Source organism: Cricetulus griseus, chromosome 5 (genome assembly GCF_003668045.3).
Source record: "Cricetulus griseus strain 17A/GY chromosome 5, alternate assembly CriGri-PICRH-1.0, whole genome shotgun sequence".
Taxonomy (NCBI): Eukaryota; Metazoa; Chordata; class Mammalia; order Rodentia; family Cricetidae; genus Cricetulus; species Cricetulus griseus.
In genome coordinates, this window is record NC_048598.1 from 182,492,403 (window position 1) to 182,553,068 (window position 60,666).

The window sequence follows — 60,666 nt, forward strand, 5'->3', positions numbered from 1 at the left end:
CCCGAGCGCGCCCAGCGCTTCCCGGAGGCGGCTGCGGCGGCCTCGTCGCCCCGGCCCTTTCCCGGGAGGCGCGGGTCCCGCCTGACGGACCCACTGCCCGGGACGCTCGCCCGCGCTGGGGCCGCCGCCGCCGCCTTTGTGTGTAACGCGCCCGCCCGCCCGGCGAGCGGCGCTGGCGGCCCCGGGCGGCTGCGGTCCCGCGTCTGCTAACGCCGACTTTTCTCGTCTGCGGAGCATCCCCGCGCGCGGACGCTCCGTCCGTCCGTCCGTCCGTCCGTCCGTCCGTGCGTCCCGTGCACGTCCCCGCCGTCACCCAGTCCGCCCAGGCCGGGGACAATTACCTGGGTGCGACCTGAGTCCTGGTGGAGCTTCGGGCGGCCCCGGGGACAGCGGCCCGCCTCAGCAGCTGCCAGGCTTCCTGCGCGGGGAGGGAGGGAGACCGCGCGTGAGACCGGGGGCAAGACGGGATCCATCCCCCTCTGCCCGCGACCAAGCAAGGTTCATTTCGCACGGCCTAGACTGCCCGCGGGGCCGTTTAGACCGTGACAGCCCCTGGGGCAGAGTGCAGAGTGCAGAACCCAAACGCGCTGCCAGTCTCTGGGGGAGCTTCTGTTGTCCTGCCCAGGCCTCACCTGGGTTCCCCCACCTGACAGTGCAAACACAGATCCCGCACAGTGCTGTGTGGATCATGACTTAGCAGAATTGAAAGGTTGAGTTTTTGCTCGGCTACACTCCAATGGCACTGTTTCAGACACTCAGAAAGTCAGGGTGTAAAGCCAACCCGAGGTAGGAGGCTTGTCTCAGAAAGGTGTTTTCATAACTCGACACAAAGTTGCCTTTTCTGTGAATTTGATGGCCTGATCTTTAATTTCATTGAGAAAGCTTGTATTGACCCCGACATGCTGACGCCTTTGATCCTAGCACTCTTGAGGCAGTGGCAGATCTCTGTTAGAGGATAGCCTAGTCTACATTGTGAGTTCCAGGACAGCCCTATAAACAAACAAATTAGTAAATAAAAATAAAAAAAAGCCCTGGGCGGTGGTGGGGCACGCCTTTAATCCCAGCACTAGGGAGGCAGAGGCAGGAAATTTCCAAACCAGCCCTGATATACTGAGTGAGTTCCAGGACAGGCTCCAAACCAAAGCTACAGAGAAACCCTGTCTCGAAAAACGCAAAAACAAATAACAAAACAAAAGAAAACCAAAAATAAAACAAGTAAAAAAGCTTGTGCCCACAGGTGGTGGCGGCGCACGCTGTTAAACCCAGCGCTGTGGAGGCAAAGGCAGGAGGAACTTTGTGACTCTCAGTGTTATTCTAACACTCAGACCAGCCTTGTCTACCCAGCAGGTTCTGTAACAGCCAAGGCTACACAGAGAAACCCTGTCTCAAAATTCGAACAAAAAGCGTGTACTAGTTTTAACTGTTTAAATGTATGCTCCGCTGCTATGTTGTTACCAGAAAAAATAACTTCTTTCATGTCCTCTTACCACATAGCCCAACTGGACCCCAAGCTCCCTGCCTCTGCTTTCCCAGTAGGGGGTTCGACAGGTGCTGGCTCACCCAGCTAAGTACTCTTGCTCACACCATTTGTCAAATGCTTACTATATCCTAGAACTTAGACTTTGAATACATCTAAGATTCCTTATTCCCATTGTACAGACGGGAGAATTGAAGGGCCTGGGAGCTGCTTTTCCAAGGCTGTATTCCCAGTAACTTGCAGAACTAAGATTTGTACCAGTTCTCAAGGATTCTGTAGCCTCACCTGGGTCAATATATGGCATGTCCCCTTCAAATAAAGACATAAGCATAACAAAGCAGTTTACATGTAACCCCACTTAATTGACTAATAATGGTAAGGAGGTGTTGTTATACCCATACTTTACAGGCGATGACAGCTCTTTAATACATGGTGGACAGCGTTTGAACTCCAGCTTGTGTGACGCCAAGCTTATTGCATAATTTCCCCTGCCATTTCCGTCCCCACTTCATTTGGCTCTTACTTCCTTCAGTCAGTCAGGTACTTACAGTTTGTTAAATAATGGACTCTTGGTGCTTATGAAATCCTTGTCCATGGGTTGTGCATTTTGGCACTGGGTAGCTGACATGAATAGCTGCTGAAGATGAGTGAACTGACTGGCTGGTTGTTTAGACATTGGTGTCTCTGAGTCTGCTCAGGCTGAATTAGTCCCCTGAGTTAAAACCAACTCTCCGTGGACTAGAGCTTTGTGTTTCTGAGGCCATTGGGGGAGACTAAGGTACAGCCAGCTTTGAGGGGCCATCTGGTTGGTCAGCGGCTCCACCCCCCTCTATGACATGCTTTAAGGCTGCACAGTTGGCTTCAGTTGCTGTCTCTTGCTTGAGGAGCTTGAGGGCACAAGCTTCTCACCTCAGTGTGCACAAAGAAGGACAGGCAGCCCAAGATGCCATCAGAGAGTGAGTAGCATCTGGTAAGTACAGAAGCCTTGGTTGCCATCAGGGCTGGTGCCCTGAATCGCAGCTTTCTAAGCAACAGTGTGGAGAGCATGGGAAGTCTGGCAACAGTAAAAGGCATTGATCACTAAATGACCGAAACTCAATTCAGAGTCAAGCATATACCTACAGCCCTTGCCCATTTTGCCGTGCACAGCCTCACTGCAGCCTTGGCTCTGAACACTTGACGTGTGCTCTTGGCTGTCACGCCAGCCATGCATGATGACAAAAACTTCCCGGGTCACCTCTGCCCAGATTTAAAAGCATTGTGGGTTATGAGGGGCAGTATTTTTTTTTTTTTTACTGTAAATACAAATTTATTGCTCTTATAAAATCAATGGTTTCATTTTGGAAAAGGCCTTTAATCTTCCACTGTCACTCTTCATCATGTATCCAGTTAGTATATATTGTGTTGGAATGTTTTATTTACTTGGTTATCTTGAGACAGCATCTCACTATGAAGTCCTGCTGGGTCTGGAACTCAGAGATCCACCTGCCTCCTTGACTTCTGAGTGCTGGGATTCAGTGTGTGTGTGTGTGTGTGTGTGTGTGTGTGTGTATGTACAACCACACCTGTCTAGAATTTTCATTTATTTTTTAAATGCTCTCTGGAGGCTAGTGAGATGGCTCAGTAGGTAAAGGTTCTTCCTGCAAAGATCCCCAGGAACGGCATGTTACGGAGGTAACTGGAAAATGTGTAGTGTACACAGTAGCACATGTATGCCTCCAATAAAATAAATGCCGTTTTAAAAATTAAAAATTGATGTTTGACTACAAGGGAGTCTGTCGTTTTTTTAAAAAAAAAAAAAATTGGGGCTGAGTGTGGTAATCTGAGCACTTGGTGTATATGGAGGCGGATCTCTGTTCCTCAGGTTGCAGTGACCCCTCCCAACCATAAAATTATGTCATTGCTACTTCATAACTGTAATTTCACTCCGAGTATGAATCCTGTTTGATATGTAAGGTTTCTGATATGCCACCCCCAAAAGGGTGGAGGTTGAGAGCTGCTGCTCTAGCAGGGTGCCTCCTGCCTTTGTGACCTGCCTTGCCACCCCACCCCCACCCCCACCCCCACCCCCATCTGCTGGGAGGTGCATCACTTCATTAAGGTTTTCAGTTCACTTGTCCCTGCTACTTATCAATCCCAGTAGTTTGAGGTCAGGGACTTTGTTTTTGTTTTTCTTCAAGACAGGGTTTCTCTGTAGCTCTGGCTGTCTTGGAACTCACTCTGTAGACCAGGCTGGCCTTGAACTCAGAGTTCACCTGCCTAAACTGGGATTAAAGTCGAGCTCCACCACTGCCTGGTCAAGGGACCTTGTTTGTTGACAACAAAATAATGTGGTTTGGCGGAGGCCCAGGGTCTTGTTGAAGGCCCAGGCGAGAAGCAGGAGTGTCTGGGGCAAGATGAGCATCCAGGTGTATGTGCCTCCCTCCTGCAAAGCTCTGACTGACTGCAGTCTCATCTGCCATTCCTGGAAAGAGCAGGACGTGCAGAAGAATGGTGTGACTCAGCCTCGGCTTCTCACCCACACGGATGGATGCTGGGGCCTCCGGAGTGAGAACGTTGCCTCTGCTCTGCATTGGTTGTCTCCGGAACATGGAAGGTTCCTGTCGTGATCGTTGCTCCACGCTGGGCCTGGTACAACCTCAGGTACAAGGTCCCTGGACTGAATCCCCACCCCCACACTGCTAATGGCCATCTACAAACCTCTGAGAGGGAGTACCACAACTGTCCTGCCCCCATTTCTAATCAGTTGTGAGCGTGGTGATCTGTCCACGCAGATGAAGGCACAAAGCACTGACTGTGAGTGAACCCTGACCCTAATGACCTGTGGGAAGTGGGCCCTGTGGTGGGCGTATCAGCCCATAGCCCTAGGAGTACATCTACACAGTCTTCGAGCTTAGTTAGGGCTACCTGGGGGCCAGGAGTCATCTGTGTTGCATATTACGTACCAACATGTGGGGCTATGTTCTGGGATCTACCCCGGGCCCTCGAGTTACTGTTTTCATGTGAGTGTGCAGGTACACGGGGAGGCCAGAAACAGAAGATGGGAGACTTCGTCACTCTTCACTCTGCTGCCTTGAGAGGAAGTCTCTTACTGAACTGCCTCTGCCAGGCTCTCAGTATCTGCCTTCCTCTGCCCTCTAACGCTGGGGTTAAGGGCACATACGGCCTGAGATCACACTCCAGTCCTCACGCTTGCACAGCCAGCACCCACTTAACCACGGAGCCTCTCCAGCCTCTGGGGTCCATTCATGTCTTAAAGGAAAACTCTTCTGCTTACTTTTGTGGGACCTGGTTTCTCTTGGTGCAGAAGCTTACTAAAACACAGCATGGGGGCTAGCAAGACAGCTCAGTGGCAAAAGCATCTCAGGCTCGATGCAACTGAGTTCAATCCTAGTGCCGGTGTATTTGAAGGAAACAACAAAATCTCTCAAGTCGTCTTCTGACCTTCACAGACACACCGTAGAGTGCACATACCCATACTACTAAGCAAATGTAGTTAAAGGTATTTTTAAGTCAGCTGGGCATGGTGGCACACGCCTTTAATCCCAGCACTAAGGAGACAGAAGCAGGCAAATCTGAGTTACAGGACAGCTTGGTCTACAGAATGAGTTCTAGGATGGGCCAGGGCTACACAGAGAAATCCTGTCTTGAAAAACCAGTGTGTGTGTGTGTGTGTCTGTGTGTGTGTGTGTGTGTGTGTGTGTGTGTGTGTGTATGTGTGTGTGGTGTATGTGTGGTGTGTGTGTGTTTGTGTTTGTGTGTGTGTGTGTGTGTATGTGTGTTTGCTGTGTGTGTGTGTGTGTGTGTGTGTGTATGTGTTTTTAAATCAAAGACTTGGGTCTTCCAGAAGAGAGGATGTTTTTCCTGGACGGGACATAAGATTTCTAGACGTTTCCCAGAAGTTGCAGGTGCCCTGCATCCCAGGACAGCACTCTGCATAAAATCTTGGTGTTCATTTACTTTGGACCCCCCCTCCCCCCCCCCCCCCCCCCCCCCGTCAAAAAAAAAAAAAAAAAAAACAGAGACTCTTCTTAGGAGCTTTCTTTCTAGGTATTTCTGGGCAGTCAGTCTGCAAAGGAAATTGTGGCCCAGTGAGTATCTCATGGAAGCAGTCTCCAGGTCCAGTAGTACATGGTGGGACTGGTTTATGTTGCTCACACTCTTTGTTAGAATCAGAGTGACCAGAGGTGCTCATTGGTCACCATACCCAGTGAGGGACATGTGCACATTCTCCCTTCACCACACAGAAACTGTTGCTCATAAAGGTGGCTTAGCGCAGCCGGGTGGTGGTGGCGCACACCTTTAGTCCCAGCAATCGGGAGGCAGAGGCAGGTGGATCTCTGTGAGTTCGAGGCCAGCCTGGTCTACAAGAGCAAGTTTCAGGACAGCCTCCATAACAATACAGAGAAACCCTGTCTTGGGGGGAAAAATGGCTTAGCACACACCTGGGTATTCTGACACCCAGCTTCCTGTTCTTCCCACCATGTAATGACCGGTTAACTGCTTGGTGTATCCAGGTTTGTAGTGAGAAAAAACCCTGATCACCAGCACCCCCAATCATCAGGAAGTAGTATAGAAAGCTAGGCCCAAATTCCCAAAATGCTTGTTTATAAATGTTGGTTTTCATTTAAAGGGGGTTGGTTACAAATGGCTAATGGCCACAATCAGTCTTTCTTTCTTTCTTTCTTTCTTTCTTTCTTTCTTTTTTTTCTTTCTTTCTTTCTTGGAGAGGGGGGTTCAAGGCAGGGTTTCTCTGTGGCTTTGGAGGCTGTCCTGGAAGTAACTCTTGTAGACCAGGCTATCCTCAAACTCACAGAGATCCACCTGCCTCTGCCTCCCCAGTGCTGGGACTAAAGGGGTGTGGCACCAACGCCCGGGCACAGTCAATCTCTTTCTAAAGAGAAAACAGGATATGATATAGAAATGAATTCATTGGTATGGATTTTGGTTTATTGATATAACTTTAAGGTGAATTTTTCACACTGTATATATATTTCTACTCTTGTTTAAGGCATGTTTATGCAGCTCATTTAAAAATGTAATGTATAATTAATAATTATGTATAATTATAGTCATCTATAATAGTCAAAAATAGTCATGTTAGCTAGGTTTTCTAGATATGCAGAGATATATTTCAGATGGATAGGTAATCTTCAAACACTTAAAAGACCTACAGAATATGGCATTTAAAATGTTTCAAGAATGTCTGCTCCTGGAAGCACCAGTTACTTTAAGAGGATGATGGGCATTGAAGAAGCTCCTTGTGGAGTTTACCTTCAATGTGGCAAGACTAGCCATTTGGGCAAGAAACTGCTCTCTTTTTTTTTTTTTTTTTTTTTTGGTTTTTCGAGACAGGGCTTCTCTGTGGCTTTGGAGGCTGTCCTGGAACTAGCTCTTGTAGACCAGGCTTAGTCTCGAACTCACAGAGATCCGCCTGCCTCTGTCTCCCGAGTGCTGGGATTAAAGGCGTGCACCACCAACGCCCGGCAAGAAACTACTCTTGCCTGGACTGCTTGACTGTATGCTGTATAAACTGGACATGCAGGACCCACAAGAAAGTAACTGCTGAACTTGCCAAGACAAGACATGATGGTCCTTCAGGGTTCTTGCTTCACAGAGGAAACTGCCAGACATTTTGCAGGGCACAGAAGAAAGCAACTGACATTTTTGCCAGCACAAGGCAGAACAGATCTTCAAATTTCCTGCTTCACTGAAAAGTCTGCCAGACACCCTAGGCCTGTAGGCTGAAGATGGACGCCCCAGCATTGCAGAGGAACTTTGGGTGACTGTCCAGGCAGCCAGATGTCTCTGTCATTTCTAGAGTTTCAGAAGTTTGCTTACAATGTACTTCCTGTTTACTTAGATAATATTATATCCTTTTGGGGTCTTTGATGGAGTTGAAGATAATTATAGTTTTCTTAGTTATAATAAAAGATAAATTTGATATAAAACTTTAGACTCACAAAATAGGCTAGATGATAGAGTATTTTCTTTAATTTTGCCAAATGTAAATAAACTATTTTAACTATAATCCTTGCTTGATAACTTTTGTTATATGTAATTTTACTATGTTGGAGTCGAAACCTTCCTTTTTGATTAGACAGAAAAGGGGAGAGGATATGGAATGTCTTTCTGTATGCTGAGAATATATGTTGCTTTTATTGATTATAAATAAAGCTGATTTGGCCAATGGCCAAGCAGAATAGAGCCAGGCAGGAAATCCAAACAAAGATAAAGAGAGAAAGAAAGAAGGTGGAGTCAGGGAGACGCCATGTAGCCTCTAGAGAGGTAGGATGTGAGGTAACAAGCCACAAACCTCATGGTAAAATATAGCGTAATAGAAATGGGTTAATTTTTTTTAAAGATTTTATTTATTATATATATAACATTCTGCTTCCATGTATATCTGCACACCAGAAGAGGGCACCAGATCTCATTACAGTTGGTTGTGAGCCACCATGTGTTTGCTGGGAATTGAACTCAGGACCTCTGGAAGAGCAGTCAGTGCTCTTAACCTTTGAGCCATCTCGCCAGCTCAGAAATGGGTTAATTTAAACGTGAGATCTAGTCAGTAATATGCCTGAGCCATTGGCCAAACAATTGCAATCAATGTTAAGCTTCTAAGTGGTTATTCGGGAACTGGCAGGCGGCATAGAAAACATCCAACTACAAGAGTTCTTGCAGTTTGATTCTCTTCCCTCACTCTTGATTTGATTGTTCTGATGTTCTTCTGTTTCAGATAGGTCGGAGGGGAGGCAGGGTCTGAGTGCGGAGCTGAGAAGGATGCCTGTGCCTTCCAGTCTGCTACACCTCTAGACTACTGATTGATTGTCATTCATCAGCCACTGTGCATCCTGTCCAGGGACACTAGAGATTCAGTAGGCACCAGGGCCATAATATCTGCTCATGTTTATTTTGATCGGAAGCCAACATTTTAGAGATTAGGAGGTTTGGGGCTGGAGAGATGACTCAGAGTACCTGTTGCTCTGACAGAGGTCCTGGATTTGGTTCCCAGCACACACATGGTGGCTCACAGCCATCCTTAACTCTGGTTCCTGGGGAACCTAACGTCTCTGCTAGCCTCTAATAAGGGCACTGAATCCATGTGATGCGCTTACATGCCGTGTGGGCAAAACACCAATACACATAAGATAAGAATAAATAAAAGTCTTAAAAATCAGGAGATTTTACACACACATCTAGGTTTCTGGCACTGGAAATGTGGAAGACTTGGCACACTGGAGATTCTCCTAAGACAGCTTGTGTAGGGTCTTGTCTCAGCCAAATGACCAAAGCCTAGCTTAGTGCCTGACTGCTCATGCCTGAACACCGTTGTCCCCATGGGGTGTGTACTAGCTCTCCTCCTTGGGTCTGGGCACTGTCCTAGCCAGCTGTACATTGGTACATCACTCGCTTCTGCGCTTTTTACCTCTGTTTGTCTTTATTTCAGTCATACATTGACATGTCCTCCATGTTCCAGCTGTAGGGAATTTGAACATTCAACACACTGTGTTTCTGTCTGTTTTTTCTTAGTAAGATGAAATAGCTGAGGCAGACTAACTTTTTTTTTTCCCCAGAGTGAAGAGATTTATTTAGCTTGTTGTGTTGGAAACTGAAAGTCCACTCAGGCAATCCTATCAATCCAGCATTATGGAGGCAACACATAAGAGATCAAGCACATGTTGGGATTGACAGATCTCGTCTCTGAGCAGAAGACCAGGCAGACAGGGACCTGTATTAGTGTCCTTTCCTGACACTGTGATAAAACACCCAACAAAAGCAACTTAAGAAATGAAGAGTTTGTTTTGGCTCACAGTTCCAGGGCACAGGCCATCCTGGTACAGTGGGCATAAGCGCAGGAGATTAGCATGTTTGGTCTGCAGTCTGGAAGAAGATAATAACGAATGCTTTTACCTAGTGCACTTTCCTGTTTTCACACAGTCCGGAAGCCCAACACAGGAAATAGTGCTTCTCCAGTTGTTGTTGTTCACTCCAGTGGGTGGGTCTCATCTTTTTGTTGTTATTATTATTGTTGTTTTTGTTTTTTCCAGTCAGGGTTTCTCTGTGTAGCCCTAGCTGTCCTGGAACTTGCTTTGTAGACCAGGCTGGTCTCGAACTCACAGAGATCTACCTGCCTCTGCCTCCCGAGTGCTGGGATTAAAGATGGGCACCACCACTGCCTGGTGGGTCTCATCTTGTTAACTCAAGGAAGCTGTCAACAAGCATGCCCAGAGGCTTGTTTTCCAGATGACCCTATACCTTACCACATTGACAGTAAGACTGAGCATCACCAGTAACAAAGCACCACATAGTGATAGAAGTAAGACAACAGATACTGATTTTCTCAGGCTGCAGCTACCGTAGATCATTGGTCAGTGCTTGCTGCTTTTCTGGGGGCTCTGGATCTCAAGGTCAAGCTGTCTGCCCTGCTTCCAATGTTTCCTGACAGCTTTTGGTGTCCCATGCTTGTATTTACAAAGCCTTATTTACTTATCACACACACACACACACACACACAGAGAGAGAAAGAGAGACAGAGACAGAGAGAGAGAGAGAGAGAGAGAGAGAGAGAGGAGAGACAGCTTCAATCGGAGGCTAAAGGAAACTTGAGGGAGTGATTTCTCCCCTTCCACTATGCAGGGTTCTGGGATCAAACTTGGGTCATCAGGGGTTTGGTGGCAAGCCCCTTTATCTGGTGAGCCATCTTGCTGACCTACAAAAACTCTAATGTTATTTAAGACAAAGTGGCCCTGGCTGGCTTGAAACTCAGGAGAGCCACCTACCCCTGCCTCCTAACTGCTGGGGCTAATGGCATGTGCAAGCATGCCCACCTAAAGCTTTCGTCTTGATGATGATGGTGCATACCTAAAATCCCAGTATGAGGGAGGAGGAGGGAGGACTGCAACTGTGAGGCCAGCCTGGGCTACAGAGCAAGCCGGTTTAAAAGAAGAGATTCAATTATTGAAAAAACAGCTGCCATCTTAACTTTTGTTGTCACACAGTGGGCATGTCCTGCCTTCTCAAATAATGCCGTATCCATTGGGTTAAAGACTCACCCCACACAGGATACCCTATATTACTTGTTTATACTGAGTTAAAAACACAACCAGCCTAAAGTTTGCAACAATGCCTTTGTTCATCAGCCTCTTGGGGAGCTATATTGGCCAGTGCCTCAGGGGCTGCTCACATTTGTCAAGTTTCCATGACAAGGCTGGTGGACTTTGTGCTTCACATATTACCCCACGACAGTCCTCCTAGGTACAGATTCTCTTGTTAGAGCTCTTCTCAGCTAAGAAGACCAAAGCACAGAGATGTGATGAAGTTTGACCGAGGTCACCCAGGAGGCAAAGTTGGCCTGCAGGAAGCAGGCAGCTGAGTCTGAGGGTGATGCTTGACCAACTGTACTCTTTCCCCCATCACACCTCTCCCTTCTGATAGTGACAGCAGGGAACTACCCTCTGGTCCAGGGCTGACTCTCATCTCCAAGTGCTTCTGGGCTCTGCCGCCCGCCCGCCCACCTGCCGGGGTCATGCTGAAGGTGTGATTGATGCCCTGCCTGGCCAGGGGTGCTGTTTTTAAACTTCCTCTTAGAGTTGATGGCTCTGTGTCTGTGCTATTCTCTAGTAGATGAAAGAAGCTTTAAGAAGCCAAAACAACATGCTCTAAATAGGCTTTATTTTTTGGGACAGATCTGAGCAAATATAGCAAGTACCAGATGGGATTGTGGAATTCGTAAGGAAAGAGTGGATTCATTTTGAGTTTTCTTAAATGAGGTGAACTCCCACGTCCAGCTCTCCCAATGTGACATTCTGTGCTGTTAAACTTGGTGAGCGGAGCCCGGTTATTCTGAGCTTTTATGTGTCAGAAGCCCCTGCTCAGAGCTCCTGCTGTGGGTTAGTGCATAAGGCTGCTTGTATATTGGATGCTTTGTGCAGAAGGAGGTCTCTCATGCTAGGTATTTACAAAGTTCACAGATTTTTCTCTTTTCCTTTTTTTCTTATTTTGGTATTTTTGAGACAGAATTTTGCTGTGTAACAGAACCCACTCTTTTTTTTTTAAGATTTATTTATTTTATGTGAGTGCTCTGTCTGCATGTACATCTTTATGCCAGAAGAGCGCATCAGATCCCACTACAGATGGCTGTGAGCCACCATGTGGTTGCTGGGAATTGAACTCAGGACCTCTGGAAGACCAGTTGGTGCTCTTAACCTCTGAGTCATCTCTCCAGCCCCAGAACTCACTCTTGTAGGCCAGGCTGGCCTCAAACTCACAGAGATCCACCTGCCTCTGCCTCCCGAGTGCTGGGATTAAAGGCGTGTGCCACCACTGCCTTTAATGCTGATGGTTTTTCTTTGTTACTTTGTTCATGTATTATTTTTTATCTACCATACAAAGCCAGGCCCATTTTTACTTTTATTTTAACATTTTCTAGTTTGTATGTGTGTGAAAGTCTGTTCTCTCCTTCTGCCATGTGGGGCCTGGGGATGGAGCTTAGGAGGAAAGACCTGGTGGCAGGTGCCTTTGCTTCCTGAGCCACCTCAGTCACCTTTATAGGTGTTTTTTTGTTTTTCACATTTGCTGCCAGCTGATTGGGAGCCCATTCCACATAGAGGATACTCTCTCAGCCTAGACACACGGGGGAGGGCCTAGACCCTGCTCCAAAAGATGTGACAGATTTTGAAGATCCCCCATGGAAGGCCTCACTCTCCCTGGGGAGCAGAAAGGGATGGGATGGGGGTCGATGGGGGGCAGGGGAGGAGGGGAGGAGAGGGAACTGGGACTGACATGTAAATGAAGCTTGTTTCCAATTTAAATTTAAAGAAAAGGAAAAAAAAATCCCAGCTGATTGTAGAGCCAAGGCAAGCTGCATTTCTTTGAGGCGGGGTGTCTCTCCAAAGTTCACTGTCATGCTAAGAAATAAGGGATTCCGGAAGGACAAACGCTGTAGGATTCAGCCACACAAGTAAAATACGAGCGAATCAAGGCCACTGTAGTGGTTTAAATGAGGAACACCTGCCATATGCTTTTGATCTTGGACACTTGGTGTGACCCCCACATGAGCAGCGCTGTTTGGGGAGGCTGGGGAACCTTTAGGTGGTAGAGCCTTGCTCACATTGGTGTTTATAGCCAGGCCACAATTGTAGTCAGCACTCTCTGCTTCCTGTGCGTGGATGAGACGTGACCTCTCAGCTTCCTGCTCCTAAGGCCAGGCCCTCCCTGCCATTATAGATGTCTGGCCTTCTGGAACCATGAATAAAAATAAACTCTTTTTTTTTTTTTTTTTTTTTGGTTTTTCGAGACAGGGTTTCTCCGTGTAGCTTTGGAGCCTATCCTGGCACTCGCTCTGGAGACCAGGCTGGCCTCGAACTCACAGAGATCCACCTGCCTCTGCCTCCCGAGTGCTAGGATTAAAGGCGTGCGCCATCAACCCCCGGCTTACATGGGACATTCTTAAGAGAAGGGTGCTGGGGCTGGAGAGATGCTTCAGAGGTTAAGAGCACTGGCTGTTCTTCCAGAGGACCTGAGTTCAATTCCCAGCAACCACATGGTGGCTGACAACCATCTGTTATGAGATCTGGTGCCCTCTTCTGGTGTGCAGATATACATGGAAGCAGAATGTTGTATACATAATAAATAAACAAATAAACAAACAAATGAATAAATAAATAAAATCTTTAAAAAAAAGTTAAAAAAAGAGAGAAGGGTGCATTGGTGCCGGCAGATGGACACAACGTTTATTCACACACACTCAGCACCAAAAAGGCCACCCCTTTCCTGCCTGTGCCTTCTCTGGCATGTGTGGCTTCGATATGAGTGTTTTCTGGGTTGGTAAGAATATTAGACGTGTTTGTCGTGAGAAGATAAGCAGTCCACACTGGAGGCTTCCCGTGTACACAGAGCTCTTGGATAGCCCAAACAGGACCCAAGCCCAGAAAGAAATCACCAGTGCCTTCACTCAGCCCGTCACCAGAAGCAGCACACATCACACACACACACTCACACACACATACACCCATACACACCACACAAACCATACCACATACCACACACACACACACACATACACACAAACCACTCACACACACACACACCCCACACACATAGGCTCACACACACCACACATACACACACACATACACACAAACCACACACACACATCACACACACATACAGACACACACCACACACATACACACCACACACATCTCTCTCTCTCACACACACACCACACACACACACACATACAAATACACACACACACACACACACACATACACACACACACACACCACACACACACACACACACACCACACACACCACACACACACACACCACACACACACCACACACACACACACACATACACATACACACCACACACACACATACACACAAACCACACACACACATACACATATACATACACACACACCACACATACACACCACATACATCTCTCTCACACACACACATCTCTCTCACACACACACATCACACACACACACACACACACACACACACACACACACACACAGACCAGCCTCTTTCTAAGCTCCAATTAAAATGAGTAGTTGTGACAGTTGTTCTTCATGTGTAAAATGGAGTCGTCTGGCTGTAGAGCCTGTGTACTACTGACAAGCTGAGCTGATCAAGTCACTCCTTCTCTCCCTGCCCAGAGCAACTATTAGAAGCTGAGTGTGGTGTGAAAATGAGTCCCTGGAGGGCGAGGCCATTTATAGCATTGGATGAACCTGTCCGAACACAAGAGCTGGCAACCCATCACCTACAAATGCAAGCTCATGGGGCTTGTGGACTCACACCCCTCTCTTCCTCACAGTGCAACAACCACTGGATCAGAGGTCTAGCTCTCAGCTTTGTCCCATGGACAGAAACCAAGTTTACCCCGTATCGTCCAGCACAGGACACCCAGGCCTCCTCTGCCCAGATGCGCTCCTGGAACAGTCGTATATACGACACCAAGTTGTCTGGGCCAGAAGACTTTAAAGACCCCTCCGTTCGGTTTGCATCCAGACAGAATGGGGTGATGCCTCACACTTGCCTTGTAACTCTCTTTGAGTTTCAGAATCATATTAAAAGCACTAGTCTTGGTGAGGAGTGCTTCCGGGATCCACAACACAAATGCAGTCCAGAGAACTTGACGCTGCAAGCCTCAGTACTGCATCCCACTGCCCTCCGACTTCCCCAGAACCTAGACCCTGGACAGGCTCTTAAAAAACAAACAAAAAAACCTGGGCAGTGGTGGTGCACTCGGGAGGCAGAATCAGGGCATCTCTCTGAGTTTGAGGCCAGCCTGATCTACAGAGTAGGACAGCCAGGGCAACACAGGGAAACCCTATTTCAACAACAACAACAATAACAACAAAAGAAAGAAATGGAAAGGAAGAATATGAAAATAAAATTGTTCTAAAAAGCTAGCAGGCACATACACATAGCAAAGTTTCTGCCAAACACAAGTTTGCAGTTTAGTAGGGAAGTGGCAGCTATTATTAAATAGAAAAGTATCAGACTCATCATAGGCAGTACGATGAAATAAAATAAATTTATCTATTTTTAAAAAGATTTAAAGATTTAAATTCAAATTTGGAAGGCTTTTTTTCCTTCTTTATCTAGGGAGGGAATGTTTGTTTCTAGCTAGCTGTGAGGTAGGAGAGAGTCCTCAGATTATTTAAATTGAGATTCTGCAGCCCTGGCTCAACAGGTGGTCTCTGTCTTAGTCATGTTTCTCTTCAGAAAAGTAAGAGTTGGGACTAAAGGCCTCCTGTGTTCCTTCCAGACATAAGTTTCCCATTTCATAGCAGAAATTGCAAACTAGTACTCAGCTAGACACTATCCATCTTGTTTGGTCTGTGGATTTTTAATCTGAGGGCTTATCTTCACTAATTGAACAGAATGTCTTAATTTATCAGATGTTTTTAGACAGAGTCTCACTATGTAGCCCAGCTAGCCTTAGATTCACAATCTTCCTGCATCAGTCTCCTGAGTGCTGAGATTACCAGCATGTTACTGTGCCCTGGCAAGGGTAATGCTTTTACGTGGGTCCTCCAGTTTGCCGCAGTCCCTGGCATTCTTCCTGCTGAACCTGAGGCTGTCTCAGTCTGCTATCGTGCCTGTCTTATCGCCGGCCCAGACCTTGAAGGACTTGAGTTCTAGACACCTGCTGTTACTGCTCACCACGAGATGGAAGCCAATTAGCATCCCAAGGTTCTGATAGAGAAAGAACTTTATCTTCCAATAAACCAGCTGGTGATGATGGCAGGGATTCTGACCCCTTCAGAGCCATCTTGCCAGCGTGCAGTGGCAGGTGCCTTTGGTCCTGGAGCACGTTCCAGGACAGCCAGGGCTACACAGAGAAGCTGTCTCAGAAGAGGGGAAAGGCCATCTTGCCAAGAAGCTGCTGGTCTGGAGATGTTTTAGGAGTGATCACAGAGTGGCCGGCGCCTTCCCACAGTGGGCTGTAACCGGCCATGTACATCTGATCCTGACTGCCAAGGCACAGGGTGCTCCTCGGCTTTGTGCTTCTCAATAGTGAAGACCATTATGTCTTCGAGCTGTTCTCATTATAAAGCAGTTTGCCCACCTGTAGCTCCTGGCATATTATGCAATGGACAGGCTAGAGGGAGCACAACCCAAGGCCCTCTTCTAGTGGCCGGACTCAGGCTGAGAAAAGAACACAGGCTTCGTTTCACCTGGCTACTGTAGAAAGCCAGTGAGTTTGAGTGAGGCAAACACAGAATGCAGGGAGACGTGGTCTCTGTGCCCAGCTTCGTCCACCTTATTGTCAAGCTTGCTGAAGACTGATCCGTCAGCTGCTTGCTACTTTCTGCGTGACCAAAGGCGACTTAAGAGGTTTTTTTTTTTGTTTTTGTTTTTGTTTTTTGCCGGGCGTTGGTGGCTCACGCCTTTAATCCCAGCACTTGGGAGGCAGAGGCAGGTGGATCTCTGTAAGTTCGAGACCAGCCTGGTCTCCAGAGCGAGTGCCAGGACAGGCTCCAAAGCTACATAGAGAAACCCTGTCTCGGAAAACTAAAACTAAAACAAAACAACAACAACAAAAAAAAAACAAAAAACAAAAAACAAAAAAAAAAGAAGAATGTCCCATGTAACCTGCACACTTGGTTGACTGCATTTCCCATTCTGCTTAGTAGCCTGGAGCTAAGTATCTGTCCCAGATCTCAGAGGGCTCAGGTGGCTTCCCATGTCTGGTTGTTACAGTCTTTTTCTCTGTTCTGCCTCCCAGTGCTGGCATTGAAGGCATGTTCCCACAAGCCCCGCAGAGAGGCTTTTAAATTCATCCTTTACTTTGTGAATAGCTTATACAGTGGCCTGTGGGGCTCATTTCCAATGTAAGAGTTGCTCTTTGCGGTGTGAAATCTATCCTTTGCCACAAGCTAGGGTGCTGGGTGCGCAGGGTAGACTTTCGTGAGCATCTGTTCTGTTTATTTTTCTTTGTGGGTCATAAGACTCCCTAGTTTAGCTGGGTGATGGTGTGGGCACACACGTTTAATCCCAGCACTTGGGAGGCAAAAGCAGGCAGATCTCTGAGTTCAAGACCAGCCTGGTCTACAGAATGAGTTCCAGGACAGCCTCCAAAGCCACAGAGAAACCCTGTCTCGAAAAACAAAAACAAACAAACAAAAAGACTCCCTAGTTTCAAATACGATGACTGGCCTCAGCTTTTCAGATATAATTCCCTTTTCTTTTTGTTTTTCTTTTTTCGTTCTTTCTTTTTTTGTTTTTTTGAGACAGGGTTTCTCTGTGGCTTTGGGTGCTGTCCTGTTACTAGCTCTTGAACTCACAGAGATCCACCTGCCTCTGCCTCCTGAGTACTGGGATTAAAGGCAAGTGCCACCGTCGCCCGGCTCTGTTTTTCTTGTTTGTTTTCTGTTGTTTTGTTTTTTTGAGATAGGTTTCTCAGTGTAGCTTTGGAGCCCATCCTAGAACTCACTCTGTAGACCAAGCTGGCCTTGAACTCACAGAGACCCATCTGCCTCTGTTTCCCTAGTGCTGGGATTAAAGGCGTGTGCCACTGTCGCCTGGCTCAGATAAAGTTTCTTGATTTAAAAAAAAAAAAACCTAATTTGAACAAATAAAATAAAATAAAAAGATTTCTGAGACAGACAGGGTCTCACTATGTAGACCAACTAGGCTGGCATGGAACTCACTGAGATCCTCCTGTCTGTTTCCTGAGAAGCAGGTTTAAAGGTGTGTACCACCATGCTCAGACTTTAATTCCTTGATTTTTTTTTTCATTTTGGTAGTATTTGGTTGATTGATATTTAGAGGTTATAGCTTAGTGGTAGAGGGTTTGTGATCAAACCCATGGGTTTGATCCACAGCACTACAATTAAAATAATGAAACCACTCTAGTATGAAGTTTTGAAATCTCCTAAAGCCAGGTACGGTGGCTCATACCTACAGTTCTGGGGTTCCAGAGGCAGAGGCAGGAAGATTTCTTAGCGTTCAAGGCCAGTCTGTGGCCACAGTGACTTCCAAGCCAACCAGAACTCTATAGCAAGAAAACAAATGAACAAAAACCAGCCAAGCAAAACAGCGGTCTCCCACAGCTGACGACTGTCCCTCTGTCCTCTTAATATTCATGTTTTTCAGGCTCTATCAATCATTGGGTCCATATTGTTTTAAATTACTTCATCATCTTGGTGAACTGAGGCTTTGGTGGTTATTCAGTTACATCACTCTGCTCCTGAGTGGGAGAGGGGTTGGGGGGTCCTCAAATTCAACTATCACAGTGTAGTTGAGGATGACTGTGAACTCTGAGTCACCACGCCTAGTTGGCCCTTCCCTTTTCTCTCCATCCCTGGCTTGGTATTTTCATTTTCTATTTCTGTCTTACTCCACTTCCTTCTAGGAAGCTTCTTTCGTGAGATCTTCCATGTACTGGTTTGTGCCTCAGCTGTGTCCAGTCTGCCCCTTGTTCTATTGTATTCTGAATTTCCGGCCTTGCTGTCCATGGCTGGACTTTCTGCTTGTCCGTTTCCCTGCTCCTCTTTCCTGTTGATGCTTGCCTGTTAAGATCTCCCTTCGTCCAGCTGTCTATTTAGTACCCTAGCCTGGTGTTCTGTTACCTGTAGAGTGTGGAGCACAGTCCTTTAGTCTCCTTTAGACTAGTCCTGCCCTGCGTGGGCAGGATGCTTGGCTTTGTGCATACTCTGCATGGGACACCAACTGTACTGTTAGGCTGGGTCCCTGGGCTGGGTCGCAAGAGCACAGACAGAGGGCCCCTGCAAGCCAAGGCCTGTTTTTCCTAGGGAGACTCGGTCAGGCTCCAAGGCAAGCAGGAAAGGCTGGCAGTGTCCTCTGGGGTCCAGCACTCTAAGCATGGCCATCAGTGAATGACAGAGCCAAGGTTGACCACTCTGACTCCTCACGGCTGCCAGCCTCAGTGTTCTGACCACACTAGGTCTCTGACTTCGAGCAGCCTGTGGAAGTGTGAATTTCCTGGATCATTTATATCCCTGGAGTTTGGGAGGAGGGAGGTGAGTCTCATGTCAATACACACTCTTATGTGTGACCTGCCTGGGCCTGTCTGTTCCCTGTCCCCATTTCCACCATGGCAGATGAGGACCAAGAGGAACAGTGGCCCTGGCTGATATGTCTGTCACAGCTTCCTTCCTACTTCCTGATGTTCCTGTCTTTTGCTCAAGGGTCATGCCCTCATTTGATGAGTGTTAGGATTAAAACAGAAAATTCTATTGCCACCTTGTAGGTTTCTGAGGATAGAAAAAAAAATTCAGGTCACAAGTCTGGATAAAATGCAGGATAATTAAGGCTTAAAGCATTTTCCTTCTGTAGACACTCTAGGAGACAGCCTGAAGCTTGAAGGAGAAGCCATGAGCTGGCTTCATCCTGCCTGCCTGGGGCTGTGGCCTTTGAAGAATGCTGGCACCAACATCCTCACACACACATCCCCAGTGAAAGCTGCCTGACCTTGCCATCCTTGCCATCAAGCTTTTCTGCTTGGGAGAGTAACATTTAAATTCATCCCAGCGCTTCCTCAACTGCCAGGGAGACGTCCTCCGTCAATGCGGGAATCTGGGTCAGCTGTTCACAAACTTGCTATTTGCTCAAAGAAGTTCACAGTCCAGGCCACAGGCAGCAGGGAGGGAATATTTGAGGAGGGGTGTGTGTGTGTGTGTGTGTGTGTGTGTGTGTGTGTGTGTGTGTGTGTGTACATGGCAAGGGTTGTGTTGCATGGGAGGGGTGGGCCTGGAGAAGGATTTAACTTTTTTGTGAGTTATATTGTTTATTGTTTTTGTTTTTGAGGTAGCCCAGGCTGGCCTCAAGTTCAGTTAGCTGAGAATGACTTTGAACTTCTGACCTTCCTACCTCTATCTCAAGTGTTGGGATTACACACAGTGCATCCATGCCCAGTTTATATGAAATGTTGGAGATAAACTCAGGGATTTGTACATGCTGGGCAAACACCATCAACTGAGCTATATCCCCAGCCTGTATTTTCCTGTATTTTCCTGGTAGGGGGGCTAAGACAGGGTCTTTCTATGTAGCCCAGGTTGGCCTTGAACTCATGGTGATTCTGTTGCCTCTGTAGCTGAGTGCTGAGATTATAGGCGAGCAGCATTATACCCAGCATGCTCCAGGCTCACCCCTCATGCCAAAGGCAGAACTCAGAGCTTGGAACAAAGAAAGGCAAGCCTCCAAGCCACCGAAATCCAACCTTAGCTCTAGGTGTTCTGACACAGGGTTGCTATGCTATACTACCCAGGCTGGTTTTGAATGCTTTTTGTTTTTGTTTTTGTTTTGAGACAGAGTTTCTCTGTATAACAGTTCTGGCTGTCCTGGAACTTACTCTGTAGACTAGGCTTGGCCTCGAACTCATGGTGATCCAACTGTCTCTGCCACCCACCCCCACCCCCAGTGTTGGGATTAAAGGCGTGTGCCACTACAGCCCAGCTCATCAGTTATTTTTTTAATGGAGTAAAACTATGGTTGTTAGGCAGAATACACACTTAGAACCCTACAGAAGCCCACTGGGGTGAGAGTCTCATTCAACTTTGTGGATGTGTATTGACTCAGGATAATTGTGTGTCTTATTGTTGGAGTGAACGGTAAGAAGCCACTGCACTAGTCAACTGTGAGGGTTACCTGTGAGACTGCCCATGGCATCATTTAACTGACATAACACAGTGCCTGGGAGCGCTAAGAACTGTTACTCCCGTGTTTGTTCTTTCCCACGGGGTCTTTCTGGAAAGAACTCTGAGCCTTTTAATGTTCACTGTCCTACTTCTTAGAAAATGTCCCCTGCTGCTCTCCCTCCCAAGCCCAAGACATAGACAGCCCTGCTTTCTGAGTTTCACCTGAGCAAAGTCCTGGCCAGGCTGACAGTGAGCCAAACACTCACAGACTCCTCAACCCATAACCACTAGATGGCGAGGCCTGGCTGTGATCTCTGAGGCGTGGTGGGATTGTAGCTAACCCGGCTGAAGGGCTCGCAGCCGGGAGAGGGCGCTTCCTTATTCTGTTGGTGGGAGTAAAGAAGTCGTCCTGGCCAGCAGTGTGGGGCCTGGGGATGAATTCCACCAGGGTGGTTCCTCTGGTGAAGTTGATACTGCGTTGTGACGGTGCAAACTGGGGGGCGCTGGCCCTGGGGCCCAGCACGTGTTGGTTTGGCTATTTGCTTCATGGATGGGCTTCAGCAGCTTTGGTTGATCTTGACCCCCAGCAATGCGCCCCTGGTGAGGCTGAGGGGGCACCCTTTGCAGAAGAAACTGAACATTCTGGATATTTCCCTCCCCATACCCACCGCAGCCAGAGTGTGCTACTGTGATTTGACTTGGAGTGATCTGTGATAGGTGACCCGAAGGGGCACTGCAGGGAGAGGCCACTGCACTTTATTTTTTAGATTTTAAAATTTTATTTTATGCCGGGCGGTGGGCAGAGGCAGGTGAATCTCTGTGAGTTCGAGGCCAGCCTGGTCTCCAGAGTGAGTGCCAGGATAGGCTCTAAAGCTGCACAGAGAAACCCTGTCTCGAGAAAAAAAAAAAAAAAAAAAGTGAGAGTCTTGCTTGCACATATGTCTGTGTAGTGTGTGCATGCTTCATGCCCACAGAGTTCAGAAGAGGGTATTTGATTCCCTCTGGAGGCCAAGAACTAAACCTGGGTTCTCTTGCAAGAGCAACAAGTGCTCTTAACCGTTGGGCCATCTCTCCAGCCCCCAGCCAATGCCACTATTATTAATTACGCCAGGGTACTAGGCCTTGCTGTGACTGTCCAGGTGACCAGGTTGGGACTCACAGGTGTGCCTCACCTGTCACAGAGATGTTTGCACTGAACTTTGTTGGTAAGTATGGGTCCTGAAGGGCTGTCTGGCAGCCGTGGTGGTTGCCATGTGAGTTCTGGCAGAGTGGAGAGACAGGAGGTAACCCCAACAAAGCGGAGACACTGTCCTCTCTCCCTGCCCCACCAGGTGATTCCTCGATAAACCATCTTCCTTCAGCAAGGCTGCCTCTTCCAACCCCAACAGGTCTGAGCACACAGCCGCCTCTCACTGTCCCAAGAGTGCGTGTGTACTGGGGAAAGCTTCCTTTCATCCTGTGTGGGGAAGCGGGTACCCTGTAGAGAAGGGATGACTGGCAGCTGAGGGACCCAGCGAGGCAGCTCTGGTGGCACTTTGTGAAAGTCAGGCAAGGAGGGGATCTGGGTCTGGAAGGTCCATGTGGGGAGTGTGCTCTGCAGAAGGGACACTGAGTGCCGGGGACCTGAAGACCACGCGGAACTCAGTGTGCTTCAGCACAAGCCCTATGAATGCTCACTCAAGTTTTGTTTTTGTGGGGTTTTTCTTTTTTCTTTTGAAATAGGGTCTCATATAGCCCAGGCTAGCTTCATACTGCCTGTATAGCTGGGCTGACCCTGAACTTCTGATCCTCCCGCCTCTGCTTCCTGAGTGCTGGAATTATGATGTGCCACCATGCCTGGCTTTATTTCTTTTTTTCTTCCTTTCTTCCTTCCTCCCTTCCTTCCTTGTTAGGATAAATCTTTCCGCCAAAGCTGCCAAACCCCACCACGATGTGTGAGCTTTACACCAGCTGCCCGTCCAGGCCCAAATGAATACACAGAAACTTGTATTAGGTTCAAATGCTGCTTGGCCAATGACTAGGATTCTCATCTGCTAGCTCAGTCTTAATTATCATAAACCTATATGTTTTATAAGAATTATCTTATAGAGGATGCTTTTCACTGCCACCCTCTCTTGCTGGTGGCTCACATTGTGTCACTGGAGGAGGCGAAGGGGAAAGAGGGCCATTTCCTGTTTCTCCTTGCTTAAATATGAGTCTCCTTGCTATGTCACTTCCTGCCTGGATCACCACTTCTCTACTACATTTCCCAGAATCCTCTTTGACTCCTAGTCCTGTCTAACTTGCTGCCATTGGCCAAACAGTATTTTATTCAACAATCAATAAGATGAACATACACAGAAGTACATTCCCCATCACTACCTTTTTAAAAATAAACCCAAGAAGTACCAAGAAATCTAAATGACCCAGTCTTTCCCAGCACAACCTATTGGCCCTGAAAAGAAAGTAATTCACTCGGTAGATTTCAATAGCCGACAAAAGTCTAGAATGAAAAGCTCAGCCTTGCTTCTCATCTTTTACCCCAAAGCTAAGTTCTTTTCACTCATGAGTACTTCCAAAAGGGTTCACCATGGACCATAATGTGTCACAGGTTAGTTCTGTGACTTGCTGGGAGCGGATCACTCAGACTTCTACAGGACACACTCAAGTGTTGGTGGCTGTTTCCATCAAGGCTTGGGGGTTGGGGACACACTCCATTGTGTGTAGTGGCTGTATGTAAACTGTCATGGATGCTGTAAACAATCTATTAGAACAGTTTCCTCTGGATGTGTTTTGCTTTTGTGAGCCTGGCTGGTGGAATTAGGTCACTGAGAGGTGAACTTTAAGCTTCCGGCCCCACACCTCCTGCTTCCTTCCGGGTCTGCTGTATAGTCTCCGTCACACTTGGGCCGCCAGGAGCTCTACGTGCCTCCCCCACAGAGGTGGACTGAAATCCCTCAAACCATGATCCGAAATAAACATTCCTTTCCATCATGCCTTTTGGTAACAGCGAAGAGAAAGTTAACTACTATGATGCCTTTCAAGGAGTTGTCCATTTGACTCAGGTTATAGATCCAACTGTTTGAATAAGCAATTTAAAGCCATTTAACATACCATTGTAAATGCTTCCAGTGGGTCTGATGGTCAGTTCTCGTCCCCCAGAAGAACCACCTAACTCAGGGGTCTGCATCATGGTGTTCACCTTCCACGGCCACCATCTCATTAGCTGTTGAAACCTGGTGTAGAAAGGAGTTGAGCCAAATAGCACAAGTGTACTCCAGCGTGTGGGAAGCTGAGGCAGGAAAATTGCCACAAGTTCAAGGCTGACCTGGCCGCATAACAAGGGATTATTATCTGGAAAGACAGACAAATAGAAAGCAGAACACATCCAGGTGTGGTGGAGCCCATTCATAATCCCAGTGTTTAAGGCGCTGAGGCAGGTTTTGTTTTGACACTGGATGTCCAGTAACTCCCTCTGTAGACCAGGCTGGCCTTAAATTCAGAGATCTACCTGCCTCTACCTCCTGAGTGCTAGGATTAAAGGCATGCGCCACCACACCTGGCTCTGAGACAGTTTGAGGACAGCTACGTAGTACGTTTGAGGCAGTTTCAAAAATCCCAAACCATGAGGACAATGAGCTAGCTCACCTTGTAAAGGCACTTGAAGCACAAGCCCGACAGCCAAAGTTCAGTCCCCAGAACCAAGTAAAGTTGGAAGGAGAGAACTGACTCCAGAAAAAATTAAGCTCCTGAGAAAACATTGCATTCTATTCAAAAGCTTTGGAGAACACCTTGACTACTGAGAGACAGGTGAAAACTTAACGTGGAGCAGCAGCTTGAGATGCTCTGCAAGACAAGAAGTAGGCAAATCTCCTGGGATGTGGCATGTTCTTTAAGTATTTGTGCTTAAATTGGGCAGTGGCTAGCCCAGGCCTTTAATCCCAGCACTCAGGAGGTACAGAGGCAGTGGGATCTCTGAGTTCAAGGCCAGCCTGGTCTACAGAAAGAGTTCCAAGACAGCCAGGGTTATCCTGTCTCAAAAAACCAATAAATAAATGTTTGTTTTTACATTTGTGTATGTGTGTGTGAAAGAGAGAGAGGTTGTGTGCTGTATGCTGTGTGTGTGTGGCTATCCACAGGAGTCAGAAAAAAGGCACCTGATCCCCCGAAGCTGGAGATGGAGCTATCTGAAGTGGTTGCTGGGAACTGAACTCAGGGCCTCTGGAGGAGCAGTATTGCACTCTTAACCTCTGAGCCATCTCTTCTGCCCCAGGCATGTTTTGTAGGTTTATTATTTGTTTTTTTTTGAGACAGGGTTTCTCTGTATAGGGAGAGACCCTGATTGCCTGCATTGCTGACCACACTACCTCCTCCTAAATACCTGTGACTGTCAGCAGTGCAGGTAATCAGGGTCTCTCCCTACAGCCCTGTCTGTTCTGGAACTTACTCTGTAGACCAGGCTGACCTCTAACTCATAGAATAGAAATCCACCTGCCAAATATGTTTCTGTTTGTTATTTCTTTTTCTTTTTCTTTCTTTCTTTCTTTTTTTTTTTTTTTGGTTTTTCGAGACAGGGTTTCTCTGTGTAGCTTTGGAGCCTATCCTGGCACTCGCTGGCTTCGAACTCACAGAGATATGCCTGCCTCTGCCTCCCTTAAGGCGTGCGCCACCACCGCCCATCTGTTTGTTTGTTTTATTATTTTTTTAAAAGAACTTATTTATTTATTATGTATACAACATTCTGCTTCCATATATATCTGAACACCAGAAGAGGGCACCAGATCTCATTGTAGATGGTTGTGAGCCACCATGTGGTTGCTGGGAATTGAACACTCATGACCTCTGGAAGAGTAGTCGGTGCTCTTAACCTCTGAGCCATCTCTCCAGCCCTGTTTGTTTGTTTTAAAGAGCACAGGACACAAGGTATGGCGGCCCATGTCTCTAATTCCAGTACTTGGGAGGCAGAGGCAGGCAGATCTCTGTGAGTTCAAGGGCAGTCTGTTCTATATAGTGAGTTTCTGGCTATCCAGGGTTACAAAGTGAGACCCTGTCTTAAAAAAAAAAAATCACAAGTCTCAGCACAGAGGATGCACCTTCACATGCTCCTCCAGGTAGGCCCTTCTCTCCCCAGGCCCATGTGACTGTAGTATTCAAACAGCTTTGCTATGAACCATCAAGAGGACCCTAGAGATCCCATCAAGCAACAGATTGCACAGGGAATAGAACCTAGCATGCCAGAATGACACCCTGATGATTTAGGGGCTTGGCTCCTAAAGTGTCAAAAACAACAAAAACCGGCTCCTGGGGCAGGGGCACCACCACCACTTCCCTCTTATGTAGTAGCATCTTGCTTTGCCAGTGAACTTGCAGTGGTGGCCACATCCTAGGGGGCATGGCTTCAGGGGTGCAGCCGTGACCCCCTTGGGTGGTGTTCAGAGCATGGGAAGGGCAGAGATTACATCTTCAGGAGCAGGAAGACCATGGTGATTATTTACTCTCTCTCTCTCTCTCTTTTTTTTTTTTTTTTGGTTTTTCGAGACAGGGTTTCTCTGTGTAGCTTTGGAGCCTTTCCTGGCACTCGCTCTAGAGACCAGGCTGACCTCGAACTCACAGAGATCTGCCTGCCTCTGCCTCCCGAGTGCTGGGATTAAAGGCATGCGCCACCAACGCCCGGCTGCGATTATTTACTCTTATCTGTGTAAGTGCCTCCCTAATAAATACCTATTTATCATTTATCTTGGGTCTGGTGGACTCATTTAAACCCCGCCTTCACTCTTATCCTTAGGGTTCTGAGTTACTGCTTCTTCTGACCCTGGAGACCAGATGCCAGGACTTTGTCTTGGCCCCTGGACAGGACCACGATGAGCCCACTGTTAGGAAAAATAATCAATGGAAATGGACTGGGAAAGGAGGGAGTGTAGGGAGAGACCCTGGACACCTGTCCAGTCACCCTGTGACTACCCATTTGGGTGTGGTCACAGGTAAGTAGAGGGGGAGGATAAAGGGAGAGGACGGGAGGCTCTGGCTCTCTCTTGGGGTTCAGGCCAGGTCTTGGTTCAGTCCATCTGGGACTGGACTTCTCGGAGTGCCAAATCTGGTTGCTGGCTCCTCGTGTGAGTATATCTTCTTCTTTTTTTTTTTTTTTTAAAAGATTTTATTTATTTATTATGTGTACAACATTCTGCTTCCATGTATATCTGCACACCAGAAGAGGGCACCAGATCTCATAACGGATGGTTGTGAGCCACCATGTGGTTGCTGGGAATTGAACTCAGGACCTCTGGAAGAGCAGTCGGTGCTCTTAACTTCTGAGCCATCTCTCCAGCCCCCGAGTATATCTTCTTAATAAATTACCAGTTAATAACCTATCCGGGGTTCGATCTTGTTCCTCACCACAGGAGGCCACTGAAGGAGGCTTTAGAGGTGCTGTGCATGATGCTTGGGGTGTCCCCGCAAGACGCCTCTCCTTGTCCTCTGCCTGGTGCCTGTGGAACTCCAGGGTCAGTGAGGATAGCTGACTTGTGTGTGTGTGTGTGTGTGTGTGTGTGTGTGTGTGTGTGTGTGTGTGTACTTTGGTATGCTACTGCAACCTGGGTGTCCAGAACAATGCAGCGTGGGCCTCCCCCAGGCTGTGGGACAGTGTCTGCTGGAAAGGCACTTAAGTCCTGGTGTTGGCTGTTTGGTTGGGGGAGATTAAACATTCCTAAAGAAATTGCTGTAGCAGGATTCCTTCTAGCAAGCATGGTGAGGACACTTTCATCCTCCCACAAGGAAATATAAACACCAGACTGTTTCTTAGATGTCTTAAGATGCCCACGGCTGCTTTAGCCTTTTGAAAACAAACTTGGTATCTGACCTAACGTCCCGATCATGGCTAGACTTTCTGTGGTGTATGTTCCAGGTCACCCCCGTTGCTCTGACACAGCAGACCCTGACTGCCTAGGCTTCTCAGTAAGCAGGGAATGGTGTCTCCATTGGGTGGTCTGAGTCTCCCAGACTTTTAAATGGCCTGAGGATCTGAGTCAGTCTGCCCTATTTCCTCTGAGACAGGGTGTCACTACGTAGTTGCAGCTGGCCTGGAGCTTACTATGTAGACTATAGGCTGTCCTTGAACTCACAGAGATCCACCTGCTTCTGCAACCCAAGTACAGGACTGAAGGCATACACCATCATATCTGTTCTACCTGAGTCTATTAATGCTGCTGATTGACAGCCACCTTTGCCCTGGACTGTGCCAGGGGCCTCCCTCTTTCTAAGTCTTGCCAATTATTATGCAGTCTCAAGGGAGGCTACCCCTTGGCACTCAAGGAAGTCCATGTGCTTTATGCATGTAGCCAGAGACACACAATATCCCACCATATTCCAGGGGTGCTTTTCCCTGACGCCCTGGCTCACTAGTTGTGGCTGTGCAAGGAGGCCTTGGACTCCTCCTAGAAACTCTGGCCTAAAGCCAGAGAATCTCTAGGCTCTCTAGACCTCTTCCTGCAGGGGAACCTGGGGCCTCCGCAGCTCTAAGCACAGAGAGGGAACACCGTGCCTGGGAAACAAGCAGCTACCTCAATGGCATCTGAGGAACTGCTGTGTGCTCTTCTGGGATGCACACTCAGGCCACTCTGCTGAACATGGGAAACACTGTAGCGCCGCTGATGAGTCTGCCAGCAGGCATGACAGCTGTGGGTGTCACTTGCAGAACAAGTGACCCTTCCCCCAGCCAATAGCATAGCCAACTTGAAAGCCATCCTGAAACCAGCCGTGATATCAGGGACAAGGAACAGGAGAGCATGGAGAGCAGGGACCCAGGGACAAGGGCAGAGCTGCTTAGCAGGTCCTGGAGCGACTCCTAATGACCCTGCTCTCCATAGGAAAGAACACAATTTAAAAGAAAACACCTTGATGGGGACCAACAAGGTGGCTCAGGGAATGACACTTGCCACCAAGCCTGACAACCTGAGTTCAATCTGGAGAACCACCTGGCAGAAGGTGAGAACTGACTGCCACAAATTATCCTTTTACCCCAATATGAGTACAATGGCACATGCGTGCACACACACAGAGTTTTAAAAAATAAAATATCTTGCCGGGCGATGGTGGCGCATGCCTTTAATCCCAGCACTCGGGAGGCAGAGGCAGGCGGATCTCTGTGAGTTCGAGGCCAGCCTGGTCTACAGAGAGAGTGCCAGGATAGGCTCCAAAGCTACACAGAGGAACCCTGTCTTGAAAAACCAAAAAGTAAATAAAAAATAAAAAAAAAAACATTTAATACTAACCCACTGGCCTCACTTGGGCTCCCATTCAGAGGGCCGCCATCTCCACACAGAAGTGCTTTGTGTTAACAGTTTTTAGGCAACAAACAATGGGGGGACTTACAAAAGGGCGAGAATTCACAAATATGAACCAGGCATGGTAGTGCACACATATAATCCCAGCATTGGGAAGTGAAGATCAGGAATTCAGATCACCCTCAGTTACATAATACCCTGGCCCTGGCTGCACTTCCAAAGGATCTCAGTTCAATTCCTAGCTCTTGCTTACACGGTGGCTCACAACTGTCTATAACTCCAGTTCGGGCTCCAATGCTCTCTTCTGCCCTCCACACACGCTCCATGCACTCAGTGCATAAATATATGTGCAGGCAAACACCCATACACATTAAAAACAACAAAAAAGCCACCATCAGAGCCAAGCATAGCTGTGTATGACTTTGGTCCCAGTACTCAGGAGACTGAGGAAGGAGGACCTATGTGAGTTTGAGGCCAATCTGGGTCTACATAGTGAGTTATAGGACAGCCAGGGCTACATAGAGAAACCCTGTCTCAAAAACCCCAAAACAAACAACTACCAACAGGGGCCAATGAGATGACTCAGTGAGTAAAGGCACTTGATACCAAGCCTGAGTTCGATCCCTGGGACCCACATGTGGGAAGGAAAAAACAATTCCCCCAAGTTATCCTTTGACCTCCAAACTGCTCCATAGTGTCTGTATATCCCCCAAATAAATTAAAAATGTAGCTAAAAACAATAACCAACCCACGAACCAGCAAAATACACGTGGGACTGGGGAGATAGCTTAGTTAAGTCCCTGCTTTGCAAGCCTGAGGCCCTGAGGGGAGGGAACCCCAGCACCATATAAAGACTGGAGCAGTCACAGTCACCTGTGATAGCACAAGGGTGGTGGAGACAGGAGGACTCCGAGAGTTTGCTGGCCAGTCAGTGTAGCAGATTTAATTACAGAACCTATCTCAAAACAACAACAACAAACCCCAAATAACAACTGTACATGTGAGTACAGTACAACATACAGAAAACAGACCAAAAAAGCTACATATTATACAGACTGAATGCAGGTCATAGACACGTGTTCCAGAAGAGGGCGAATTGCTCTTGTAGCTCTGTCACGGATTTTCCACTGGGTAGTGAGTAAGTGCGTAAAGACGTGTTCAGCAGTGGACGTATGTATCCACTGTGGAGCTCCACAGCTTCTATTCCCAGTGGCTGCTCTCACTGGAGAGAGATTCACTGAGTTCTGTCGTACTTGGGTCTGGTTAACTGTGGTGAGTGCTATTTTTTTTTTTTTTTACTTGCAACTCTTAAATAATAAAGTTTGAAAAAAAGTGAAGAGTGATTAGGAAGACACGTGATGTCTGTTTTCCATTGTGTGTGGGGTGTGTGTGTGTGTGTGTGTGTGTGTGTGTGGTGTGTATGGTGTGTGTGTATGTGAGTAAGTGTGTCTGTATGTTTGTGTGTATATGTATGTATGTGTATGGTGTGTGTATGTATGTGTGTGTGTGAGTGTGTGTGTGTGTGTTTGTGTGTATTGTATGTATGTGTATGGTGTATGTATGTATGTGTGGTGTGTATGTGTGTGTGTCTGTGTGTGTGTATGTGAGTGTGTGTGTGTGGTGTGTGTGTGTATGTGAGTGTGTGTGTCTGTGTTTGTGTGTATGTATGTATGTGTATGGTGTGTGTGTGTGTGTGGTGTGTGTGTGTATGTATATGTGTATGTGTGTGTGTGTTTGTGTGTATGTATGTGTATGGTGTGTGTATGTGAGTGTGTGTGTGTGTGAGTGTGTGTATGTGAGTGTGTGTATGTGTGTGGTGTGTGTGTGGTGTGTGTGTGTATGTGAGTGTGTGTGTGGTGTGTATGTGCTGGAAGACAACCATGGATGTTGTGTTCCTCAGGTGCTGACACCTTTCTTTTGCTTCCTTCCCTTTTCTTTCCTGACATAGGGTCTCTCAGTGGCCTGGGAGTTGCTAACAAGGCCATTTCTGGCTGAATTTTGAGCCCCAAGAATCTACTGTTTCTGCTTCCCTAGAGCTGAGATTACCAGTACATGCCGCTATACTCAGCTTGCTTTATGTAGGTTCTAGGGATAGAACTTGGGTCTTCATCTTTTAGAGCAGGTGCTTTACCGACTGAGCCACAGCTCCCACCCCTCCCCTATCAGGACCTCCTTATCCTGGGATCCGGGATCCTCCTTCTCCGGTGTGAGCTCCTCACCTTAACAGATCTGCATTCAAGGTTTGTATCTGCAGTGTCACACTCTGAGATCCTGGGGACTAGAATTTCAGCATATGAATCACAGATCACCGGAGGGGTCGTGGGGGGGGGCAGGGAGGACGACACAGTTCACATGTAACAGTCAGCATGGAATGATCACTTCATGTCAGTGACATTGCGGCAGGAAACATGGATCCAGTGTGCAAAGAAATCACGCAGACTCCTAAGGGAGTAGCATCCCAGGAGGGACCAGTACGTGAGGTCTGAGACCGACACAAATAAGCACAGTAAAGGAGCAGAGAAGGTGGAGTTGATCAGAGATGAGAGAAGTGTGATTCAGCAGTCACACCTACCAGTCACATTTACAACCCTGAGTGTGTGAGGAGAGGTGTTCTTATTGAGCTTATGGGAGGTTGTAAAAATCAGACGTTTTCCCAGCACTCAGGAGACAGAGGCAGGCAGATCTCTGTGAGTTCGAGACCAGCCTGGTCTACAAGAGCTAGTTTCAGGACAGCCTCCAAAGCCACAGGGAAACCCTGTCTCGAAAAAACCAAAAAAAAAAAAAAAAAAAAAAAATCAGATGTTCATTCCTAACAGAAACTCTGAGACAGAGTGCACCAGCATCCTTGCGTGTTGGGAGCCTTGGCTGGGGACCAGCCGTTTGCAGCAAGTCCACAGTGCCGGGCAGAGGGAGGGCATGGATGCTTGCTTGCCTTTGTGTCTCACTCCAGATAAAGCAAGAAGGAAAGGACTTGAGGGACACAGCTGTCCCCATGACTTCTGTTACCGTGAAGTGTGCTGGAGGCCCGCCCAGCATTGGTGGCGCACGCCTTTAATCCCTGCACTCCGGAGGCAGAGCAGGCGGATCTCTGTGAGTTCGAGACCATCCTGGTCTACAAAGCAAGTTCCAGGACAGTCAGGCCTACAGAGAAACCCTGTCTCGAAAAACAAAACAAAACGAGAAACAAAACAACAACAAAAAAGCACCGTAAGGGACAAGAGGCTTATTTGATTCACAGTATCAGCAGAGAGTTATAGTCTGTCATACTGGGGAAGTCACAACAGCAGGAGCTTGGAGCGGCTGAGCCCGTTACATCTTCAGTCAGGAAGCATCCAGGAGTCCAGCCATGCCATCTACGACCACACCTAGAGGCCAGGTGGCCAGGTGTTTCTAGGTCTCATCAAAGTGACTAATGAGATTGTCGTCACAGTACCCATTATTGTTTACAGGTTTCTGCACACCCGAAAACAATGGGGCATTTTCAAAGCATAAGCACCTATGGCCTTTTTATTCACTTATACACTCGTGGGCCCTGGTCATGGCTGCAGGGGCCAGCCAGCCAGCTGTGCGGGTGCGGTTTGGATGTTTTCAGCCCAGTTTCTCTGCAGCCACTGTTGAAAGGTTCTACACCTCCCTTCATGAGTGTAGGCTGTGTGTGGCTGCCGTAGGTGAGTGTGCTCCTTTTCCGAGTGTGTTGTGTACAATTCGAGGTACATTTTACTTCAGTGCCCAACTCAGCATACATACTGACATTGGATTCTCTGTGCCTTGCCCCGACTTGTCCAGAGTCCCCATTCCTGGTCCCTGAACCCACCTCTAAACACCAATGACTTGCACCCAGTGCCTGCCCCATGCTGTGGATTCAGGGAACCCTGATTAGAAGAGTCAGAAGCTCCAGAGGGAAGGGCAGGGCAGGGCTCTGGGAACAGCCTGCCTCTCCGCTGCACTGTGAAGTCCACTTTGCTGGTGTTGGGTGAAGGATCCGAGGGTGAGCCTTGGGCTTTTCTACAGGTTCAGTGGTGCAGCAGGTGGGTTAAGATGGGGCTGTAGGGTGAAGCCTGTGTCTTTATGATGGGGGGAGGTCACAGTTTCATGTCATCAGTAAGAAGTGAAAAAAGACCTCTGCAACAATAGTAGTAAGAGTGACCGAGGTTGGCTGGCTTTTATCAGTGGTTTTCAAAGCCTCACAAACAACAAACCCTTAAACCAGACACCTGTCAATTCAAGACATTCTGTGGCCACATGAAAGCCTTCCTGATGCAGGGAGGGTCTTCCATCCCCCCTACAGTATGAGGCAGCTGCTGAGGGAAACCAGCCCCAGCTGGTTTTATCTCCTGAGCTGCGCTCAGCAACTGCATAACCTGCTAAAGAAAAACTGCTGCTCACACCACTTCTGACACCAAAGGTGGGTGTTTCCACGCTGACTCCACACACACCGGTGAAGCAAGGGCTGGTATTTAATTCTGACACTGGGCAGTGAAAGTGCTGAGCTCACAAGTCTGGAGCATTGCCTCCAGTACAGAACCAGTGGCAAGCCTGAGCCCCCACACATCCATAAACACACTCTCAAGGCTCATGGAACTCAGGCTGCACTCCCCAAGCATTTACGTGCTCATGATAGAGGAGACAAAGGAACAGATGGGGAGGTGCTCAAGGTGAGATCTGGGAGGGTCCTTATTACAGGGGATTCTGTCCTATGTACAGATGTTGGGGTGTCCCACCTTCCTACATCAGCCCAGAAGTTCTCCAAATCCCTTTGGATAAGATTAATATGGAGCTAGGCAAAAGTTGGTGGCGCACGCCTTTAATCCCAGCACTTGGGAGGCAGAGGCAGGTGAATCTCTGTGAGTTTGAAGCCAGCCTGGTCTCCAGAGCAAGTGCCAGGATAGGCTCCAAAGCTACACAGAGAAACCCTGTCTCGAAAAACAAAACAAAACAAAAAAGATTTATATGGAGGTCCTATTTTCATAGCCTTGATTAATAAAATAAGTCAGTGGTCACTGACATGGCTCAGTCCCCGTCTTTTTAACCACTCTGAACCTCAACATGGGTCTGGGGTGCCCAGCCTTCTCCTCACAGATAGCCCTTGAGCGACCTGCCCCTCTCCAGCCAGTCAACACATGAATGCAAGCTCAAGTATGGATGAAGGGGATGTTGCTTTTGACACAGGACTCTGTTCACTGCACTTAGAAATCCCAAGGGCTTGGACTCTTGTGAACCAGGTGAAGTTCAAATGTAAATTTGTTTCACATGTCTATTTATACATTTTAGTTACAGCTGTGTTTCAGGAACTCTGCCAGGAGAGGCATAAACTGTCTACCACTTCCATATGGGGTACTAACAACAAACTAAAGGATTCCATCAAAGTCCAACTTGGGGAACCAATGGGTTCCTTTGGTTCGTTCACAGAGTCCAGGTGAGGGTGGGTGACCCTAAGGCAGCCACTCCCACATGGACAGCAGTCTCCCCTAGATGCACACATGGGGTCCCCCTGCTCTCTGTTACCCTTCCACACACTATGTATGTACTCAAGCACCTCCTAAGACCAGAAGGTCAGGTACAATTACACACATCCCGCAGGAGTGGTCGGCTGGAATCTTGAGAGGCCTTAGTGAGTGGTCACTGGTGTTCGGATGAAGGTGATGGTTGTGACGCTCATGGCTGGGGACTGTGGGGAACGGGTGTAGGAGCCTTTTTGAATGCTTCTTTGGTTATAGCGGTGAAACCTGAAAATGCTGGAAACGTGCTCCATGCCTCCTCAACTCTATCTTCCAGGCCCCTCCTAGGCAAAGAGCCCCAAGATGGGTATTTTGTTTAAAAGATTTTATTTATTTGTTATGTGTACAACATTCTGCTTCCATGTATATCTGCACACCAGAAAAGGGCACCAGATCTCATAACGGATGGCTGTGAGCCACCATGTGGTTGCTGGGAATTGAACTCAGGACCTCTGGAAGAGCAGTCGGTGCTCTTAACCTCTGAGCCATCTCTCCAGCTCCCAATAGGTACTTCTTATACCATGGTATTATTCCTCTTAGTTTACATACTAAAACAAAAACTTGAATTTTTACTTTACAGTGTTCTTGGTAGAATCTTTCTCAAATTAGTCTCCTGTGGATTCCTGTTCCGTTTTCTATTTCGTCAGGCCAAAAAAAAAAAAAAAAGTCATTATTTTGTTATTTTGTGCCAGATAGTGCCAGCATCGCAGATTTGGGATGTGATTGTGCTGGCTGGGGTTTCCTGTCCTGTCCTGTGCATTGCTCCGAGTCCCTTCAGACGTCATCTACAGGACGCTGTTGAACCTGGATGGAGCGTAATGTCTCAGGGATTGTTTGGTTACTTATTTTCCGTGTTAGTTCCTACTTCTGCTAACTTGCTGTTACAGAATGTCTTTTTGGAAATCACTGTATGTTAAGAATGTTTCCGCATGGCTTCTAGAAAAGCACATTCTTCTGGTGGGCCACTTCAATTTCACCAGAGCTGTGCAGGCCGCCAAGGCAGCTGTTTTTTCCAGGAGGCAGAAGGGAATTCATTCAGGGAAACTGTGCCAAAACTGGGGCCCAGCCTTTCTCCTCAGCAGCCAGGGATAGAAGGGATCTGAGAAGGTGGCGGTGGGCTTTGTACCCAGGTTCTGCTTGCTGTTCCGTGAATTCTCACTTCCCCAGAGCGACACAGTGGTGTGGATGACAAGTTACCGGGTCACTACAGTCCTAGGCTTAGGCGAGGAGTCCTCACCAGGATGAGCAACCAGGAAGGGGTTCGGTGGGTGAGGTTGTGTGGTTTACACCGTACAGAGTTCAGGGAGAAGGGACCAGGGTGAGGATCACAGCATCCAAGAGGGAACCGAGCGAGACCCTCTCTGACAGGCTTCTCCTTCGTGTGCCCTTGAGCCTGGGGTCTTCCCAGGCTGAAGGGGCGGGCGGTAGAGAGAGAGAGCAGAGTGACCTTGAGTGGGCACGTCTGGCTCTGCAGAGCTGCGGAAATCCCTGTCTTTCCTGGGTTGGCCAGGAAGGGATCAGGTTACCTTCTGGTGTGTCAACGGAGGGGCTCCCCCATGGAGATAGTCGCTCTAGGACTGACCGCGGGGCCCCAGCCGGTCTCCGGGAGGGGAGTGGGAGGGAGGGAAGCCGAGCATGGCCGGGAAGCTCCCGGGGACGCACGGGAGACGCGGCTGGCGGGGAGGCCGCAGCTGGGGTGCAGCGGGGTGGTGGAGACGGGGCTGGGGCGAAGAGACCCAGTGACCCGGGGCGGCGGCGGGGCCACGGCGGGGTCCCCCTCCCGGGCGCCCCGGGGACGCGCGCGCGCCCTGGGCCCTGCGCCCCGCCCCCCGTCCGCCCCCCGCGCCGCCTCCCAGCGCCATTGCCCGCGTCCCCTCGTCCCGGCCATGGAGGGTCCGGTGCTGCGCCCCGCCAAGGGCTACCGGGTGGTGCTGCTCGGCGGCGCGGAGGTGGGCAAGACGGCGCTGGCCACGCAGTTCGCGTGCGGCCGCTTCCCCGAGCGCTGCGAGCCGTCGGTGGAGGAGCTGTTCAGCAAGGTGATCGAGGTGAACCGGGCTCCCGCGCTGCTGGAGATCGTGGACACGGTGGGCGCCGAGCACCTGGTCACCCTCAAGGACCTGTACATCCGGAACAGCGACGGCTTCGTGGTGCTCTACAGCGTGTGCAGCGAGGCCTCGTTCCAGGCCGTGCGGCCGCTGCGCGAGCGCATGGGCCGGCTGCGGGGCTCGCGCGCCGTCCCGCTGGTGTTGGTGGGCACCAAGGCCGACCTGGACGCCGAGCGCCAGGTGCTGACGGCGCAGGGCCGCGCGCTGGCCCGAGAGTGGCGGTGCCCGTTCCTGGAGGTCACGGCCAAGAGCAAGATGATGGTGGACCGCGTGTTCACGCAGGTGGTGCGCGAGATGGAGGCCCTGGCGCCGGCGGCGCGGGAGGCTCCCCGCATCCCCGCCAACGCCCTGGAGACGTGGCCCGCGGAGAGGTTCATTGGCTAGCGCGTTGCGGTCCGCAGGTTCAGTGCCTTACCCCGAGGAAGTTACGGAACCGTAACCAAGTGGCTGTTCCCAGATATTCGCCCCAAACGGTGCTTCAGTCTGCCTACGTGTCTTCAGTGTTTGGCAAAAACTTTGCCACCGCCCGCCCTGCCCGTTGCCCTCCGACTGTGCTATAAGAAGAAACCACAGACTGCATTTTTCTGTAAAGAGAATTTACAGCCCTGTTTCTTCAATCAGCTTGTTTCTGGACTTCCCGACCCCCACCTCCTCCCATCACCCCCCCCCCGTCTAAATTTTGTAAATAGCAGCTTGTGAGCTTTGGATTGGTTGGGGAGTCTGCACTAAAGACAAGTTTACTTCAGTTGCAGGAGGGTTTTCTCTCTCCTTTTTACAGCTCTGAATCCAGCAGTAAGATTTTCCTCAACAGGAATTCCTAAATATAGTTATGACTTACGCTGGGTTGGTTTGAAAGGGGATACTGTATGGAGGACAACTGTGCACACACACAAAGATAGCTCAGCCCTACCTTGTAATTGACTTTTAGTTGGTTTCTACATCCCTGCGTTGGAAATAAAATTAGAGGTTGCTAATTTTTAACATGTGTCTCTCTAGCTTATATGTAAACCCTAAAGGTTTATTTTTCACGTTTTATTTTTTATTGTTTGTGTGATGCTAGTGCATGTGTGTGCGCACGAGTGTAAGGGGACAACCAGGCTTTGGTCCTCCTATTCCCCCTTGTTTGAGACAGGGTGTCTTTTTTTTTTTTTGTTCACTGATTTCCGTGTTCTTTCATCTCCTGGGTACATCTTGTATAAGGAGTACCGGAATTACAATATAGGCTGGGATTTGAACTCAGGTCCTCAGGCTTGCACAACAGAGTGCTGGGGTCAAAGACCACCGCCTGGCAATAGGAGCTCTTAAATGCAGCAGTTTAGTAGTAGTGTTGGGTGTTTAAAACCGACCTTTGAAAATGTGCATGTGCCAAGTTAAGGAGTTCCCTAGCTGCAACATAGTTTTTAAATTTAGGGGCCTCACCCATGTGAGTACCCTGAAATGAACCAGGAAGCTCTAGCCTTCCTGTGACCTGAAAGAGTTAACATTGTGAAAGGAAAGTTGGTGAACCGTCATGTGACGGGGTCCGTTCACTTTTATTTATATGATATGTGATACTTTTCCTTAATGTAAAGAGCATGTTTCAGAACCCACGTGCAGATTCTCGGAGAGAAGGCGATGGCTAGGCTGTCCTGTCTTCACTCTTCCTCCCCCCTTGAGTCAGGTTGGCTCAGGCTACTCCCTTTACAAGCCTTAGAACCTATCACATGCACACACATCCTTAGCTGGCCTTCCTGCCAGACCTCAGCCATCTCTCTAAGGCCCTGTTTCAGAGATGAGGAGTAGTATGTGGGGACAATGGTAGTACTTTCCTGACCTCAGCCTTGTGTCAAAGCCAGCCCTGCTTCTGGAGCTCAGGGAATATAAGATTCTCCATGCTCTGGATAGGGGCTCTGCAGAGAACACAGTCCCCAGCCTGGGCGATTGGCCCCAGGACTGGAAGTCGGGCGTCCCCTTCCGGCTCCCCATCGGCTAGTGCTGAGGCCTCCAAAGATTGCTTATATGTCCCTGGGTCCCAGCCCTTATAAATACCAGGCCTTGATCCACTAAAATGTTCCCAGCCAGCCTTTTCTGCCTTTGGACTTCTGGGATGACCTCAGATACCCCCAGTCAGATCCAAGTTTCCAGTTGAGAGTCCAGGGTTCTTCCTGCCTGGTGGACCAAATGAAGGAGCAGGGTGTGAGGCCAACTCTTCCATCCTCAGGAGTGTGCTCAGGAGTGAGGAAGAAGCAGCTTTCTGGGACAGACACATGTGCACATGGCACACACACAATTAAAGACATGATATATATATATATATATATCATGATTATATACATACAGTTAAATACACACACACAATTAAAGACATGATATATATATATATATCATGATTATATACATACAGTTAAATACACACACACACACAATTAAAGACATGATATATATATATCATGATTATATACATACAGTTAAATACACACACACACACACACACACACACACAGGATTTTCCTCTATATACTTCTATCATCTGTATGTCAGGTATAAGTTGCCTCTGTCCCTTTGGTGGCAGGGGATGCCTAAATGACCCCAAAGTGGATTTGCAAGGGACTGTCAAGGGGCTCTGCCCTTGCAGGCACAGTTCCCAGGCCAGGCACCTCAGGCTGGCGTGAAATGACTTTCCCAGGTCTTGACACTGTGGCCCTGCTCTGTGCAACTAAGGAGTATGTCCCCTAAGTGGCTGAATGTCAAACTGAGCAGTGGAGAGAGGGAGGGGGGAGGCAGTGAGTGTCCCAGCCCCTCCCTGGACTCAGGCAGAGCTGTTCTGGCCAGTACACTGCGGTTTCTCTGTGTGATTAGGGCTACTGTGGTGTAGAGAATTCTTTTGGGGGATTAAAATGACATCACTCCTTTCTCCAGAGTTACAGTGCATGGCCTGCCTGGGTAACTACCTCATCTTAACACAGGGCCTCAATATCGTCGTGTGGCCAAAGTCTCTGAGATACCCCAGTGACACCCACTTCCCAGGGTATATTCCCTGTGGTGACCTCAGCCCTCAAGGCTGGTCTGCCCTATTAGAGCTCTTAAAAAAAAAAATAAGAGATTTATTTATCATGTATGCAGTGTTTTGCCTGCATGTATTCCTGCAGGCCAGAAGAGGGCACCAGATCTCACTACAGATGGTTGTGAGCCACCATGTGGTTGATGGGAATTGAACTCAAGACCTCTGCAAGAGCAGCCAGTGCTCTTAACCACTGAGCCATCTCTCCAGCGCCCTATTAGAGCTGTTTATTTCAGAAACATAATATGACCTGAGTTATGGAATGCTTTCATCACTTTCATGACTTTCAAAATCACATCACAAAAGGGTCAACCTCTGCTATGTTTGCCCCCTTGAAAAACATGTGTGATGATATGTTATTTATGATTTAATAAAGATTGCCTGAAGTATCAGAATGCAAAGACAGCCGCACTAGTTAGCTATAGAAGCTAGGCAGTGGTGGCACCTTTAATCCCTGGACTCACGAGACAGAGGTAAATGGGTCTCTGTTAGTTCAAGGCCACACTGAGCTATGTGAAACTGATCCAGTCTAAAACAGCTCACACAAATGAGATCTCAGCACCTGGGGTTCCACGCCTGAAATCCCAGGATTTGAGAGGTATAAGGAAGAAGCAAAGTCAATCTCCGAGCATTTGGCCGCATTGAAGAGAGCAGTGCAGTCTGGATTGCAGTCCGAGGTTCAGTGGATCAGCCCTTTCAGCCTGAGCTAGAGGTAAGAGCTAGTGTCTGGCTGCTTTGCTTTTTGATCTTCAGCTTGAAGCTTGAATTCCAATAACTGTCTCTGGGTCTTTTATTATTTGTGCTATACACATATGCAGTGCCGGGCTCTGTGGACACAGCAAGAAACTGACGTCTCCAGCCAGCAGCAGCTCCCAGGCTAGACTGGAAGTGGGCCCTTCCCAGGTAAACATGAAAATGATAGTGTCCTGATGACACCCTAGAGACACAAAATGAATCAGATGAGACACAGCGCAGAGGACCAGCCCAGTACTTCAGGCTTCTAATCCCCCAGAAAACTGAGAACCCACACTTGGCTGTTCCCAACCCTGAGGCTGAGACAGCTTTGTTTTTTTTTTTTTGTTTGTTTGTTTTTGTTTTCCTCCCCCTCCTGCATCACCAAATACCCAATATAGCCATGAGGCTAGACAGGGCACTGACAGCAAACCTCTGAAAATGTAGACAGTCTGTACTCTGAGGAGTGTGGTAGCCAAAGGCAAAAGCTCCCCAGACAGGCCACCATGGGACAGGGACTTCAGGATGCTGGGTGTGGGAGAGAGTTCAGAAGGAAGTGGATGATTTGCTACTGGGAATTGCAGAATAATGCATAGCTTAGCCCTGTTGCCACCCAGTGGTAAGCTGAGAGTGGCCCGCTGCAGCCCATGGCCTGGTGAGGTTTCCCAGCAGAAGGCTGCTTGGTTTTATTGCTGTAAAGAAAGAAAGAAACACGAAGACTGTAAAAGGAGATTTTTTGCCATCTCTCTCGGTCCCACTGGACTGGTTTCCTCTCTGCCCACCGGGTCCTGCAGCTGCTTAATGACATAACCACTCAATGACATATAAATAAATATATATTTATAATTGCTTGGCCATTGGCTTGGGCTTCTTAACTGTTAACCCATTTGTATTAGTCTGTGTAACTCCATGCAGCCTTGGCTTACCAGCGATGTCTCGACTCCCCCACAACTACATGGCGTCTGCCATCTGTCTTTCTTCTGCCTGCCTCTTTGTTCAGAATTCCTCCCTAGCTAAATTCTGCCTGCCCATTGGCCCTAACAGCTTTATCCATCAACTGATATATAGTCACAGCACACAGAAGGACATTCCCCTATCAAAAGACTGCTGCACAAAAAGGCAGATTCTCCGTTATCCCGCTGACCTCCGTGTGTGCAGCTCGCACACACCTCTAGTGTAACTCCGGTGGTCTGAAGTCTTACTCTATCCCCTTTCTTTAATCCACACTGGTGATATCCATGCTGATATGATTCTTCAAGAATCTTGGTGGACCTCTGTGATTTGGGGGTCAACCCATTAAAGAAAAGGCACCCCTGAAAGTCTTTGAGAATAGCCCTCTTGTACTTTGGTCTTCTGTAGGTGTGTTGGGGATAAGTACCCCCAGCTTCCTACCAGCTCTATTGATTGGGTATGCCATGGGGATAAGTACCCCCAGCTTCCTACCAGCTCTATTGATTGGGTATGCCATTTTTCTAAAGGACCCATTACGTTAAAAATATTCATTAACATGTATATTTTTAAAGATTAATGTAATTCATTTTATGTGTGCAGATGTTTTACCTGCTTGTAAGTCTGTGCACTAAGTGAGTGCATTGCTCTGGGAGACCAGAAGGAGGCATCAGATCACCTAGGGCTGTGGAGACCTAGACACCATGTGGAGGCTGGCAATCACACTTGGGTCCCTTGCAAGAGCAGCCAGAGCTATTAACTCTGCCACACCTCACCCTGCTCCATTTTAGTTTTACATTTATTTGTCTATGTGTTTGCTGTAGTATGCATGCAGAGGTCAGAGGACAACTTGCAGGAGCTGGCTCTCTCTTTCCACCATAAGAGAACTGGGGATTGAACTCAGGCAGGCTTGGTGACAGATATAACCTTTGGTGAGCCCAGAGCTCCAGTCCAGCCACTGTGTAGAGGTGGAGGAGGGGAGAGCCAGGTAAGCTGTCTCAGAGTTTCATGGATCTGCAGATTCCAGGACACTTCGTGCATGGGGAACCATACTTCAGGTGCTGCCTTCTTCCCAGGATTTCATAGAATTGCGAGGTCTAAAGCTTAGCATTCTGTTTTCAGGCCACGGCAGATTCAGTTGGCACTGCCTTGGCTTATGGAGCGATTGATATGATCCATAAATTGATATCATAGCCCAGGAATGGCTGCAGTGACCTTGCCTCTCTCTCTACCATAGAAGGGAACAAGAGTGAGTTCAACTGAAGAAAAAAGGCTTCTCTTGTGGAAGCAGTATGCCCATTCAGTCGTGTGAAGACCAGCGTGTGCGGGTGCTGAGTGCCAGTGGTGGATGGTGCTTGCTGTAATCCTCCACCCCACTGGTGGCCCCTGGGGATTGGATTAAAGATGGAACTATTGGATACCATGGGCCTGGAGATGGACTTCACTTCATTAACTCCTTGACAAGAGAACTGGGAAGCCTGAGGTTAAACACACCTTCTTCAAAGCACTTCCCCAAACCAGGAGGCTAAGCAAGCTTTTGATGAGAGTGAAGGTCTGGCTTTCTAAGAAGGTGGGGTGGGTGAGCTGCAAAAGGATAAAGAGCCAGCCTCATGGAGTCTTTGTCTATTGAGGTGGACATGAAAAATGCATTCTGTCTGGGGTAATGTGAGCCCTGGTGTGAAAACCAAGACCAGCTGAGAAAGACATGGCTTTTCTTTTCTTTTCTTTTTTTTTTTTTTTTTGAGGACCATGTAGACCAGGGTGGCCTGAATCAGAGTGGCCTCCCAGGTTCTGGTATTAAAGGTGTGCACCTCTGTGCCCAGCCTCCAGTGTGCCACCATGCCCAACCTCTAGACTTCATTGCTGAGTAAAATAGTCACAATTAACTTTTGTTATGTCAAAGTAGTTTCCTTCTAGCTCCTGTTTGTTAAATGTATTTATCGTGGGGTGGTGTTCAATTTTGTCTAGTGGGTCCTAATCTTTTAAAGATTTATTTTGTGTGCATGCATGAAGGTAGATCCGCCATGTGTGCAGTTTCTGGTGGAGACCAGACGAGAGCATCAGATTCCCTGGAGCTGGAGCTACAGGCATAATGACGTGATCCTGGGAACTAAAGGCCGGTCCTATGAAGAGCAGCCAGAACTCTAACTGCTGAGCCATCTCTCAAGCCCTGCTTCTTCTGAACTTTTGTTTGTGTTTTTGAGACAGGTTTTCTCTATGTAGCCCTGGCTCTCCTATGTGTACCAGGCTGGCCTCAAACTCATAGAGACCCACCTGCCTCTGCTTGCCAAGTGCTGAGGTTAAAGGCTTGTGGCACCATGCCCAGCCTTCAGCACTGCCGTACCTCGCCTTTGTTAGACCCTCGGAAAACTCAAGTATCCGGGGTCCCAGGCCATGTTCTCGGTCACCCCAGTCACCAGGCGGAGTCGAGAGCTTGATGCAAAGTGCATGAGGCTTTATTGTAATTTAATGAGCTAACCCCATGTTAGCTCTGGTCTTTCACCCTCCTGCCATGGCGGATGGCTCGAAAAGACAGCTCCTAGGGCCTCCCAAGAGATCTTATAGGACAGCGTAAGGGGAATGTCTAGGGGTACGCACAGGCTCAGGATTGGTGTGCCCCCAGGCTTGGAGGGCTTGCCCTGTGTTGATTGGTCAACTGGTTGTTATGGCCCATAGGCCCTCCCAGGGTTGTTGCTATGCTTTGTGTGTCATTGCTGTGCACTTGTCCGTAAAGCACACCCAGGGTCGTAAAGCATAGCGCCACCAGCTAACTTCTGATTGGCTCCTTGTCATGAGGCAGGCATCTGACTTTCTAGTGTGTAGGACAAGGTCATAGAAGCACGTGTTCGGCCGTTATGGCTGCCGAGAGGGGAGCTGGTCCCTTCACCTTCAGCACCCGCTTCTTCTGTTTCAGCTGAGATGGGTGTGTTTGGCCCCTCCATTCCATGTTCCATTACTGTCCTTCAGCTCTGCAGTCAGGTAAAGGCTGACCTGTGCAGTCCCGACTCAGCATGGGTTTTGAGATAGGGTGACAGCCAAACCAACGTAACGATTTCACATTTAGCTTTTGTTAGCTCTGACCCAGGAAGTCACAGCTGACTGTATTTCCTGTCATTAGTTTACCCTTTAGATCTGTGACCAGTTTAGGACCCCAAGCTGCTCTTTTCTTTCTTTTTTTTTTTTTTTTTTTTGGTTTTTTGAGACAGGGTTTCTCTGTGTAGCTTTGGAGCCTGTCCTGGAACTCACTCTGGAGACCAGGCTGGCCTTGAACTCACAGAGATCCGCCTGCCTCTGCCTCCCGAATGCTGGGATTAAAGGGGTGCGCCACCAACGCCCGGCGTAATAAGCAATTTTTTTTTAAACTTTTTTTTTTTTTTTTATGTATACAATGTTTTGCCTGCATGGATGCCTGCAGGCCGGAAGAGGGCACCAGATCTCATTATAGATGGTTGTGAGTCACCATGTAGTTGCTGGGAATTGAACTCAGGACCTCTGGAAGAGCAGTCAGTGCTCTTAACCTCTGAGCCATCTCTCCAGCCCCCCAAGCTTCTCTTTTGGCTCCTTTAATTACACAACAGCATGTAGATGAGGTTGCTTGGTTAACGTTTAGTGTGTTTAGAGAACTCTAAGCTCTTTGCAATAGTTAATTTGTATTGTGATAAGAGATGTCTTGGACATTGGTGAGGCAGACATTTGGCTATGTCCCTGAGAGGATTAACTGGGGGGGAAGACCCACTCCGAAGTGAGTGGCACCATTTCTTGGGGGCTGGAGCAGAAAGAATAAAAGAAATGCAGGAATCCCCTGTTTTCTAATCCATGCAAATGTGAGTGAGTGAGCATCCTCAGACTCCTGCTGTCCTGCACCCTCCCAGACTGTGAGCCAGAATCTTCCCTCCTTCAAGTTGCTTTCTGCCAGGCGTTTTTGCCACGATGAGGAAATTATCTAATACACTGCATCTTTGAGAATTTGCCTCCCTTTCAGTTCCCTGAAGTCTTACCTCCTGGAGCAGCACCATGAAGATTCCTGGGGCAGGAATGAGTCTGTAGATGCTGGTGAAGGCAGAAGGCAGAGGGCAAATCCATATGCAGAGTAGACACCTATCCCAAAGGGGACATTTACTGCTCCTGCCATGACAAAAGGATGGGCTCTTAGGCTACCAACTTCCCACCAAGGAGTTGGCTATTACTTGAGCCATACAGGACCCCAGCATTACTGACTGCTTTTGGCAGTAAACACTCAACAATGCAGACAGACAGACAGGCTTGGTGAGGCCAGGCTAAGCCTACAGCCTGGCCGGCTGGCTCCTATGCACAGGCCCTCGATGGCTGGGCACAGCTGACTGCACAGAAGGATTGTCTCTCACCCTGATGCTGACATCCTCTTCTGCAGTAGATGGCCCTGGGGCGGTCATGTGACAAATGTCGGCACTGGCTACACAGTGAGAGAATTTCATCTTCCCTCTCTCTCCTCTGGGTACCTCATCACTCTCCCAATTTTGTTCCAAGTCTTAACAGCTGTTCATGAGCTGGTGAAGGCCCATGTTTGAAGCTACCTTCAGCCCAAATGAGGTACCGTATGCGCAGTCACATGCCGAGCTCTGGGTGGTGGGTCTATCCATCCCGAGAGCTATCCTTCAGCAGGACTGGCAGGCTCTGGTCTCTGTCCAGACTGTCCAGCATTGTGCTCATCACCAGCTGGCCACAGAGGCCTTCCTGTGAGGTCCCAGGGTTAGATAATGGGGGAGAGGGAGGTCACAGCAGGAGTGGCAAGATAATTGTCAAGTGGCTGTGCCTGCTAGAACCCAGGCACTAGGACAACAGTCTTTCAAAGCTTTTGGCCACAGAAGGCAGGCCACACATGCTTCCCAGTTAGGACACATGTCTGTCTGCCAGGGACAGAGCAGCTGTTTGCCATCCTGAGCTGGCCTGGCTTCCTCAGCAAGACCCTGGTGTCCTGGTAAACACTGATGCCACAGTTTGCCACCCTAACCGACAGCAAGACAAGAGCAGAGTCCTTTGCAATATTGTCTGCACAGAGGTGAAGTGGGGACACCAACTGCCAGTCCACAGAAGACCCAACACCCAGTGGCAGCAGCCTCCTCTCACCCACCCTTCTCAGTGAGAGTTGTAATGACCCTCGGTCATCATCCTGCCCTAGCATCCTATCAAGTCCTGAAGGCACAGGGGACCCATTGGGGTCTGGGAGCACCTTGTGGAGGGACACTTGTGTATAGTGGAGAGCACAGGGAAGCTCAGGGCTTCCCAAGCGAGACGCTGAGTCAGCTTTTCCAGTTAGGTGTCCCCCACATCCTGGTCTTGTGATGTCCTTCTGCTTCTCTGTCTCTCCCTGACTCCCAACCAGGAGCGACCATGGTGTCTACAGCTCAAAGAATTCACCAGGGTCAGGTGGCATGTTTTCTCTGATCAGGGTCTCAGGTTCTGAGAGGCTAGGGTCCTGGAATCTAGGGTGATCCCCAGAATATTATCCAGCCCTTCTGGGACTCTCCTGACCAAGTTCCCCAGTCAGCCCAAGACCTACAAGAGATCATTGGGGGTGGGGACATCTCTGGAAAGAAGTCACATGTTAAAGGGACAGCCGTGCCTGGAGCCCTGTGTGCAGAGAACCATGGGAACAGTAGATTGGAGCAATATCACCTCTGCCATCCTGCCCCTCCTGACTCTTAGCTGGAAGTCCTTACACAAGGTAAAGGGGACCTTTTGTTGCTTGAGGAAAGAGGAGGCTGAAGCCATCACCTTATTGTTGCTATTATTTCATGTGTGTAGGTGTTTTGCCTGCATGTATGTCTGAGCACAACATTGTGTGACTGGTGCCTGGGGAGGCCAGAAGAGGGTGTCAGATTCCCTGGAATTGGACTGTTAGCCACCATTGGGATGCTGGTCCCCTGGAAAAACAGCCAGTGCTCTCACCTGCTGACCCTCCACTCTCTGGCTCTGCTTCTGGGCAGAGTTCTCCCATTGGGGTGTATTAGAATGAGATGGTGAGCTAGGGAGGGCTCTTCTTTATATGGAACTTGTGCAGACCATTACAGCTGGGTCTGGCTGAGGGGAAGACCACAAGGGAAACTGTTTGATTGATGTTTTGTTTTTTTGAGACAGTCTTACTATGTTGCTCTGGCTGATATTAGAACTTACTATGTAGACCAGGCTCACCTTGAATTAGCATAGATCTGCCTGTCTCTGCCTCCTAGGTGCTTGGATTAAGGACTTGCACCACCATTAAGGACATGTCCTTCTCATGGCTGTCTGGAAAATCTCTTTGAAATGAGCCACGAATAACTGCTTCCCTGAGTTAACAGAAGGGGAGGTTTTCAGGAAAGGGTTTTCCCAAAACCACAGTAAAAGGTACCGTGTGTTGTGTTGATCATCCATTTTCTGACTGGATTCTGGTCACTTCTCAAATATTCAAAAACTCAGACAAAACCGTTGATGGGGGAACACTACACAATGACAAGAGGTTTTTAAATGCATTTGCAAGAAGTGATGCCTCAAGTTTTTAATCCAGCAAGCACTCGGGAGGCTGAGGCAGTATTGACTCAAGTTTGGCATCAGCCTGGGCTACATATCCAGATCCTATCTTAAAAAAATACCAGTAACAACAAAATACTATTTAAAATCAAACACTATTTAAAAATACCAATAGCAATGAAATACTATTTAAAACCAAACACTATTTTAAAATACCAATAGCAATGAAATGCTATTTAAAATAAAATGCTATCTAAAAAATACCAGTAGCGGGCTGGAGAGATGGCTCAGAGGTTAAGAGCACCGACTGCTCTTCCAGAAGTCCTGAGTTCAATTCCCAGCAACCACATGGTGGCTCACAACCATCTATCATGAGATCTGGTGCCCTCTTCTGGTGTGCAGAAATGCATGGAAGCGGAATGTTATATACATAATTAATAAATTAAAAAAATACCAGTAGCAAAAAAGAAAGAAAAAAAAGAAAATACCAGTAGCAATGAAAACAAAATGCATTTGCAGCAGGGAGTGTATTTCCCCTCTCTGTGTGGAAAGCTCCTATTCTGAACTGACTTTTTTGAAACAGGGTTTCTCTGTGTAGCCCTGGAATTAGATGTGTAGACCAGGCTGGTCTTGAACTCAGAAATTCTCCTGCCTCTGCCTCCTGAGTGCTGGGATTAAAGGCACGAGCCACCACTGCCCAGCTTGAACTAACAATATTTTTGATTTATTTATTTTATGCATGAGTGTTTTGCCGGTGAGTATATGTCGGCACCCAATGTGTGCCTGATGCCCCAGAAGTCAAAAGAGAGCACCTGTCTGGTCCCCTGGAACTGGAGTTATAGATGATTGCAGCCATCAGGTAGGACCTCTGGAAGAGTAGCCAGTGCTTGTAACCTGCTGAACCATCTCTCCAGCTCTGAGTTTCAAGGCCTGGGTTGTAGCTCAGTTGGTAGAGTGCTTACCTAGCATGCTCTGAGCCCCCGGATTTGAATCACAGATCTGAAAGAACTGGGTGTGGTGGCTGTGACCCTAACCCTTGGGAACTGGAGACAGAAAGTTCAAAAGGTCAGCGTTATCCTTGGATACATAGTAAGTTCATGAGCTTGAGGCCAGCCTCAAGAAAGAAAAAAGTTAAAGAACAATTTGTTGCAGCCTGAAATAGCTCTAGATAACACAGCTTTATAATAGTATGTGTAACACAACTGTGAGATCACTTTGTGCTGAATTTTCTGATACTGATGTCTGTGAAAACTGAAAGCAAAAGGCTAGCAGGACAGTTCCTGGGTCAGGATGTCCAGTTACATAGTAAGACTGGGGCCCCTTCTCCAGCATTCCTGGGCTGACCTGAGCTATATTTAGAACTTTGTGGCATGTTGGCTGCCACAGCTCAGGGCTGCAAGTAAGCTTTATTATATGGGAAGCCTTGTAAAATCTCCTTGCAAGTTGATTCTTCAGTGACTGCCCCATGAAGACTTTAAATGTAGCTACCAGAACAAGGGCAGGGTGGTATTTCTGTACACCTGGAGACCAAATCCTGGGGACCACCCAAGGGGAATGAAACTCTTAAAGTGTGAACACACCATGAAGTCTGCAAAGACTATGTTTTTGCTTTTATTAAGATACATTAATTTTTTTTTTTTTTGAGACCCGGTTTCTCTGAATAGCTTTGTAGACCAGGCTGGGCTCAAACTCACAGAGATCCACCTGCCTCTGCCTCCCGAGTGCTGGGATTAAAGGCGTGTGTCACCACAATTTCCAGGTTCTTAATGACTACCAGCAAAAAGTACTTTCAAACACACGACCACCTCATTTTAGGATAGTTGTAACTGTAACAATGAAACCTTTCTGTATTCAGGTTTGAACTGGCATCTGGTCACAGACACATTTGAAATGATTGCAGTGACAATCATGATTCTGTCACGGGAGAGCACAGAATCCTTTTACGATAGTCCCCTTTGTAGATTCTTACAGTTTCTCCTAGATGAAAGAATTTAAAAACATACTCAGAGGAAACTCAAGGACAGGCTCACTGGAATTTGAGACCGCTCAAGGAAGAGGGAGGTGGTAAGAGAAAGCCATGCTTCCCCGTTAAAGGTCCAGAGAGCAGGGGGACTCAGTACCGGAAATCTGTGAGGTGAAGGGCCAGACCCAAGACTGACTGCCCCTGAGACTGGGGACAACTCCCTTCTGCTCTTATCCAGCTCTGGTCTCAGAAATGTCTGAGGTTTGTGTCTCCCTCTGCTGCCAGGAGCCAAAGGCGTCCAGGAGGCACCCCCAAAAACTCGAGGTTTGCTGAGTTCCAGGAGATGATGGGCCAGGAGTGATTTTACCTCCAGGGAGGCCCTGCTCCTTCCCCAGAGGTCTCCAATGTGGAAGGCTGGTTCCTCTAGGGGCCCATGGGGGACTTATTTCCATTTTTAAGTCACTACTGTGGACAGGGCATGGAAACTCAGGGCAGTCCTGTTGTACTGGAAACTGGGGTGTTATCTGGAGTTTGTGTGTTTCATTTGGGGAGGGCAGCTGTCATTCATATGCCTGTGAAGCCAGAGAATAGGATGGGAGGGAGTTTGGGATGGTCGAGTTGGGATTAGCATATGAAAGAAACCAATGACAAAAAGAGACTGGATCACTACTGCCACCACAGGGGTTACTGGTCGCCAGACCGAGCATTCCCAGAAAAAGTGTGTGATATGCTAATGAGTCATTAAGGTCACCATTTTCCAGCATGAGGCCACTGCACCTCCGCTTGGAGGTGCTCTCTCCCCTAATAAACTTCCCCTGCCTTTGCCACGTCTTCATGTCCTTATCCAACTCTTTGTTCCAGAACACAAAAACCTGTTTGTTTATTTGTTTGTTTTTACATGTTTAAACCTCAGTCGTCAGCCAACTTTTACTGTCTGGGGACAGGCAGTAGATACTTGAAGAGCTGTCAATCTCTGCCAGGACCACTCAGCTCCATTCTTAGAGTGTGAGAGTCGCTATGCACAGGTGTGATAGGAAATGCTTTATTTACACAGCAGACAAGGGCTGCACTTGGTCCCAGGCTGTAATTGTCTTAGCCTGCCCTGGGTGTGAGCGTTGTCACATGGGCATTTTAGAGAACATCTATTTATACTCTTTTTGGTGCTTTTGTATATCTGTGCGCATATATGGGGGTGGTGGACATGCGTGTACATGTGTGTTGTTGGAAAAGATTTCAATTTCAGCGCCAGGCAAAGAAACACGTGAACACGTGAACAATGTAAAAGTAAATTGGCACTTTCTTTTTATTAAAAAGGGTACATGTGCCAGGCTAGCAGCACCAACGACCTCTGTCTGTTACCCCCAACATTGGTGACAACTGTGTCTCACCTCAGTGGTGGGAGCTCAACTTCACAGTCAGTTGGCTAATCGCTGTAAAGGGTTCAAGGGAGGTTCAGGGAATATGGGCCTTTGTTGAGCTTAGGTTCCCTTAAAACAAACAAACAAACAAACCATTTCTCACATATGTGTCGATGCATGCAAAGGCCAGAGGACGGCTTCAGATACCGGACAGGGAGTTACAGGTGGTTATGAGCCACCCAGTGTGGGCTCTGGGGGCCTGAACTCTGGAAAGAGCAGCAAGTACTGCTCACAAGTGAGGCCCCTCCAGCCCCCCCCCATCTTCCTCATGAGGCCAGCCTCTTCACTGAACCTGTGCTCACCCTGTTAGCTAGCTTCTCCCAGTCCTGTTTTTATTTTTCTTGGGTAAAAACCTTAATGCTCCAATTGTACAGGCCAAGAATAAGTTCCTGGCAGTCCTCCCAAGTGGCAAGCTTCCCAAGTGCTGGGTTTACAGACACGCACCACCATACCAGACAGCAATATACCCCACCCCCGGCCAGGAGTCTCTGGCCATTCCTGTTACCAATTACTTCTACAAAGCCAGATTGCTTCAAGGGAATTATCTGCTATGCACACACATTCTCAGACTGGCCCCAGCAAGGTGGCTTCCCTTAGTCCCTTCTGTGAACCCATGAGCCTGACTGTTCCCACGAATCAGACAGGAGCTGCCATTGATCTGTGTCCTTTAGTCACCCAGGTGACATCCAGCATCCATTTCTGTTTCTTCTTTGAGTCTTTGTCCGTTTACAAAAGAGGATGAGTTAATATGCTCTCGTGGGAACGAGAATTACTGAGAGCGCTCCAGAGAAGAACAGGAATGAAGGCAGTTGAGTATTCTTTCTGTAACTCACACACACCAAGGGACAATGGGGAGTCGATTGCCAGGGTGGGGTGTGTGTGTGTGTGTGTGTGTGTGTGTGTGTGTGTGTGTGTGTGTGTGTGAGTGTAGCCAGAGGCCACTCCCACCAAGGGAAGACAGAGCTTGTGGGCAGCTTCTAGGAGTCCAGGGCTACTGTCCCTAACATTGCCAAGCATAGGGCCCTTTCTGCTGTAGGGTTCCCATCCTGGGCTCAGCTATAAGAATTTGGAGTTCAGGCCCACTGTTGAACCTGCTGGCTTTGCTGACCTTGGCTGGACTCTGGAAGCACAGCTTCCTCTCTGTCCCTGCCTGCATCCCAGGGCAGGTTGCAAGCGGAGATATTCCTGAAAATGGTCTGCTCTTAGCAGATGCTTCACATATAAGCAGAAATCCCTGTGTTTGACAAGGAGACATGGCAGGCTGGGATTGGTTAACCACTGAGCCATCTTGCCAGCCCCGAGGCTGTCTGCAGCAGCGGGTCCTGAGGCTTCCCGTGTTCTTGAAGCTCTATAGTGTGTTTCCTCTTTCTGTCAAGACTTCAGAAGCAGTTATCCAAAGCAAGCTGGTTCTGACTCCCTATAGCTGGTTTCTCCAGCATATTGTCCCAGTGGCCAGATGGGCTGGAGCCCAGGGGCCCATTCTCCCTGCTCTCTGAGGCTCCCCAAAAGTCTTGGAGTAGGATAGGAAGGCTAGAATCTCAAGAGGACATTCACGGGAAAGAAGCCCTTAGCCTGGGGTCTAGTTTACCTTCTCTGATGAGAATCTAGAAACTTCAAGAGAGGAAAGTGGTCCTGCATCCAGTTGTGGTTGTGTGGGCATGAAATCCCAGTAGGAGGTGATGGGAAACCAGAGACAGAGGAGGATCCTGGGGCTCGTTGGCCAGTGGGTCTAGCCTGATTAAGGAGCTACAGGCCAGTGATAGACCTTGTCTTGAAAAGGAGGTAGACAGGGGCTGAAGAGGTGGCTCAGTAGTTAAGAGCACGTACTGTTCTTGTAGAGGACCAGGGTTTGATTCCCAGCACCCATGCCAGGCAGCTCACATTTGCTTGGAACTCTGGCTCCAGGGGATCTGGTGCACTCTTTTTAACTCTTCGAACTCTGCACTCAAACACAGTTTAAAAATTAAAAAAAGAAAAAGAAAAAAACTTTAAGGAGGTAGATAGCATTTCTGAGGATGACATCTGTCTTAGTTAATGTTACTATTGCTGTGCTGAAATACCTTGAACCAAAAGTAGCTTGGGGAGGAAAGGGCTTACATTTCCTTATCACGGTTCATCACTGAAGGAAGTCAGGAAAGGAACTCAAGCAGGGCAGGAATCTGGAGGCAGGAGCCAAAGCAGAGGCCATGGAGGAGCACTGCTCACTGACTTGCTCATCATGGCTTGCTCAGCCTGCTTTCTTATAGAACCCAGGACACCAGGCAAGAGATGGGAACACCCACTATGGGTTGGGCCCTGCCCCATCAACCGCTAATTAAGAAAATGCCCTATAGGCTTGCCTACAGTCTGATCTTTTGGAAGCATTTTCTTTTTTGGGAGGGGGCGTTGAGGCAGGGTTTCTCTGTGGCTTTGGAGCCTGTCCTGGAACTCGTTCTTGTAGACCAGGCTGGTCTCAAACTTACAGAGATCCGCCTGCCTCTGCCTCCCGAGTGCTGGGATTAAAGGCATGTGCCACCACTGCCCAGCACATTTTCTTTTTTAATAATTGATTTTATTTAATGCTCATTGGTGTTTTGCCTACATGTCCCTTTGACCAGGGTTTGATTCCCAGAGTCCACATCAGGAGACTTAGCACAGCCTGTAGTCCTGCTCCAGGGGAATCTGAGCTGCAGGGGCCACTAAGGCAGGAGAGCTGTGGCTCTGACCTCCACAGTTTGTCACACATGAACCCACACTCACACAATGCAAAAGCAACACACTGAAAAGGGAAATTCCTTAAGATAAATAACTACACCAGCTCCCATAATTTTAATTAACCTTTAAACTTAGTGTTTAATTTAGCTTTTCTTTCTTTCTTTTTTTTTTTTTTTGAGACAGGGTTTCTCTGTGGCTTTAGAGGCTGTCCTGGAACTAGTTCTTGTAGACCAGGCTGGTCTCGAACTCACAGAGATCCACCTGCCTCTGCCTCCCGAGGGCTGGGATTAAAGGCGTGCACCACTAATGCCTGGCCAATTTAGCTTTTCTTCATCTTTGTCGTTGTTTATTTTGGGATAGACTGACCCTGAATTTACTAGGTGGTGGGGGGTGACTTTGGACTTCTTATCTTCCAAGTGTTGAGATCACAGGCATGTGCCACCATGCTCCCTTCAGGCTTTGTTTCATCTTTAATCTTGTAAATTACATCCTTAGAGAAACACATCTTAGAGAGGATCATGGTTGTAACCACTGGAAGGACGCTGAAGCTCAACATGAGACACCCACAGGCTCTTCCAGTGTGGGATGTATAGATACAATAAACTTGCTAGTTTTGTTTCACTCTGGTTCATCCTAAGGAGAATGTGTGTGTGTGTGTGTGTGTGTGTGTGTGTGTGTGTGTGTGTGTGTGTGTGTGGTATAGTTAAAGATATAGCTGTAAATAAGTATAGGTCCCCATGGATTTGGGAAGTCCCTCAGCTTGCTGGTGGCTACACTGGGCTGTGTCTCCCTGGCACCACTGACACTGTCAATCTGGACTATTTCATCTTATGTCTTGGACATTGTGTCTCTTCTCTGATGCTGTGACGAAACACCACCACTAGAAGAGTCACAAGGGGAAAGTTTATCTTGGCATATGGTTCCAAGATGGAGAGAATCCACTGTGGTGGAATAGGATAGGTATGCTCTAGTCAGGGGAGGGGCAGGAAGGAGAGAGAGAGACAGAGAGAGAGAGAGGCTATAACCTCCCAAAGCTCCACCCCCAGTGATATACTTCTTCCAGTAATGCTATACCCATAGAGGTCAGGGGTCCCATAACCTCCCCAAACAGCACTACCAACTGGGGACCAAGTATTCAAATACATGAGCTACAAGGACTTTTCTCATTCAGCCACACAGACACCGAGGCCCCAGAGACTCTGGTGTCCTAAGAGTAAGCAGAAGTCATCGCAGAGACTAAGTAGGTTACACCAAAGACCCTGAGAGCGTCTCTGTAGTCCCCGCGAACGTCTCTGTAGTCCCCGCGAGCGTCTCTGTAGACCCCGCGAACGTCTCTGTAGTCCTCCGCCTCCGGCTCTTTATCTTTCCTGCTCTGGAAGCACTTTACAAGTTTGTGAGCCTTTTGAAGTTTACATGCAGTTGTTTCCATTCGGGACGCCCCTGTTGGGTTGGTTTCCTCTCTGTGTGCAGTGGCTTTCTGCAAGGCCTGTTGGTGTAGACATGGAGCTCTGGAAGAGAAAAGCCCTTTTTGAAGGACCTGTAAGACCCCCGGAAGCTCAGGCCTCCAGGATCTCAGCCCAGGACCTCGGTCACCCCAATCACCAGGCGGAGTCGAGAGCTTGATGCAAACTGCATGAGGCTTTATTGTTGTTTAACGAGCTAATGTTAGCTCAAGTCTTTCATCCACTCGGCCAAGGCAGATGGCTACAAAAGACAGCTGGAAGCAGCTGCATAGAGATCTTATAGGGCAGCGTAAGGGGAGTGTCTAGGGGTACGCACAGGCTCAGGATTGGTGTGCCTCCAGGCTTGGAGGGCTTGCCCTGTGTTGATTGGTCAACTGGTTGTTATGGCCCATAGGCCCTCCCAGGGCGATTGCTATGTTCTGTTCTTCATTGCTGTGCACTTGTCTGTAAAGCACACCCAGAGCCGTAAAGCATAGCGCCACCAGCTAACTTCTGATTGGTTCCTTGTCACAAGGCAGGCATCTGACCTCCTAGTGACCAAGACAAGGTCAGACAAGCATGTGTTCAGCTGTTATGGCTGCTGAAATGGGGAGCTGGTCCCTTCAGGCCCCGGGGACCCAGGAAATGAATTGGTCCTACCTTCCTCTGAACCAGAGTGGCACAGGCAGACTGTTACTGGAAATGACAATCCAGAGTGGCTACTCTGTCCCTCAGCTCTGTTCCCACAGACCTCCCAGAGCCAACCTCCTGGGAAGCCTGTGCCTTTGCAAACCCCATAGTTTCACAACTTGAGTTGATCGCTTTACAGTCTTAGAACTCCTCTTCATCCTAACAGCCGGCCTCGTCCCGCTCCGATGGACAGACAGACCCCTGTGGATCGCGTGATCCTGCAGGGTCTCTCCGCCAACAGATTTGGCTGTGAAAAACAGGCCCTGAGAAATGATTTTACTGCGGAACGGGGCGGGGCTGTGTCGGTACTTCTGAGTTCCCTTAGCTTGTCAAACTGATGCAAATGTAGCCCAACCAGAATTTTCTGTGATTGCCTATTCAGCCTGGCTTTCGCCTACAAGGCAGGGCCCTTTCAAGTCTGGGAAAGGAGAGGTCGACGTGTCACTGCTTTGAAGTTCCGGTCTGAAGCCCTCAGTGCTGCGGGTCTCTGATCCCTGACCCACACCTCGCAGGGTCTACTGAGCAAGCAAGCGGCCCCCTGACAGATGCTTCGGAGAACCCTCCTTGGTTCTCAGAGCACTGAAAGCATCCCTAGGACTCTTCCTTTGCATGCATTCACAATGGTCGTCACTGGCAATTTTGTTTCACTTGGCACAATGCCGCCTGGCGTGTGAGCCACCTTTTGTTCAGCGCATCCAGGCTGTATATAACCTGTGCTAGCCACTTAGGAGGGACCTCAAGCATTAGTCATGTCAACGTCATTGTTCGGGTGTGGGACACTGGTATCATCTGATAGTATTGTAACAGGCCCTGGGACCTTAGCACCACTGGCTTTGGAGGGGTAGTTTCAGGTTTGGGGTGCCAGTGGAGTTAGGCTCTACCTTTGATGATTTGCTGGAAGGTTTCGTTCACCAGGAAGACTGAGTCTCAGTGTTCTGAAACATTGTTTTAACTCAATCTTTTGATTTTCTAAAGTGGTTATTTAAATAGCTTCCTTTTTTTTTCTTCCTTGTTTTGTCATTTTACAGCGACCCGGAGTCCTCAAATATTCTCGTTATACATGATATCTCTTGGCTCCAGGTCTTTGTCAGCCTCGATGTGTTCTGCATGCAAATTGCCAGACTGGCCTCATTATCCCTCATCAGTACCCGGTAACTCACTGAGCTCATGAATTCCACAAGTGCTTTGATCTTCACATCCTACTGGCTCAGATAGTTATCGGGAAGCTGGACCGAGCCAGGCTGTCCTTTCCTGGCTCAGGTATCTGGACATAAATAGCTGCCTTCATGCACAGTTACTCCATCTTCAGGCTGCTTTACTCATGGATAGCTTTCAAAAGCAATAAGGGAAAATTCCAGAAACAAGCAACCCATATGCTTTAAGCTGCTCCAGAGTTCTGAATATCATGTTGAAATCCCCCACTGTCTTGCTCCATCCCACCTGGTGTGTGAGCCACCTTTTGTCCAGTGTATCCATGCTGTATACAAAACCTGCGTTAAACACTTAGGAGAGGCCTCAAACATTACTCTCTGTCAACATCGTAGTTTGGGTTTACGACACCCGTATTACAAGGATAGTATTGTAACAGGCCCTGAGACCTTAGCACCACTGGCATCATGTTGTCAGCAACATTCTGACCTTAGGACCCAGGACACAGGCCCCCAAAACCTGCCAAAATGGGAACAAAAACTGCATCCATCAGAAATCTAGCCCATAGTTCCAGGATCCAGGAAAGTCCCCAAATGTGATAAACTGCTTTTTGTCTTCTGTAGTTCCTCTTCTTGCTAACTGTTCTTGCTAACTGAAGTGTGTCAGCCAGTAGATGACTCTTATGTTTAAAAGACAAAGAACGGTGAAGCTTGGGGCGCTGCATGATTTAGGCAAGTTCCCTGAGCAGCTGCTGGTTGGCAATATAGACCTTTTTATTTTATTTATTTATTTATTTATTGTTTTTTCTTGAGACAGGGTTTCTCTGTATTGTTTTGGAGCTTGTCCTGAAACTCGCTCTGTAGACCAGGCTGGCCTCGAACTCATAGAGATCCACCTGCCTCTGCTTCTGGGATTAAAGGCGTGCACCACCAACACCTGGCTGGCAATATAGACTTTTATTTAAGAGTGTCTGTCATGAGTTTTCTGGTGGGATTACCTCACAGCAGTATTTGATACAAATGACTCCATTTTAATTCTGTTAAGTTGACTACATTAATAGCCAAATAGGCACTGCAGAAGAAAAGAGCTGAACGTAAAGACACAGTAGTCGTTTAGAAGTCAGGTTTATCTCAAGGAACAAAACTGATAGAATGAATGAATGATTTAGCCCAACAATGGCTGCTTCTTCATGGAAAGGCCAAGAATCCTGTAGTTGTTTGGTTGATGAGGCTGGATATCTCAGCTGATTCCAAAGTAGTAGGCACTAGTACCAGAGAGGGAACACCTCAGCAGCAAGACAGATGAACTTGCCAGTGAGAGTGCGGGCAAGCAGGCAAAAAGCAAAAGCGTCCCCCTTCCCTGTCCCTGTATGTGAGCTGTCACCAGAAGGTGTGGCCCACATATATGTGGGTCTTCCCACCTCAGATGATCCAATCAAGAAGACCCCTCCCAGGTAAGCCCAATCGGTTGGGGTTTAGTTGATTCCTGAAGTAGTCAAGTGGACAACTAAGATTAGCTGTCACAAGTTGGAACCACCAATAAGTAATACCTGGAGGCAGATGCAGGCACCTGTGAGTTCCAGGACAGCCCGGTCTACAGAGTGAGACCCCTGTCTCAAACACACACACACACGCACACACACACACACACACACCACACACACACAGAGAGAGAGAGAGAGAGAGAGAGAGAGAGAGAGAGAGAGAGCACGAGCAACTACCCCAAACTGAACACAGAAAAAAAGATGATTTTAAAATAGAAATACAAGGGGTGAAGAAATGGCCCGGTACTTAAGGGTAGGCACTGGCTTTCAGAGGACCCAAGTGTGATCCTCAGCACCATGTCAGCTGGCTAAAATGCTCTAACTCCAGCTGTATGGCATTCCCCCTCTTCTGGCCTCTTTAGGCATCCACATTCACACTAATATGACAGACACATGAATAAAAGTAAAGTTTAAAAGTAGAAATGGGATCTTAGTGGGGCACGAGATACCACAATCTACCCTTCTCTACATGTCCATGGAGTCCCTGAAGAAGAAAAGAGAGGGATGGACTAAGACATTACAAATATAATGGCTGAATCAGCTCAAATGTGACTTAAAAAAACTATACTGGTAGACATATAAGATGTTAACTGGGCGGTGATGGTGCACACCTTTAGTCCCAGTGCTTGGGAAGCAGAGGCAGGTGGGTCTCTGTGAGTTTGAGGCCAGCCTGGTTCCTTTTGCATACATAAAAGTAAAATTTTAGGGCTGGAGAGATGGTTCAGTGGTTAAGAGCACTGAGTATTCTCCCAGAGGATCCGGGTTCAATTCCCAGCACCCACATGGCTGCTTACAACTGTCTGTAATTCTAGTTCCAGGGGATCTGATACCTTCACCTTAATGCACACAAAATAAAGGTTAAATAAATTATATAAAAAGTAAAATTTTAAAGTAGAAACGGCATGTATATATAATATAAATGATGCCAAATGAACACCAAATAAAGAAACTTCCAGATGTGCAAATGGGAAGACTGTGCTACCAACAGAGCTTTGACACAAGAACAGCAGAAGGATCCCTCCAGCAGAAGCAACACTGAGAACTTCCCAGGGCCCCTGAAAGAATAAGGCAAGAATCATAACAGTCCCAGGGTATATGAGATGCTATTGTGGCTGACATCTGTCTTCCCAGCACTCAGGAGATTGAGGCAGGAGAATTGTCATGAGTTCAGCCTGGAAGAGTTTCAGCCTGGCCTGGGATACAGAATGAGACCCTATATCAAAAAACCAATGACTGTAATCCCAGAACTTGGGGATGAGTTTTTAAAGCCAATAGAGTCTACATGAGAGCCTTTCTCAGAATACTAAGAAGAAGAAGAAGAAAAAACCAACAGGCCAACGCTTCCAATAACTTAGAAATCAAATTCTTCACAACAACTTAAACTTACACTTAAAAATGCGTATATTCTCGTTAAAAATTGGGAGGTAGAGCTAGATAGATCAGGCGACTCACTCTTATAACCCAAGCACTCACTCAGGAGATCCAGATGGGTACCCAGAGCCTGGGAGAGGACCGGAGCCTGCCACTAGGGGGCGAAACCAGCCCAGTAAATGCAAGGTGAGCTTGCAAGTGGTTTTCTCAGGTGGCTACAGCCCAGGGAGCCTTCTGCAGCCTGGGGACCGAGACCTGGCTTCCTTTTCCTTAAAGGACCCGGGAGTCCGGGAGACTCTAGTTTCTGCAGCCCCACAGTGGTCCAGGACCATGCCCGAGGGACCGAGTGTCCCCCACATCCGAGCAGTCCCCGGGCCACTGCCTTACAGAGAGGCTTTTGGATCCGAGAAACGTATCCCTGGCCCAGCAATCTGAGGTACAGTCTCTAGAACAGAAGGGACCGACATAGACACTCGTTGTGAGGACAGCATCCAGAAAGGGTCCCAAAGCAGGGGTTTGGCTATCCAGGACTCTGCTGCGTCACCCTACTCTACGAAAGCAATCTTACAGAGTTTCTCCTAACAGCCAAGAAAACAGGGATTGTATCTCCTTGGTGACTCCATGGGTGACTCAGCTTCTGCTCTGTTCTGTCCTGGGCTCAGTCACTTTCTCCCAGAGCAAAGTGGGAGGGGATGACCTCGGACCCACCACCTGGCT

General features: G+C 48.2%; 1 protein-coding gene across 1 annotated transcript; it reads left to right on the plus strand.

Moving 5' to 3' along the window:
- The first annotated feature begins 36,254 nt into the window (after nucleotides 1–36,254).
- LOC113835835 (ras-related protein Rap-2c-like) lies at nucleotides 36,255–37,454 on the plus strand. Its single transcript, XM_035444853.1, has one exon. The coding sequence runs from the start codon at nucleotides 36,255–36,257 to the stop codon at nucleotides 36,855–36,857; it is 603 nt and encodes a 200-aa protein (XP_035300744.1). The 3' UTR covers nucleotides 36,858–37,454.
- Nucleotides 37,455–60,666: the final 23,212 nt, after the last annotated feature.

Excerpts from the sequence above, each read along its gene's own strand:
- LOC113835835 (XM_035444853.1), top strand. The coding sequence starts at position 36,255 with ATGGAGGGTCCGGTGCTGCGCCCCGCCAAGGGCTACCGGGTGGTGCTG.